This window comes from Macaca mulatta, chromosome 13 (assembly GCF_049350105.2).
Source record: "Macaca mulatta isolate MMU2019108-1 chromosome 13, T2T-MMU8v2.0, whole genome shotgun sequence".
Lineage (NCBI taxonomy): Eukaryota > Metazoa > Chordata > Mammalia > Primates > Cercopithecidae > Macaca > Macaca mulatta.
In genome coordinates, this window is record NC_133418.1 from 48,119,203 (window position 1) to 48,191,291 (window position 72,089).

A 72,089-nucleotide genomic window follows, 5' to 3' on the forward strand; every position below is an offset into this window, starting at 1 on the left:
GAAACACTTAGTGAAAAGACAAACTACAATCATTCCAATCTTTGAGATATTTCAGGACCCCATCTATCCTCATTATTTTATTATTTTATTTTTATGTATTTATTTTTTTGAGACGGAGTCTCACTCTGTCACCCAGACTGGAGTCTTGGCTCACTACAGCCTCTGCCTCTTGGATTCCAGCAATACTCCTGCCTCAGCCTCCCGAGTAGCTGACATTACAGGCACATGCCACCACGCCTGGCTAATTTTTGTATATTTAGTAAAAACGGGGTGTAGCCATGGTGGCCAGGCTGGTCTCGAACTCCTGACCTCAGGTGTCCACCCACCTCAGCCTCCCAAAGTGCAGGGATTACAGGCATGAGCCACCACACTTGGTCTCTACCCTCATTACTGATGGTAGCAGTGGGCTGTCTGGAGTGGTCAACACACCAGCTGCAGCGCGGAAGTGGGGAAGTGTAGCCAGTGGTGGCAGGAGCGGCTGCAGGAGGAGCAGTGGCAGCCACGGGACCCCTGTGCCCTGCATCCTCTGTGCCCCATGTCCCCGAGGCAGCCAACTCTGCCACCCTCATCCTGGCATGGAGGGGCTGTAGGTCCTGTGGACTGAAGTGGAAGCTGCTGGTGCTTTTTCTGGGCCAGCCCATTGCTGCCAATGGACCAATCTGCACACACTTCCTTCCCTCTGAAGCCCATGAAAGCACCGTACTCAGCAAGACTCGAGGAAACCACTGGATGACCAGCTGCAGAGAGGAGCTACCTTCGCTGCTGAGAGCTGAACACTTGTGGGGGCACCCTGACTACTGAGAGGAACTGCCTCCCTGCGGGTCTCCTCTCAGCTGTTCTATCACTCAATGATGTTCCTCTTCGTCTTACTCACCCTCCACTCGTCTGCAAACCTCATTCTCCTAGATCCAGTACATGAACTCAGGACCGTGGAATGGCGGGGCCAAAAGTGCTGTAACACAAACAGGGCTGAAACACAGGTCTTGGTTGCCACGTTTTGGGCAAAAAGAAGGACTGAAGAGAGGAAGAAAGAAAAGAAAGAAAAAGAAAGAGAGAAAGGAAGAGAGAGGAAGGAAGGAAGGAAGGAAGGAAGGAAGGAAGGAAGGAAGGAAGGAAGGAAGGAAGGAAGGAAGGAGGGAGGGAGGGAGGGAGGGAGGGAGGGAAAGAAAGAAAGAAAGGGAGAGCTGTGCCTCTTCAGGGAGCCCAGACCTAGGAGCTTACTGAACCAGGGCTGTGACACTCTCTTTAGGGCTCAGCAGTTCCTGGCATCTCCAAGATTCTGGGCACCACCGGGTTCCCTGGTGTCAGCTGTGGAAGCTCCTTATGGTATGCTTGGCCCAGAAGCAGCCTCACAAGGAGCCCACACTGCAGCCAGCATGCCTGAGAGCATACAAGAGCTTTAAATTCTTGGAGCAGGATGTTTTTTGTTGCTTAGAGAACCCGTCTCTGCTTCTTCAACTTGATGTCGTTCTGAGCATTTTCGAACTACTAGAAAGTTTCAGTATGCTGTGGTAGAAAGTGGATTTCAGAGGCCTTAATGAAAATCACAAGAGATGATCCCTGAAAATATAGTTTAAGTATCAAAGCACTGTAGAATAATATTTAAGAACTATTGATAGCTGAATGAGAAAACCTACACCAAGCTAGGAAAGAAGGGTAGGAAAAACTATATGACTAAACAAACGTTAGAAAAATGCTTTGTCCTAATAATATAAAAAATGAAAAACTTACATCAAGATACAATGAGAACAAAGAAACAAGACATGAGAGAAACTTTCTAGCAGTATGCTTGAATATTTAATGTATATTCAACGATACATCTCCAAACACTTTTAACTTACATTATTTTACTTAATTTAATACTTTTTAAGGTGCTTCCAAATTGGAAGAAGTTCAGCAAAAAGTACTGACTGACTGATAGGATGAAGCCTGCAGAGTAGATTAACAAGGAATTATCTAGAAATGACTTGGACACTGGATCTTGCCTGTGTGATTCTGAAAGAGAGCAAGAATAATGGCAGAACCTTTTGATACCTCCCTGTTCATCTTCATAATTTTGCCCACACATCCCTACTCACTACTTTTTCTGAGATACAGTAGCTCTTCTTTATTCGGCTCTTTTGTGGTTTTTTTGAATGTTTAAATATTATTTACTATTATCTTAGATAATTTTTTTCTTCTTCTCATAAGTGCTTGGCCTATGATCTTTTGGCATCCAGAGGCCTGACATATATAAGTGGAATATAAGTGATATCCAGAAAGTGGCTGCATGGAAAGCCACTGTTGACCAAGTGGCTACAATCTGATCATTTCATGGCCAATAGGGACAGGGAATTACTAGGAAGGCCATAAGTGCCACGGGCCTACCCTAAGGAGCAATATTCTTTAATTTATTCAGGTTTTTTTAGTGAGAAAGATTTAAAATGATTGCAAGAATTTTATACTTGTTCTACTTCTTAGAAAAGTAGCTGTCCTTATTTCTGTCTGTAAGAGAAGAAACGAGGAGTGTGGGCTGTCAGAGGGAACTTTTTCAAGGTAATAAAAATTTTAAGTGTGAAAGTCTTGCTTTCTATCAATGTTTTCAGACCTACCCTCATTTGATGACGTAATGCTATTTCATTATATCTTAACCTATCCTTTAACTACTTGGTTTATTTTGACTAATAATATTATAAGCTCATTTCAAGTAAAGATAACGTCTTAGACATCTTGTTTCTATTACACTGCCTATAGGGCAAAGAAAATGAGGTGGATTCTCAAAGAAAATCCGTAACTGGTTGTTTTAATGAATTGGCAAAACTGAAGGATCTACACACAACCAAAGCACTCCAAAAGCAAACTTGTAATCAGTTATTTTTGTCTTCTGTTTTATTTTAAAACCTCCCTTATAGTAACAATAAAAAAGAAAGACAAAATAAAAGGAACTCTACATTTGAGCCAGACTGGAGGAAGTAAAGTTAAAAATTAGAGTTAAAAATTAGAACTGAATTTTATATGTTCAAATCTGTTTATCCTAATAACCAGTAGCCTCTGATAAAGAGGACATTAATTAGATGAGTATATATGTTATTTTTGATATATTAAGCTTAGAGATTCAAGAAATTTAATATGAAGAATTATTGATAAAGTTGATCAGCACAATTATTTATATTTAAATCATTTCCCCAACTCACCATAAGGTTCAGAAAGTAATGACACATTTTAGCTAAATTTCAATGCAAGATAAAAAAAGAAGATAGAATTTATCATCAAAAATCAATTGGCAACAGCTAGATGAACACCAGCAATCCCGTTTTGGGGAGTAATAAACAAGGCTGTATAAAAAAATGAATCATGTCAGATTAATCTAATTTCTTTATATGTCATAGTGACTTAGGAGAGAAAGGCGAAGCAATAGATTAAATATATCTTGATGTTAACAAGATTTTCAATGCTGTTCCATTTAACACCATCAATCACTAACAAATAAGGAAAAATGTGGCCAAGTCTGTATTTATTAGATGGGTAAGCAGATATTTGAAAAGCCTTTGACGTAATGTCAATGGTAGCAATGGTGGGACATGGGGTCACACCAGTCCCTACCCCATTCTGTGATGGTCTAACATGAAGCAGCAATTACTTATATAAATCAGTTGATTTGTCAATGGATCATATTTTCCTTATGTTTACAGAAGATACCAGACATTTTTGCTTCAATATGGCTTTACGAATTTTAGAAATATAGATTTTTTCCTTAATTTCCTCAACTATAAAATGGAGGATATTACTAGAACCTACTCAAATAATTGTAATAATTAAATGACAATCTAGAATGCTTGTCACAATGTTTGGCATATAGTAAAACTGTAATCAATGATACAATTTACAATTAATATTACTATCATTTCCATGAATTTATTACTCGGATGTTTTGAAACATGCAAGTTATTTTCTAGATATTGTGTAGCATATTCTCGCACTTCATTCACTGGCCACCTGATGTGAGATGGTTTGATTTTATATAGTCTGGCAAATTTAGAGAGTGGAAAAACCTCAGCATAAATATATTACAAATACTAGGTCAGATTAAATTTATGAATTTAAAATAAATTATCCCTGCTTATTTATCAAAATTAAAATGTAGCAAAGAATCACTGAGAATTACAATTTTATGAACAATTACTAAGAAAATTATGTATAGCTACTCGTTCCCATTTCTGAGAAGGTTGAACATATCTATCTCTTCCTCCACTTATCAAAATTGTTCCACAAATTTTTGTTTCTAGATATTCATGCATCCTATCAATATTTAATTTCCTTTAGGTAACCTGATAATCTACTAGTCCACACTCAAGGAATATTTTTCCAGCTTAAGCTCAATTTCAATTCTAATACTCCTTTGCAGATTCCCATAATACAATGAAATTATTCACAGGAGTAAAAATATTTAATATAGATTTATTTTTGTGGACATAATGTCCATTTTATTTGTTTTTCTATATAGATTCAAGACAAAATTGATATAAATTTAAATCTGTTTATAGATTGAGGAAAATAAAATATACAAAATTACCTTCTAAATTCTCTCCAATGAATTTGTGTCTTAATTTGGGCTGCCATAACAAAGTACTGTAGACTTGGTGGCTTATAAATAATAGAAATTTATTTCTCACAGTTGTGAAGGCTGGATGTTCAAGATCAAGATGCCAGCAGATTTCATGTTCATTGAGGTCCTCTTTCTCATATATAACCATCTTCTCACTCTAACCTCACATGGCAGAAGGACTGAGGAGTCTTTCTTGGATCACTTTTATAAGGGCACTAATCCGGGTTGGGAGGGCTACACTCCCATGAGCTTATTATCTCCCAAAGGCTCCATATCCTAATACCATCACCTCAGGGGTTAGGATTTCAAAAAATGAAATTTTGGCAGGACACAAACGTTTAGACCTTAGCATTTTCTAAGCCAGTTCTTTCTACTGAAGTTCTTTAAGTAATGCATCCCTGTTTCTGCAAAGAAATCCCTAATCAAGGATAAGAAACCAAGGATTTTTCTATATATATGGGTATGGGTTCAACTGCCTTAAAATTTGAGACCCTACATAAGTCTACTCCAACTCCTAAAATGAAATCCTCTTCCTGGCTATACCAAATTCTATCTTCTAATTTCTTCCACTCTTTATAAGATTCTGTCAGCAAGAAATGCAGTTAGTTGCAATAAGAGTTTGAATTCTCAGAAACTTTCTCAACCTCAAAGCAAATATCTTACCTTCATGAAAGCAAGGCCCATATAGGGGTATGAAGGATATTTAGAGGTATAAAAGATAAGAAACTGCTATGTCAGCAGATGTAAATGTTATTGCCACTTGTTCAGGTAGGGCTTAATTCCCAGTCCATTGTATATATTCTTGATCTGCTGAGCCATGACGGACTATGTTTGGCTTTGGAGAGAATATTAATGCCAGTGAAGCTGAAAATATAATTAATAATAATATTATGACTTATTTTGCTCTAATATTATTAGTATTCCATTATGAAATCAGAGCAGTTTGAAAAGTTGTTGGAGAATTATAAACAAGGATTTTTTATACTTGGTAAAAATCTTTTACCAACAAAAATCAGTCATCACATTGATTGAAAAAAGCAAGTCACCTAGTCATCCTCAAAGTAAAAAGGCATATGATTTCACCATGAGGACGTGGAAGGATGTAGATGCAAAATTTCCAAACAACAGAGTGAAGAATTGACACCAATAATTCAATTTCCTACGTAAGATTTGTTGACACCAAAGCTAACCAAAAGGTAAAAAAAAGGCATTGAAAGATTCCACTTGGCATCATCTGTAGGGTTCTAGAATCACTTCCTCACCAGCATTCTTGCTGGTTATCCGTATCTGTTCGCCCTTAATGAGACTCCAGCTGTAAACCTCCTGCCCACCACACTGACAGATGTTTTACAGTTGGATGGGTAACCTGCATAAATTAATTCTTACTCAAGTGTTAAGCACCTACTGAAACTTCTAATAGCTTGCTTAAAGATAGTTGCATTTTACCCTACATACTGAATTGTTTACACTAAGTAAAGTGAGCTGAAAACAATTTTGGACTATTTACTTATAGTCTTGAAAAGTAATTAGTACCAGAATACGTCTCCAGTTATCTTCTATTCAGGATAAATTTAATGAATTTCATTAACATCTACAGTGGGCCATGTATTTACTTACAATTCCTGGTCAACCACCTGTGTCTTCATCTTATATTTTCCCATTGATATGAATTTGTTACAATAAACAAGTTACAGTCAATATCAAGGATTTTGCCAGCCCAAATATAATGATGTTGCCAAAAACGGCAGTCACTAAAATATAAGCTTGAATCATCGATAGGTTTATTTCTTTTTTTCGGAAGATAATCCAGAGAAAAAGATGTAATTTTTGAACATACTGTTATATGACTATGAATAGTATAAAATTACTGAATTTTAATGCTAGAAATGACTTTAGAAATCAGTAGTTCCAAATCCCTTATTATTCAGATGAATAAAAAGAGTAAAGTTACTTGCCCAAACCTTTTCACAAATGACAGAGGTAGGCTTGATTCCAAATCATGTCCTCTTTCCATTAAGCCATGCTTATTACTCATGGATATGTCGGATAATCAGTAAAAGGTAACTCATTTATGGATAATTGCTATCTTTAAATCCTTACAATTATTGCAAAAAGAGAGCTCTCTGAAATAACCCTGGCATTGTAGCAATTTAAAGGAACAAAGTGGTAAACAAGCATTAAGTGTTTTCTCAAATGAAGAGCATGGTAAATGAATTGACTGTGAATCTAGTAACTTTATGTCGTAATCTCAGCCCAACTCCTGCCATGGATGATCAGCCTGGGTAATTTTCAGGCAGATAGTCTCCATCCTGACTCCTCAGTGCAGCACCTAGTGGATAATAATCCACTTCACAATTCTCACAGAGCTGTTGTCAGGAACAGCTAATGATTGTAAAGCATTTTAGAAAAATATGCCATATAAATGCTTCATAACCAATCTTGTATTCCCAGGGGATCTTTAATGTTTTGACCTAATAAGTACAATTCGTTAGCAAGTCATTCCACGGTTACACTAAGGATGAAGCATTTGTGCTGGACGTAATCAGTTTTTCCATTCCATAATTTAAGAAAAGTACTTACTGCATATTTGTATTATGTTTGTTTGTTCCTTGTCAAAATTCTAAGGGAATGTCGTCTTTAGGTTGAATAGTTGCTATTTAACTTGAAAAATAAATACTCACTATTGCATTTTGAAAACAAGCAGAATGAGCATTCACAAAAATGGATATTTATTCAACTGTCCAGGGAACTATTCATAGAAATGGAAAGCATAATGCAAGGTTTGATGCTCTAGGTATAGTTCAGCCAGCAAAGTTTTATTACAATAAAATCTTTTTCAAAAATCAGAATATGCTAGGAGAAATGAGCTATAAATGATTGGTATCATCCCCAAAGCACTATCCATAGTGGCCCTACTCTGTTATTTTGTAAGGCCAAAAGAAGCAGCTTAGAATTATATATATTTTTGTTCACCTTTAACCCCTTTTAGTAGGAGCTGTGCCAGGTCTGCTGGCTGAAACATTAGCCAAGTGAACCTGCTGGCAGTTTGTCTATTTCTTCTCATTACACTAATATGGAAAATTAACTAGGAAGCATGCCTTCTCTCCCATTAGACTAGTGGCACATTTATAAGGACATCATCGGGACTGTTCCTTTTATTCTATTCCCGGATTCTCTTCTAGGTAGTTGCAGCTCTCTAACCACCTGTAATTTCTCTTCATTATCCTGCAATATGAGGCTATGGAGAGTCTTTTGTTGCAAGTGGCTATAGACATGGCTGTCATTTTGTCCATTATTAGGTCAGTGGTGTGAGTTTTGAGAACAAAGGCAATGAACATAATAGTCGTTGGAATTAGAGATTAAAGTCACTAAATTATCACAAAGAATCCAGAGAGAGGAGAGATCACTGCCCTTGTTTTCACAGATACATGAACAGATACTGAATGACTTTTGCAAGGTCAAGAAAATCAGCAGTATGTAGAGAGATTAAACAACTTAAGTCCTTACAGCAGCAAATTTTGTAAGGATAAAAGTTGCAAGTCCTGTTCTTTTTCCTTTTTCCTTTGCAAATCCCCCCAGGAAGAATGTGAACTGATTTATCTCCCCCTTTAACTTAAAGTTACATTTTCAATATTGACTGCCTTCTTTCCTCTTTATAGGCTGATACTTTAAAAAAAAAAAAAAAAAGAGAAAATATGCTTTTCCTTGAGCAACTTTCCTGGAAAGGGAGGATTTTACCTCCCACCGTTGTTTTAAAAATCTGCTAGGAAAAAAGTGACCTAGACTTAGACAATACTTTTCTTTTCTATTTCCTTTATTTTGGAGTAAATGCATTTAATCTTTAGCAGCAAGTATTTCATATGTTCCCCTTGAGCTTCGACCACATATGTGGATGATAGGAAAGATGAGAGAGACTTCAAGCCTCTGCACCTCATCCTTGCTCATGATTTTCATGATGTTTTTATGGGTACACTATGCAGTGATGATAGTAATGAACCTTCAGATCACCACTTGACTTTGCCAGCCTGGATACCAAACCCACTTCATAGGACCTTGCTTCAGCTGCCTGGCACACTCTCCACATACCAACTGGCTTGGCTCACTCACTCATCGCCTTCAAGTCTTTTCTCCTTTTTCACCTGCTGGATGAGGGTTGTCCTGACTGCCTTATTTAACACTGCAATGTCACCCTGCCTTCCCTCTACCAGGCCTCTTTAACCCCCTACACCATCATCATGCTCTAGAATTTATGACTTTCTAACATGGTGTATTATTTGCTTTTTTGTGTATCCTGCTTATATTTTATCCTCATTTCCTGTCGCTGGAATTTAGTTCTATGAGGGTCAAGTTTCTTGTTTTGTTTGTTGATACATCCGAAAAACCTTGCCAGTTTCTGGAACATAGCTGGTTCTCAATGAATATTTGCTAAAGGAAGAAGGAATTTGGATCTGACTCTGTCACTATTCTGTGATTTTCAGTGTGCTTTTTAACCTTTCTGGTTTGAAATCTCTTCAGATGTGAAATGTAATTATCTACCTAAGACTGCTATTGCATAAGACAATCTGCAAAATAGTGCTTAAATTTTATATATTTATTTTTGTCATTTGTGATCGAATATATAAAATTTAAATAGTTCAGGAACAAAAAGGTGTGCAGTGGAAATTTTTCCTTCCACTTGTGTGAGAGACATACAAACATATTTTTATATATTACTTCTAGAGCTAATTTACTTTAATAGGTGAGGAAATATACCTATGTAATATTTTTGTACATGTAAAACTGAGCATTTTATACACCCAGGCTTGCACTTCTTGATGTTTTTTATTTTTAAATTTTGCACTTAACAATATATCTTAGAGATGACTTCTTAAAGCTTTTTAAAGAGCATCTTTATTATGAAATAATACATATAAAGAAAAAATATAAATAAAATATTAAGATTAATAAAACATATACCTAAGACTTACCACACAGAGTAAGAAATGGAATATTATTGATATAATTAAAATCCTCTGAGTATCTTTCTTTGAATGCAAATCTCACAAGGCATTCCTCCCTCCTCCAGGAGGGGAAATCAAAGACTCTCCTAAATTTTATGTTTCTATTTCCCTGCTTCTTTGCATAGTTCTATTATGTTTGTATAATCTTTAAAACTCTGTTGATGTTTTTGAACTTTATGTGAAATTATATAGGATATATACTCATCTTTGATTTGCTTTTTTAATGCATCATTTTATTTCTGAGGTTCATTAAAGTTTATGAATGTCATGTTATTTTATTCATTGGACTGCTGCATGATATTCCATTGTGAAACACAATTTGTTTATCTGTTCTCCTGGTTGATGGATGCTTGCATTGTTTCCAGAATTGTGCTGCTTAAGCATAGCTGCAGTTTTCCCTCATGCGAATCCTTCTCAGTGCAGAGATTACAGACTTTTCTCTGGACTACATATCTAAGAAGAGAAGTGCTGGAATTTGGGGATATGCATGGCTTTGGTTTTGCTAGGCAATGCCTGTTTTTCAAAGGTGTTATAAAAATTTACATATTCTGGAGCAGTAGACAGGAATTCTAGATTAGTGCGTGCTCTCCCAAAACACGGTGATCTTTCATTTTTGCCAGCCCGGTTTTCATTAAATGGAATGTTGGTGTCGTTTTAGTATGGATTTCCTGAATCCTAATAATGTTTTATGCATTTTCGCCTTTATTGGTTAGTTCTATGACCTCTTTTGTGAAATACCTACTCATGTATTTTGCTCATTCTCTGCTGAGCTGTGTCTTTCTTTAAAAAAATAGAGGAGATTTTGCTTTTATTTTTTAAAATACTTTATAAGAATTCACTCTTTTTTCAATTGTTTGGAGCTTATATTTCCTATTCCAGCTTGTGACTTATATTTTTCATTTTTTGAGGTATCTCTGGCATTTAGGATAACTTTGTTCATTGGAAATTAGTCCTTTTTGTTTTACAGTGTGTATGCTTTGTTTAAAAATTCTGTAAGGACCCAAACTTATAATTGTATCATATTTTTGGTGTAACCTCATGCTCCTCCTTGGAATTATTATAGTTTATGTCAGAAGTATTCTAATTTGTTCTCAGTGTCATGTATCACTGAATCTATTACATATCACACTTTCAAATATACATAGGTATGTATATGTTATACGATGCATATTTATATAAAATATTATATTTAGCTTCTGGGCTCTCAAATGTATTCCTCTTCTCTAAAAAGGACTATATTTCCTCTGTACAAATTCATATATGTTTTGCTATCAATATAAATTTAGAAGTAGCAAAAAAATGGAGTTTTGATAAAAATTACATTGACTAAATATACCAATTTGGAGGAAACCAATACATGTTTTTCATAGATGACATCTTTACCATGATATAACTTTATTTTTAAAAGTCTTATCACGTAAAGTGGTGAGTTAATAACTATTAAATCTCCAGTAGAATGCTTAGTAGAAACAAAGATAATTGCATTCTTGTCTTCCCCCTGATTTTAAAGATAATGCTTCTAACATTTTCATTAAATATTGTTTCGCCATAGATCTTGATAAATACTATTTTTCAGACAACGGTAGTGCGGTTCTCTTCTTAGTTGCTGCCATATTTTTATCAAGAATTAGTATTAAGTTTTGTCAAAAAATATTTTTTACATCATTAAGATTATCAATTTGGCTTTTTTGGTTATGAGAATTTCTAAAATAACGCTGCTTTGCATTCACTAGACATGGTCATATATATTGTATTTCTAATTCATTGATATATTTGATTTTATCAATATTGTCACTTAAATAATCAGAGATTCTTAGGACAGGGCGTGATGGCTCACACCTGTAATCCCAGCACTTTGGGAGGCTGAGGCTGATGGATCATTTGAGGTGAGAAGTTCAAAACCAGTCTGACTAACATGGTAAAACCCCCTGTGTACTAAAATACAAAAATGAGCTGGGCGTGGTAGCATAGGCCTGTAATCCCAGCTACTCTGGAGACTGAGACAGGAGAATTGCTTGAACCTGCGAGACAGAGATTGCAGTGAGAGGAAATTGTGCCACTGCACTCCAGCCTGGGCGACAGAGGGAGACTCCGTCTCAAAACAATAATAATAATAATTATAGGAGATTCTTATAAACTTTATTTATTTATTTATTTATTTATTTATTTATTTACTTATTTAATTTTTAAGACAGAGTCTGGCTCTGTAGCCTAGACTGGAGTACAGTAGCTCTATCTCGGCTCACTTCAATCTCCGCCTCCAGGGTTCACGCGATTCTCCTGCCTTAGCCTCCCGAGTAGCTGAGATTACAGGTGTCTGCCATCACGCCTGGCTAATTTTTGTATTTTTAGTAAAGACGGGGTTTCACCATGTTGGTCAGGCTGGTCTTGAACTCCTGACCTCAGGTAATCCACCCACTTCAGCCTCCCAAAGTGCTGGGATTACAGGCGTGAGCCACTGCACCAGGCCTCTTGTAAACTTTAATCTATTTAAAGCAACATATCTTTTCCAGATCAATATTGGAATGCTAATATGATTTTGAAAAATTAAATATATTTTCTTAATTATTGTTAATTTGAATATAGCATGTATACTTCCACATAAATGTGAATGATGTGAATAGGCCTGTATAATACTATGACTAGATACCAGAAATATCTTTATCAGTATTGAGTTCTATTAATTTAGTCAATAATTGTTGATGATTATGTTTCAGGAGGCAGCATGGGTTTTAAAAGCAATACCAAAGTTTTTGTTCAGAATTAGATATCCATGAGTTTAAATACATTTGTGATAAATATTTTTCAGGAAGTTACTCAACCTGTTGATATAAAATATCTTTTGTTAAATGGAGTTGGTGATTCCTTTATGAAATGAGTATTTTGAGGGTTAAATGATATATTTGAATTTAATAAATAGTGTTATCTTTTGGAGTATCCTTAATTTCATCTGTGAGAGCAATAACTGGCATAAATAACTTTAAAATCTTGGCAGCAATTATGAATTGCATATGCAAATACTCAATTAATATAGACCAGCCCCATGGAGACATGTTTCAATTTAAAGTAGTTTGAGTTAAATTAGAGTAAAATTAGAGAGCTTCTAAATTATAAATTTTAAAAAGCAAACCCTTCACCCATCTCTTATATCAGAATTAATTCTTTTGAAAGTTCACTCAGGTCAAGTTTAATCAGATGCCATCTGGGATGCTTATGTTACAACAGAAAGCAACCTTGTGATTTTAATATTCATGTAATTGCACCAATAGGGTATCCCAGTTTCAGGGTTGATATAGCCAGTTGTGACTTTTTTCCTCTGTGTTACTGTGGTACATTGTATACAACCCTAAACATGGCACTTTGGTTTTGTTGTAATTATTTGCTTATATCCCTCATTCCCTCTCTCATCCATAAACTTCTTTGGCTGGGACGGTGTCTTATGTCTTTGTTTCCTTGGTCTTTTGTGAAGTTCTCAAAGCTTATTGAATTATTTGATAAGAGTAGTAATAATAATAATACTTAATGCTTATATAGCATTTTGTTTGTGCCAAGTACTTTCAGAATGTCACATTATTGATTCATTGAAAACTCACAACAACCCTATGATGTAGATGTTATAAATACCCTACTTTAGAGATGAATAACAAATGATTGAATGATTAATGTTATTTTTATTCATTGGACCTTCCATTAGCACTAATATGTAACTGTACAGCATCTTAAAAGATACATAAGGCATCTATGTGGTTCTTTTGCCTGGGTGTTTAATAACTATTCCTTGAAAATAACAGTAGCAACACCTATGATTTACTAACATGTGATGTGCTCCCAACCATGGCTGTTTATGTTGTTTTAGCTCCTTTAAACATCCTCTTCATTCATATGCAAAGGCCATCTATGTGTTCATAAAGAGTTAATGGAGGCGCTTGTCAGTTTCTCAAAAATTTATTCCCATCTACAGTTTACTGGCTTGTTGTAGCCCTTTGATACCCTAACCCTCCAAAGTCCACTACCATCCCAGGCAAATTACCCCACTCCATTCTTACTTGCTTAACATCCTTCTTAAAGACTAATCAAATTGCCTTCGACTTTGTCAGCCCCTAACTGTGAACTCTTTGACTTTATGGAAACTCTGTTTTCTATTATCATCCTTTAGGTCCTGCACAGAACAGACCCATATCCAGGATTCATCTCATGTGAAAGGAAGGCAAAATACACACTTGAGAACAACCAGCGCCTGGGGTTCAACCTGTCCCTTCCCCATGATGGGAAATGTGGTGGCATCAGCTGACACAGAAGCTCCATCTATGTCCTGACTTGTATACTTTATATTTTTGTACATGCACTGAGAGCTAGAACAGATCTTGGAATGATTAACTTTGTGATTTTGAATAACTAACTGTTGCCATTTTCTTTGTTGTACTTCCACTATAGTTATTTTTATCCCTGAATAATTTTCTACACAGGCTTGAAAATTGCACTATGTTCTTTTTAAATTTGTCTGTGAGATACTGAATATACAAACAAACAATGGTCAGATGATATACGATAATAGAACTCTACCCACAACCTCTGCAGCAATAAGCCCCAAACAGCCAAAACTTGGTCAATGAGTGCTAGATTCCTCTTTTTTTTTTTTTTTTTTTTTTTTGCTCTGTTTCCAACTAGGGACAAGCCAGAGAAAGACAATTATATTCCCTGAACCCATCATATAAAATGTAACTTCTAGATAGCCTGTCTCCACCTTCCCTATGCAACGATTTCCAATCAGAGCATAACTGATGTCTTCCTTCTCCTAACTATAAAGCTTTCCCACTCCTTTGCCTGCCTTTGAGTCTCCACCTGATGTAAGTAATGGTGGCTGATGCCCTTGCAACAGCAAACTCTGAATAAATAGACTCCGTGTGTTCCCTTTTAGGTGGCCTTTATTTATTTCCACATCTTCATAAACAACCATTAAGCTGCATGTTTGTAGGTAAATTGGTGAGTTTTATTACTTGTTTTCAACTGAGAGAAAGTTATGGAAAACTGGATGTCTCGTTACTTGAAGACTACACAGTCTTCCTTATGGCTCTGAGACATATAATTGCTAACCCTACCTGCCCTCAAGTACCATTAGCATTACTCACAGACTTCTGAATTGGCCACAGTTGAAATTCCATTATTTCACTTATCTTTGCACCTTCATTCAGAGGCAAGGATTAAATGAACTGCCTCCATTTTCTGATAATGAATCCCTTAAAAAGATGAAGAAGATAAATTTATTTCTTCCTACAGATAAAGATCTTTTAATGTTCTAAACCTATCCTTGCTAGTCTAACAAATTCTTCTGTCACTGGGATATTCCAGCTCTAGTGTCTCCTGTCTCCAACTGTGGACATTTACAAAGTATTCATAGTGAGCTGAGAGGTAGTATTAGTGAGGTGAAATACAGTAGTTAAAAGCCGAGACTGTGCAGCCATGCCACCTATGTATAAAACCCATCCTTTGGCCAGGGGAAATGGTTCACACCTGTAATTCCAGCACTTTAGGAGGCCAGGGCAGGACGATTCACTTGAGCCTAGGAGTTCGAGACCAGTCTTAGCAATATAGCGAGACCCTATCTCTACAAAAAATTTAAAAATTAGCCAGGTGTGGTTGTGTGCACCTGTGTTCTCAGCTACTTGGGATGCTGATGTTGAGGTGGGAGAAGCCTGAGAGGGTTGAGGCTGCAATAAGCCATGATAGCATTACTGTACTCCAGCTTGGGTGACAGAGTGAGATCCTGCCTCAAAATAAATAAATAAATAAATAAACAAACAAACAGACGAATAAATAAATTAAACCCATCCTTGCTAGTTACTAGTTATTTCGTATTTGGGAAATACTTGAGTAAATCACTTATATTGTCTCTGCAGCCTCATCTTCAAAAATTATTATAATAATCGTACCTAAAGAACAGGGTTATTGTGAGAATTAAAAGAGGAAATTTATATGAAGATTCCAGAAGACAGGCTGCCAAAATAAGCTCTATATAAATGCTTATTACAATGGTAGTGATTTTTTTTTTCTTGGCTGGCGTCAATTATACTAAATGGAACAAATGTCATCAAACATCACAGTAGTTATGCAGGTACTATTTTGAAGTATCTGCCATTCCAGCTAGCATTGTCTGACAGCCGTGCTCTACAAAATGTGAGGCAAAAGAAGCATATTATCTTTGTGTGTTTGACCTCAATATTTATTATATGTGACCCCAAATGTTTGTGTCATGTAAGTGTTATTGGGCTGCAAAATATGTTTTTAAAATGCCAACACCCTGCTACATGCATGGAAATAGCTGCCTGTGGCCCACACGACATCAGCATTTGCTAAGGGTATTGTCCTGCTGTGTAGAATTGTTTAAGAAGGATCAATTTCCAGTGGTGAATACCACACTTCTATTTCGATGTAATTGATTTTGACACTGGCAAAGGAATCCAACTGCCTCTATATTCCATATAAGTTCAAAGACCAATAAGATCATGTGATCAGTTTGCCTTAATAGATAGATCTGCATTTAATTAGGTTAATCATTTTTAAACAATGTGTAATAATGGATAGATAAAGAGAGGACAATCATATGTATCACCACGCAGAATAGCAATTGCACCTGCCATACCAACATTCTTTATTTCCTTTTGGGTCATGTTTTGATGTAGGTCATAGTTACAAATTTTGTACAGAATTAACATTAATGTGTACTGGAATTGCATTTTTGTAAATTCTACAATATATTGATTTTAAAATCTGTAATATTTTGAGGGACTGTTAATAGGTTAATCTCACAGTTTCACCATGATTCCTCGTCTTTGCCTCATTTTATTTTCTTAGGATGGTTCATTTGAACCAGAACTGCAAAATCAGTCCTTTTTTAAGGCTTTAACACCAAACCTTTTTTTTGTTTATTTGTTTTGCCACACAGTCATTCTGCTCACATTTTTGTTTGCTTCACCTATTATTCTCCTTATCAAATTCATTCACTTTTATAGTTTAAAAACTCACGTATGTAAAATATCTTTAAAAATACAATATGTATCTTCAATCCTGATCTTCAAACTTGAATATACAACTACCTGTTGGACATGTCTAATTAAGTGACCAGGTCTAGTCATTTAAATAGATACCAAATCCAACATGTTCAAAATTGAGTGCATTCTCTTTGTCCTACCTGTAACTGCTTCTGTCTTCACAATGCCTTTATGTGCCCCCATCCAGGCAGCACTCGTGCCAGAAATTCAAGACCCACCCCAGATACCTTTCCAGTAGACACTACGTAAAATCCGGAACTGTTTTTGAAAATCTTTCGAAAGCCTGCCCCAATCCTATCTCTTCCACTTTTCCTTCCATTTCAGACACTCACAATCTTTGATCTGAACAGTTCCTAACTGCTTTCACTGCTTTAAGTCTAACCCTTGTTTTTATCATTCTCTACTTTCCAGTCAGAGCAACCTTCTTTTTTTTCCTTGAACAAATGATCTGTTCAGGTATTTTCTGACTATCAAAAGGCCCATGTGACTCCTAAACTTCAAATCCTTTGTCCGTTCCCTTTGTCGTTTCCCTAGAGGATAACATCCACTGCTCTACTGTGTTGAAAAAGTACTCTATTATTTGGGCCTACCTAACTGCTTCTGATACTCCACTGAGAGCAGGCACTGGAAATGCCCCATTACCTGAATCCCACATTAATGTACATGCCACAAATGCCACACTGAACGTGATTCTCACCACTCTAGTACATGACTTGATGCTCTCCCATCTATGACTTCTCTTTCTGTATCTACTTGTGAAACCCGCTAGACAGAGTTGAAGCAATTTTTTCTCAAAGATTTTCCTCTTTCCCAAAATGGACATAGTGTTCCTCAGTAGAACACCCGCAATACTTTGGAGAAAAAAATACTAGTAATTTATAATTATTGTTATAAGATTATTATTATAAAATTACTATTTAAATTACTAATATAATTATAATATTAATAATTTTTTAAAACTGAACACCCAATTATGACAGCTACCATAATGACTCTAGCTACCACCATTTATGGACCAAATACCACATTTTAGATGCTTTGCAATCATTTGCTTATTTAATATTTAATATAGCTTAGCAAGGGAAGGATTATACACACTAAAAAGGTGAAGAAACTGAGGTACAGTGAAAAGAAGTAACTTGTCTTAGACCAGGGATTTGTAAACTACAGCCTTTAGGCCAGATACATCATATGACCTGTTTTTATACAGGCTGTGATTTTTACATTTTGAAAGAGTTGCAAATATACACACAAGAAATATGGAACAGAGACCATATGCAGTTCCTCTAGCCAAAAAATGTTTACTATCTGACCTTTACAGTAAAACTTTGTGGATCCTATCTGAGAACGCAAAGCTTGTAAGAGATTGTCCTGGACTTTGAATGCAGGTCATTTTGACTACAAAAAGATGTCCTTGATGTAATGTTTATCTTTGCTATTATTGCACTGGCATCAGGTACATATTCCGCCTTTCTCTTTGCTTATAAAGTTCCTAGAATCCAGCAACCAAAAAATTTATTAAATTAAACTCTGGTTGAAAAATTAGGTGATTTAGCATCACATTGTCTTTCCTGCTAGTCGTATGACTTTAGGTTATCATTATTTCCTGTGACAAGTGTATCTTATTTTGGCACATATCCATATATTATCATCTGTAAAGCATGCACAATTTACATTCCTTTAAAATTTAGCATAATCAGAGATTTTGAAGAACGGTCTTACTTCAGAATAACTCTCTGTCTCATCTAGTTGGTCTATATGTAATGCTGTCCTTGTGTTTCTTATCCCTGTTGGGATTTGCTTTACCTGATTGTTTAATGTAAATGTAATTTGGGTTCCTTGAATTTGTCCCACTGCACATTGATATCTATTTCTCTCACGGCCTTGATTGCCTATTAGCTTGGGGCATAAATACCTTCCAGGTGAAATAGGCTGCCATTTGTAATGAGATACAGATCACTTAAATGGGTTACTTAAGGTTACTTACACGAGAAACTATCATTTACATTCTAAAACATTAATGTCCATTTGTATTGAGACCAGTCCTTTCACCTTTTTAAATAAGTATTTAAAGTAATTAAACTCTGTAAGGTTATTATTTGAAGTTAATGGGTAACATATAGTATCACTTATGCACTTGCCAAGGAGCAATAGTCTGCAGGATCTGGTAACATCAATCTTTAGAAAAGAATGTCTGCTCTACCTGTATAAACCAGGACACTCACATCTATGTGTTACTGATAGCTTGCTCCTATCACTGAAGAGTATGCCTTCCTACTAAGCTTGCTGCAAGATTTATTACCACAGAATCCTCTTATCTGCTTGAATTCTCCATTGAAAAAGAATTGTGATACAACAAGAACAAAGCAAACAAAACCAAACAACGAAAGCAGTACTTTCTGGGAAATAACTATTATCACAAATGTTGTGGAGGTAAAACACAAAACATTTTTTAAAAATCATGATAGTTTTGGAAATGTGTGACAGAACTTCTTTTCTCTCTTTTTCTTTCTCTTATTCTGTCTCTCCCACTTCCTCCCCTATTTGAATATAACCATTTCATGATTCTAGTCTAATCATGAAGCTAATTGCAGTGGCTATGGGTTGTTTAAGTTTATTTTGTCCTATATTCGTTATTACTCACTGTGTAATTTTCAAATATTGGGCCAGCAGTTGGCTAGGATTACATGAAATTTTAGTAGGCCTGAATACTGTATTCATAAATCCTCAAGCAGCCACCTATTGCCATAACAGATTCAAAGCAAGATATATTAAAAAATCAATTCACTCTGTTTACTACTACAGAGCAATGTTTCTCAATCTGTTTTTCTATCACACTATGACACTTCCATTAAATTTCTTACCACAGTGATGCGATTGTATATCTGTTTATGTAGCATATGTATAACTGTGTTTTATATATAAAATAAGTAGAATTTTTTTCTACCCCCAAAGAATTTTTGTTCCTTGAGGGTGCTATGATGCCCCACTGGGAATCCATGTTATAGTCACAAAATCGTTTTCTGGTGATTTAGACTGGACCATACAGATCTAGACTAAAACCAGAATGAGTAGCTGGGCCAACACGTTTTCCAATGGTTATCCTGTAACTATGTCCCTCTAGGTTAATTTTTTTATTGTTTGTATTTAAGGGGTATGGCATGATGTTTGAATATACATAAACAGTAAATGATTGCTTCAGTGAAGCACATTAACCTATCCATCACCTTCCATAGTTACCTTGTGTGATTGTGTGTTTGTCTGTGTGAAGAGCACCTAAGATCTCTTGGGCATATTTGTATGGATCTGTTTCTGGGTTCTCTATTCTATTCTGTTGTTCTGCATGTCTGTCTGTCCACCAGACCACATAGTCTTGATTAATGTAGCTGTATAATGTATTGAATTTGGGTAGACTGATGCTTCCTACCTTATTCTTTTTTCCATATTTGTTTAGCTATTGTAGTTAATTTGCCTTAACATATAAATTTTAGCATAATCTTGTATATATCTGCAAATAAAATTGCTTGTCATGTAATAGGAATTACAGAAAACCTGAGTATTAATCTTGAAAGAACTGACCTCTTTACTATGTTGGGTCTTCCAATACATGAATATTGTATGTCTCTCCATTTATATAGATTTTCTTGAAATCCTTTCATCAGTGTTTTGTAGTCCTCAGTATGTATATTATTATCTGTAGATATTTTGACAGACTTACACCTAAGTATTTCTTTTTTATTGAATGATTGCATTTTAATTTTACTACTCATAGTAGTAAAATTTTAATTTTACTAGTACATAGAAATGCCTTTTTTGTATATTTATATTCTATCTAGTGATATTGCTGAACTTATCAGTTCTGAGAGTTTTTGTATAGATTACTTGAGATTTTCTATTTTGGCAATTATGTCATCTACAAATAGTGGCAATTTTCTCTTTCTTTACAATCTGTGTCTTTTTTAAAAAAAACTGTTTTTGTTGTCTTATTGCACTGGCTAGAGTTTCAAACACTATGTTGAATGAGAGTGGTTGAGAGTGGATATCCTTATATTATTTCCAATCTTGGGGGTGAAACATTTGGTCTTTCACCATTAAGTATAATATTACCTGTGGAGTTCTTAGAGCCTTTAATAAATTGAAGAAGTTCCTTTCTAGTATTATTTTTCCAACAATTTTTATTATGAATGGATGGTGAATTTTGTCCAATTATTTCTCTGTAGTACTATGATCATATTTCTCTTCTGTAGCCTCTTAATGTGGTTGGATAACATGATTGACTTTTAGATATTGTAGCAAGTTTGCATCCCTGGAATTAATTCCACTTAGTCAGCATGTGTGTGTGTGTGTGAAATTATTTATTGAATCTTTTAAAAATAATTTCAACTTGTATTTTATATAAAGAGGACATACGTGCAGGTTTGTTACATGGGCATATTGTGTGATGCTGAGGTTTGGGGTATGGATCCTGTCACCCAGGTAGTGAACATAGTACCAAATAGGTGGTTTTTCAACTCACACCTCCCCTTTCTCTCCCTTTTCTAGTAAGCCACAGTGTCTATTGTTCCCATCTTTATATTCATGTGTATGCAATATTTAACTCCCACTTATAAATGAGAATATATGGTATTTGGTTTTCTGTTTCTGTTTTAATTTACTAGAGTTATGACCTTCAGCTGTATATGTGTCACAGCAAAAGACATACTTTTATTCATTTTTATGCCCGCATGGTATCACACAGTGTATTTGTACCATATTTTCTTTATGCAGTCCACCTTTGATGAGAAGCTAGGTTGATTCCATGTCTTTGCTATTGTGGATACCGTTGTGATGAACATATGAGTGCATGTGTCTTCCTGGTAGAACAATTTGTTTTCTTTGTGGATATACTCAGTAATGAGATTGGTGGGATAAATGCTAGCTCTCTTTCAAGCACTTTGAGAAATCTCCAAACTTCTTTCCACAGTTGCTGAACTAATTTACCTTCCCATCAAAAGTGTGTAAGTATCCTCTTTTCTCTACAGCCTTGTCAGAATCTTTTATTTTATTGAATTTTTAGTAATAGCCATTCTGACTAGAATGAGATGGTATCTTATTGTGGCTTTGATGTGCACTTCTCTGATATTTAGTGATGATGAGTACTTTTTCATGTTTGTTGACAAACTATGTCTTCTTTTGAGAAGTGCATGTTCATGTCCTTTGCCCATTTTTCAGTTGTGTTTTTTGTTCATTGTTTGTTGATTTATTTAACTTCCTTATGGATTCTCGACATTACACTTTCGTTCAATGCATAGTTTGCAAATATTTTCTTCCATTATGTAGGTTCCATGTTTATTCTGCTGATAGTTTCTTTTGCTCTGCAGAAGCTCTTTGTTTTAATTAGGTCCCACTTGTCTATTTTTGTTTTTGTTGTCAATGCTTTTGGGGACTTAACCAAAACTTCTTTGCCAATGCCTATGTTGAGAAAGGTATTTCCTAGGTTTTCTTTTAGTATTTGTATAGTTTGAGGTCTTATATTTAAATCTTTACTCCACTTTGAGTTAATTTTTATTTGTGAAAGGTAGGAGTCTAGTTTCATTCTTCTACATATGGCTAACCAGCTATCCCAGCACCATTTATTGAATAGGGAATTCTTCCACCATTGCTCATTTTTTTGGCATTGTCAAATATCAGATAGGTTATTTTTTTCTTTAGATGTTTTATAGAATTGTCCAGCGAATACATCTGAGCCTCATAATTTCTGTTTGGGAATTTTTAAAATTACATATTATCTTCAAATTATGTATTTTATATTAGATGAGTTGTGGTAGTTTACGGTTTTCAAGGAATTGTCCGTTCCACCTACATTGTCAAATTTCTGTGCCTATAGTTGTTTATCCTATTCCCTTATAAGCTTTTCTGATAACTTCGGAGTCTGTAGTGATTATCTCTGTTTTATTCCTAATGTTAGTAATTTACGACCTCTCTTATTTTTCTGCAGTCTTACTAGAGTTTTGTGTATTTTATTGTTCTTTTCAAAGAGCAAGCTCTTTATTTATGGGATTTTTCTCTATCACTTTATCATTGTTTTCAAATTCATTGGTTGCTGATCTTTATTTCCTTTCTTCTGCTTGCTTTGGGTATATTTTTCTCTTTTTAATATTCTTGATGTATGAACTCAGATTATTTGAGATTTTTTCTTTTATAATACATATATTTTGTGCTATAAATTACCCTTTTAGTACTGCTTTAACTGTATCCTAAAAATTAAGATACGTTGTGTTTTTATTTTTATTCAGTTTAATGTATATATTTTTTATTTCCCTTGACATTTCAACTTTGACTCATGGATCATTTAGAGGTGTGCCTTGTTTAATTTCCAAGTGTTTGTAATTTTCCTGTTATTTCTGTTATTAAATTCAATTATTTTACATTTGTTGACATACCTTTTTAAGTTTCAGGATGTAGTCTCTCTTAGTATATGTTCAAAGGACTCTTGAAAATAATGAGCATTCTCTGTTTTTGGGTAGAGCATTTTATAAATGTTGATAAAACTCTGTTGGTTGATTATATTATTGACTTATTCTATACTCTCGCCAATTTTCTATCTGGTCATTTTATCAATTGTTGAGAGAGGAATATTGAAGTCTACAAGTATAATTATGTATCTGTCTGTTTCTCCTTTTAGTTCAATCAGTTTTTGCCTCACAAGTTTTGTAGCTTGTTTTTTGTGTAGGTCCATATATGATGGCTATGTGTTCTTGGTAGACTGACCCTGTTATCATTAAATAATGTTCATCTCTGTCTCTGGTAATTTTCTTTGCTCTGACAGCTACTTTGTTAATATTAACATAGCCATTTCTGTGTACTATAGATTACTGTGTGTTATTGATTATCGATTACTGTTTATATTTGTTGTTTAGTAGTTTTACTTTCAAACTGACTCTATAGTTATATTTAAAATAACTTTCTTGTAGAGAGCATATTGCTGTGTCAAGTTTTTTAATGCACTCTGTCAATATTTTTTTTTAAATGATTGGGCACAGTGGCTCACGCCTGTAATCCCAGCACTTTGGGAGGCCGAGGTGGGCAGATCACCTAAGGTCAGGAGTCAAAGACCAGCCTGACCAACATGATGAAACCCCGTCTCTACTAAAAATACAAAATTAGCTTGGTGTGTTGATTCCAGCTACTTGGGAAGCTGAGGCAGGAGAATCGCTTGAACCCAGGAGGCAGAGGTTACAGTGAGCCGGGATTGTGCCATTGAATTCTAGTCTGGGCAACAAGAGTGAAACCCCATCTCAAAACATAATAATGCTAATATATTTTTTAATTTGCATACTTAGAGCATTTATATTACTGTAATTATACGTATATTAGGGCTTAAATATTTATTTCATATTTTGCTTTGTATTTGTTCTCTGTATTTTTATTTTTTTCTCTTTGTCTTCTCAGACATCATTAGAATTTTTAAAATTTCATTTTGATTTATTTATAGTGTTTTTGAGTGTATCTTTTTTAACATCTATTTGTAGTGTTTGCTATAGTTATGACATTATATACAAATGACTTATCACAGTCTGCTGGTGTTGCTATTTACAAATTTAATTGAAGTATAGAAAACTTGCCTCCCTTTACATATTTTTACCTTTCTTGTTCAAATATAATTGTTTTAAATGTTTTCCTCTACAGTTACTTAGAACCACATCAGACCATGTCCTACACTTTTTCCTCAAGCATCAAATATAATTTAGAAAACACATAGAAGAATGTTTGTTATATTCATTCATATTTTTGCATATTATTTTATATCTTCCTAACATTTCAGTATGTTTTCTTTTAATTTATCTGTTCTGTTTAGAGAAATTCCTTTAGTTACTCTTTCAGTCTAGGTCTGCTGGTTATAAATTATTTTAGGTTTTCATTATTAAGAATGTTTTTCATTATCCTTCATTTCTGAATGATATTTTTGCCATGCATAGGATTCTGGGTTGACAGTTCTTTTCTTTCAACATATAAAATATGTTGTGATTTCCTTCTGGCCTCTACAGTTCTGATGATAAGTCCACTGTAACTTAACTTGTTTTAGCCATATAGGTAATGTGTCTTTTATTTATCTCTGCTTTCAAAACTTATTCTTTGCCTTTTAGAGATTTCATTGTAATGTGTCTTGGTATCTTAGTACACTCAAGTTGCTATAACAAATTACCTCAGACTGACCAGCTTATAAACAACAAAATTTTTTTTTCACAATTTTTGAGACAGAAATGAGTCTAAGATCAGGGCACTTGCATGCTCAGTATCTGGTGAGGGCCCATTTTCTGTTACATAGATGATGCCTTCTTGCTGTGTTCTTACATGGGAGAAGAAACAAGGCAGCTCTCAGGCCTCTTTCATAAGGGCACCAATCCCTTTTATGAGGGCTTTGCCTTCATGATCTAATCACCTTTCAGAAGTCCAACCTCTGAATACCATCCCATTGGTGATTGATTTCAAAATATGAATTATGGGGAGACACAAACATTCAGAAGATAGCCCTTGACATTAATTTCTTCAGATTTACCGTGTTTTGGGTTTACTCACATATTTGAATTTTTATGTTTATGTCTCTTACAAAATTAGGGAATTTTTCAGTCATTATTTCTTTGATTATTTTCCTAAATTGTGCTTTCATCTCTCCTTCTGGAGCATCAATGACACAACATATTGTTATAATCCCACATTTCTGCAAGATACTATTTTTTGTTCCTTTTTAAAATATTTTCTCTGTATGGTTCAGATTAATTTCTGTTTCTGTCTTCTAGTTTACCGATTTTTTTACCTTGTTTTCTTCCTTTCATTCTACTTTTAAGTTCATCTATTGATCTTTTAACTTCAGTTTTCAGTTCTAAAATTTCCATTTGATTCTTCTTTATATTTTCACCTTCTTTGCTGAAACTTTCTATTTCATTGTTAAGACCCTTTATTTTTTATTTGTTTCAATTATGTTTGTAATTTCTCCTTGAGGCATTTTTATCATGGGTTCTTTAAAATCATCAGAAACGTCTAACATCTCCTACTCTTAACATATATTCATTGTTCTTTTTTCATTCAGTTTGAGATTTTGCTATTTCTTGGTATGATAATTGATAATTTCTATTGAAATCTGAATATTTTTGTATTATAAGACTCTGAATCTTACCTAAGCCTTCTATTTTTGTTGGCTTTTATAGCATTCTGGCAAGGGGGTAGCTTACTATTTCAAGGTGGAGGTGGAAGTCTAGCTTCCCTACTTGGCATCCTTTGACACCTAAGATGGAGCAATTTCTCATTACTGCTGGACAGGGGTGCATTTCAGTTGGGTGAGGATGAGAGTTCCAGCTCCCATGTGGTCTCCACTGACACCATTACAAATGTGTCCTTATTACCCCTAGGCAATGGTACTCTTGACGCTCCACTGGGTCTCCTCTGAAACCACATCAACAGAGACAGAGGTACCTTATTACCATTGTATGGGGTGGAAGTCTGATCCCCAAATGGTCTTCATTGATACCATAGAGGTGAGAAGCCTCCTTAATAGCTGACAGGATAGAAAGTCCTGGCTCCCTACTTGGCCTTCTCTGACACTGCTCCAGCAAATGTATTGAGGTGGCTTCTTACAGCCCTTGTGAGGGTAGAAGTTTAGGTTCCCCACGAAGCCTTTTCTGGTTTGGATGGGTGTGGTGCACAGTTTTTTCTGTGGTGTTTGGTTAGAGTAGAGTCATCATCATCTAAGTGTTTTTGTCTTACTGGGATAGCTCTTTCTGGAATTTTTGTAGAGATAACAGGTTTTTGGTGGGGGAGCATTTATTTTTTTGTCCAAATTCATAGGCATTTTTGGGTTGCCAGCTTCTTCAACCACAAGTCTGAGATATATGGAAGAAAAAGATAATCAATTTACCCCTGTGCCATTTCTTAGGTCCCGAGGTCCCTTTTCTTCCCATCCTTCAAAGGTTTCTTATGTTTGTTTGATAAATATTTTCTAAGAATTTTTGTTTTCCTTAGCAGGAGGAATAGGGAAACATATGTCCACATGTGTGTCCTGTATTTTCATCTGTTAAATCTAGCAACTCTATTGTGCAAAGTCAATCAAAACTGTTCATCCTAGGCCACACCTCTTACATCAGAAACAACTATGGACATATTTCACTACACTACCTGCCTAGAAGAATAGAGAAAAATAAACAAAAGGGAATGAATACGACATTTTGTCCAAATACATATCCTCATTATCAATTCAGGTTTCTTTTTGTGAGTTATGGACAAGGTAGAGAAACATTGAACTTTCTTCGGAACAAAAGTAATGGAAGTACAGGTGATATTAGTCAGTGGTGTGGCTCTTCCCATTAAGGGAAACACTTAGCAAAATATATTTTTAAAGTACTGTTCAATCTTTCAACTGCTCTGGGAGCTTAGGAAAATGGATATGAACCCTCAGATCTTCAAGGATTTTTATGAATATATTTTTTGCCCTGAAATCATTTAAAATCTATCAAAATAGATTATTAAATTTCCCCAAAGCATATACTCTTGTTGAATCTCTCCTGTTCGAATTATAACAATTTCTGCTGCCAAATAGAGTCCTCCAGACAGGGTTATCCAAGTGCATCAATTGAGAGCATGAGTCTCGAAAATAAAGCTCTGGAAATATATAATGTCTTGAATTTATCTGCACCCTATAAAATTCTAATATGTCACCTCTCCCATCAATGAGCCCACTCAGTTCCCACTTATAAATTAAATCTAAAATAAAATTAATTGTGTCCTTCTTTCTCCCTACAGATAAATTTAGAAACAAAATATTGACAAGGCATCCCATCTCCCTCATCTTCTAATTCGATTTCGCCCCAATTAGAGGAATCTCCCTGGGATCCCAGAGGGCATGTGAATTGTTCTCCAGGGTTGCACTCTTCAGCAACTAATTTTCCATCTATAAAAACTGCTTCAATCTTCTAAAGTTCCTGAGTAATAACAGGTGACATTCCAAGCTTCCAAGTTTTAAACATCATTTCCCTAACCAAATTCATGCTCCCAAGATCCAATCCTATAAGACGTACAAGTACAGTAATATTATCAGAGTAGAGAAGAAATTAGTATTCTTTGAGACAAAAGTGGTAGATAGAGAAAAAATGAGAAAAGAAAAATAGTGTTTGTTTGTTTTCAGCTTGACTAATGAACAATAAACTAATCCATACTGCTTTAGCAAAGATCAATCAATACCTCTAAATGTAACACTTAATAGGAGAAATTTACCAAAAGATGAATTTGACACTGTGCTTTCAAAATCCTAAGATTAAAAACAAAATACACTACTTAGACTGTCTCTTCTCTCTAAGAAAGTAGGTCAAATACACTTGTTATTTTGTGTGTGTATAATATATAGAAATTGACATGGCTTTATTGTCCATCCCCTAAATCTGTATGAAGATCACTTCCTCCTTTCAATGTCTGTAGGCAAAATTTAAAACCTCCATTTCCTATATAAACTTTCAATTGACCTCCTGTGTTTCTTGTACCTTGATGATGAGTAATAAGCCTTGGCTAGAGAGACAACATCCCATCTCTATGCATATGGAGATTTTCATGCCAATTACAGGCAATTCTCCAAGCAAATGTCATGATATTAAATGTCCCACAATCCTTGTTTTCTGTCCTTGTTGTTTTTTCATACCTAGAAATATCCTAAGGCTTTCTCAACTCTGTGCTGTCATGTTTCTCCCTTGGAGGCTACTATGTCTGCCTCCTACTGTGGAATTGCTTCGGTCTGGGGATTCTGTCTTTAGGCTGATTGTCTCCAAGTTGTTCCTGTTAGAAAATCCTTCTCAAAAGATAGCCAGCTGGGATCTGCTGGTACTACTGGAGATTGTATCCTTGAGGAGCTAGTAAGAAACACCGCATCATGTGGCATGTGGTTCTTTCCTGAACTCTATGTTTTGCCAGCTTTTGAAATCTTAAGGCCAGGAAAGTCCTTCTTTTTCAACTCTTCATTTATTTAGAGCCAATTTCCATTTCTCTTTAATGCTCCCCAGTTTCTTTCAAACTAATTGCCAGCGGGTCTCCTTCCTCTTTTACCATATGAAGGTACTTATTTTGATCAATTTAAATGTGTTCCTCTTTTGCTTCTTATTTCTCATAAATTTTAAATTTTAGCATCAGAGCCAATTTTGCTCTAATCCTATTTATCTCTGAGTTTTGGATGTCCAAAGCCCAAGCAACTATTGTGATAGCATACATAATTGTGAAGCCTTTCTTACTTCTCATTATATTTTTTTCTATGCTTCTTACAAAGTGTTCTCAAATGTCTAAAACCTGGATGTTTCCAGACTTCTAAAAGTCACCATTATTTTTCATTTAGCCTTGGATTTCCTCATGTCCACTGAGATATTTTTTCCCAAGCAATCTAAGAAGAGAAAATATCATCCACCTGCTGCCACCACCCTCTCTTGATACCCCATAGGGAAATAAGTGGTCTTATTTCTTTTTATCTTTCTTCTCACAAAGCCACTGGAATTGAGAGAACATTCTAAATTACCAAAATTGACAGCTGTTATAAATGTGCAGTTCCTTACCAGTCTTTCAGTCTTATATACAATTCAGGGTAAATAAAAGAAATTCATGCCCAGAGCCCAAATACTCAAAAGATCGGCACCCTATTTGCACTAATGGACACCCACTCAAGCTCTAGGAGTGAATGCTTGTACCCTTGCACAAGGCACTGAACTGGGGCTGGGGGAGGGGGTTTCACCCTAACACTTGGATGCTGGTCTGTGAAAATACGTTGACTAATCCGCAGTTTGTGATTGCCTATGAAGTATTCCCTGGGCCACATATATAAATGAGGCTAAATTCAGGAGGCACTGTAGACCTACAGGCATGGCCAACAAGACATCAATTAAAAGTTCAGAGAAAGGAATTGGGTATTTTGGAAAATGGATACTAAGAGTAAAACAGGCCTTAGGCTGAAATACAAAAAAAAAATTCCAGATTGATAGTAGATTGCTTGCAGGGAATAAGATGGATAATTCTTTTTCATAATTGTATACTAAGTGTAGCTTGATGAACAGAGCTAAAAGCGAGTTTTACAGTTAGTCTATAAAGTCAGGGCCACAGTAGCTTAGCTTGGGTTACCCAAAATGAGAAACTAAAACAAAGACATGTATTCACTTTCTTTAATTGAAAGTAGTTCAAGGAAATAGGTATGTAGGACATATGAGAGTAAAAGGAGAAAAACGTAATATAAAGTACGTTTTAAAGGTTTAAGGGAAAACTGAGGTGTGATCCCTACTGGGACATTTTGAGAAATATACAGTGACCCCCTCAAAATTGTCTTCCCAAGAATAGTTTAGGAAAAGTATTCTCTACCTTCAATCCATCCTTTGTTGTTTGAGAACTGATCCCCTTACCATGGCCTTCCACTGCAAAAGTCCCACCTTCAATGTTTCCATGTTTGTTTGACAGTAATTCATTTCTATAGTCTGGAGAAGCCCAGGGACAAAAAATAAATAAATAAATAAATAAATAAAACAAAAAAGTGAGCCCAGAAACATCAGCATTGTTGAGCAGAGAGTTAAAGCCCACATGGAAGTGTCTACTTGGCTCTGGCTGAAATCAGAGCCAAGCTGAAAGAACGTGAGCCTGGCACCAGAAGGGTCCTATACCTATGTGATTCTAAAAAATGGCTTAAAATGAAATGCAAAATTCTACAGCCTTGGCATAAAGTTCCTTAAATCTCTGCTGACAAATATCACTTCTACATATAGCAGCGGGGATTAGTAGTATGGAGATAAGAGTTACTTCTCAAAATCAATAAAAAGGAGTCACCCTTTATTAATAAACGATCATGTTTTAGAGTTTATTGAGATATCTGAAGCTCCACAGCTGCCCTCATTTTATACTTGGAGAATTCATTTTGTACTTCTTTCTTCCATTTCTCTATCTGGTCCCATCATTGATCTAGATGATGTCAGAGAATAAATGGCGCTGAGAACCACTGGTCTGACACATAAAATACACAGAGAATTTGTTTTAGAGCTGAATGAAATAGTTATATTCATATAGTCTATTCCACTCATGCAGTAGGCTAGCAGATGCAAACAGAGAGAAGTAAACAGGTTAGTTCAACGTCTTTTAGTAATTTGGTACCAGGCTGTGTTTAGGGAACCATACTGTCCCTTTCTTCTGAATTAAGAAATCTTAGAATACACATATTTTTAATATATTTAGTATATGTGTTTTAATCCCATGACTAAATGGAAAAAAAGTATTTGCTGGAAAACCTCGTAGCATTTTGCATTTGTTTCATGGAAACAACACAGGCTCGGCATCAACATACCTAAATTTAAATCTCTTCCCTAGCATTCCTGAGTTATATAACCCTCTAATATTTTGTATTTATTTTATGTATTTATTTATTGAAACAGAGTGTCACTCTGTCAACCAGGCTGGAGTACAGTGGTGTGATCACTGCTCACTGCAGACTTGACCACCCAGGGTCAAGCCATCCCCCGACCTCAGCCTCTCATGTAGCTGAGACACACGCCTACACACCTGGCTAATTTTTGTAATTTTCTGTAGAGATAGGATCTCCCTATGTTGCCCAGGTTGATTTCAAACTCCTGGAATCAAACAATCGTCCTACTTTGGCCTCCCAAAGTGCTGAGATTATAGGCATAAGCTGCTGCACCTAGCCAGATTTAATGTTTATACACTTAGATTCTTATTTTATTGTAAATAGAGGTAATTAGGCTATTATTCGTACCCTCTTTCCCAGGCTGTTGCAAAGTCAAATCCTATCATGCATGTAGAAGGGCTTTGTAAACTATGACATAAAAATAACCATATTGAAGGGCATTTTGTTGTGTTATCTCATGTGGTAACATAGGCAGTGAAGTGTGTATTGTATGGTTCTGCCTCAATTTAACTTTCATTTAATAATATATAGTTACTGTCACATATAATTTGACAAGCAGAACACTACGAAAGGGAGAGCCAGCAAAACAGTTGCCTGGACAGGCTTTCTATACGACATTTTGAAATGTGTTCAAGGAATCAAAATGTCACCAGAAATGTGATCAGCAGCAAAATACAAACTCCAACACCGACACCTTGGTGGATGAACACAGCACAAGTTTGAAAGGCGCTCTTCATGGGTGTTTCAGAGGATGATGCCCAGCCATCTAATGTCACTTTGTATACTTCATTTTAATGCCTCTTTTTGGAGCATCATTATAGCTTTTCAGAAGTTTAAATTGTTCACTCCCGTTTTCAATAATATGTTGCTAAAATTGTCAGAGTAAGGCCATGGGGCTGCTCCAGCACAGATCCTTTGTTCTTTCCTCACTGACACCAAACATCTTGTGATTATTATTCTTTCTGGAACTACCATAATATTCCAAGAACACTCTGACATTCCTGGTGCAGGGACATAGAGTGATCCACTCTCCATGGAGAATAGTGTGTCAGAGACCAGTATCCAGGGCCTGGGGAACCCACCAGAGCTCTCGTTGAGCCAGCTTCTCCTAGCCCACTTTGGTGACAGATCTAGAAAATATATTTCTTTTTGGAAGTTGTATTGGTCAGGCTTCTCTAGAGGGACGGGACTAATAGGATAGATGTATATATGAAGAAGAGTTTATTAAGGAGTATTGACTCACATGATCATGAAGTGAGAGCTAGGAAGCCAGTCAGAGTCTCAAAACCTCAAAAGTAGGGAAGCCAGCAGTGCAGCCTTCAGTCTGTGCCTGAAGGCCTGACAGCCTTTGGCAAACCACTGGTGTAGGTCCAGGAGTCCAAAAGCTGAAGAACTTGGAGTCCGATGTTCAAGGGCAGGAAGCATCCTCACAGACACGCCCAGAACAAAACTTTACATACTTCAATTCAATCAAGTTGACACTCAATATTAACCATCATAGAAGTATAATTTTACTTTTTAATATTTCTATAATTTCTTTCTTTCTAATTCAAATAACCAAGTTATCGTACCCTACTTTTCTTAGAATAAGAGGTTCTGGTATCCACAAAAATGCTCTACTATTCTGCCAAATAAGAAGTAGATATTACTTTTTGCCCACGAAGTTCATAAAACCCATCTTTAGTAATGGATTATTCTGTGATCTTCACAACTAAAAATTGAGTTATCCAACTATGATGTGACTAAGATTTCTATTTAATTATAATAACAATTATTTTACTGTACTAACATAATTTTGTGAGTGATCTATAAGGGAGTAGGAAAGAATGCAGTATTTACCTTAGAAAGGTAATTTGAAGATATATGCAAATTAAAACCAGCCAAGATAGAAAATGAGATATAAATGAGTGAACTAATTGCCAACATCCTAATTAAAAACCAACTTTGTTTGCAGTTTTAACATACTTCTTTGATTTCAGAGATGAAATAAGTCCTAAAAAGGAAGAGTAGCTGAAGGAAGATGCACCCACGTATATTTAAGAGAATTCCTTGTTTAGAACAATTAAGAACAAATGCAAAAAAGATTTCAGAGTTAATGAGAATTGTTTAAATGCTATTTAATTTGAAGTCTGCTCCTTACAGAAAGTTTTTTTAAATTTTTCTTTGCTCATCTTTTATTACTAGGAAGATTTGCATGGAAATAGAGTCTTTGATGCTTGAGGTTTTTGTTTTATTATAATAACTTGACAAAAATAAAAGTTATAATAGGTACAACATTATCTGATTCACCACAGAAAGCAATGCTGTTTTAAAATAGTACAATAGGAGACAAAATTATCTTTCTTCTTGAAGCAAGTCACCTTGTTTCACCTTGCCCGGAAGCCTAATCTGATAAATCCCTATTGTGTGCAATATACCATTTTGTTTGTTGCGGATAACACTGCATCTGGTTCCCCAGCAGTGGGATACCTACAGTGCATTATTTCAATTGCATCATTTACATTCTGATTTGGCTGTGAGAAGAAAATAATTAATGATAAATAAAAGTATGATTTACTTTAGCTTAGAGACATAAACCCATATACAAATAAGACTACTTTTATTTGTCTTATGTTTCATTGTCTTCTGATAAAGCTCAGCTTTGAAGTACATGTTTCATGTGCACTTTTATCTCAACATGTTGCTAATAATTTCATTATTTTATTTTTTTTCTGATTTTGTTTGGGACCAACTCTTGGTGCAGGAGTGGATCTAGGTAGTGTGACATGTTTACTCCATTTTTGTGCGTGTGTGTGAAGGGAGCGCCTCCTTTAAAAATACAAATATGTGAATACAAAATGAGGTGCCTAAATGCTTACTGATTTCAAATGAGGAAAAAGCAGCATAAACTTATAAAAATCTGAAAAAACCATCACATTCACACACAAAAATGATTATTTTTACCTTTAAAGTAGAATTTCTATATTTTAGGCTGCTCACTCTGTGATCAGCTATTCATGTGACAATAATTTTATATTTTCATAAAGAAAATAGACAAATTGATCTTTCTCTAATTTGATTGGTCAAAAATTTTATGGTATAAAAATGCTTATTTTAGCTTCACATTCTTTATGGTAATGTTCTGTAAACTTTAGGATTGCTATCACATTTATGAAAACCTCTATCAAGTGTTTCTGGGAAGTGACTAAACTTAGATACTTTTTTAAATTGACTATACTTATTATCAGTTTTTCACTGCTATCCTCAAGTCAAAGGTCGGAGAAGAGTTAGTCCTTGGGGCAGTAGGAGTATTCCTGGAAGCCATTTATGTACTAAGACAGTAACTGACAATTAAATTGAATAAAGAAGTATCAAAAATCATATAAACAGGTCCCAATAAACCCAGAGTAAACTTCCTTACTAGCCTTGTATCCCCAAGTCAATTTCCCATTAGCCACATTCCAAAATTGCCCACAGCCACTCCAAAACTATACGACAGGGAAGGTGTGTTACGTAGGAGAAATCCAGGTGGAAAGACACAGTGGTCTTAGTAATTTACAATTAAAATATCCTATTTTGGAGTGACCATCTGAACAGATTTTAGTTTCCTCAGTAAGGACCCCGGTGGGGGCCCAGGTAAATGAAGAGCCTCCAAGCTTAAGCTTCATTAGCTTCAGCGTAAATCATTTTCTTTCATTTTTTCTTTTCTTTTTTCTTTTTCTTTTTTTTTTTTTTTTGCCTCTGGTTTGAGGTTTGAGGAGTATATATATTATAAAGGCAAGGGGATACTTTGGTTCAAACTTGAGCTTGGTAAATTACCTTAAATGCAGTCTTAACCATAAATACAGACATACAAAAAAAGATTAAAAACGAGGATTATCAGACATCTATAATTACATGACCTGTGACAACTGGATCACCACACAATATTCTTTGTTTGAACTTCCATTATAACTCTATAAACTGAGGAGAAAAGTATTCCCATCTGAAGTCCCCTATTCTCTGTGTGATGGGTGGATGCATGCATACACAGGCACACACATGCATGTAAGCTCTTGACTGAGCCCATGCTGATTCTATCAAGATGGTATATGGTAGGAGTAAAATGTAGTAGGTTTCCCAGATAGAGAAAAAAATCCTAGTAGCAGCACATGCTGAAAAGTGTATTTTATGTCCTACATTGGTTCATGGCTCCAGACAACAGCTAGATAATGAGGAAATGAGTCAATTACACCTTTCAGTTTTGAAAACATACTAGGAACCGAAAATGAGAGTGGAAGCTATATGCATTAGCAGCCCTTCAGCTATGGATTGGAACAGGAGGTCCTTCTACTCAACAAAGAGAAAAAAAGTGAACTTGAAGATAATCTAGTCACACTGTTTTTATCAAATTTCAGTATCAATATATATCATCTTGCTTTAAAATTAGTTAAAAGAATGAAAGCAAGCCAGGCGCAGTGAGTCCTGCTAGTAATCCCAGCACTTTGGGAGGCCGAGGCAGGGGGATCACTTGAGCCCAGGAGTTCTAGACCAGCCTGGGTTCGAGATGGCTAAACCCCATCTTGTACAAAAATAAATAAAGAGAAAAGAAAAAGCCAGCGTGGTGGCATGTGTCTTTAGTCCCAGCTACTCAGGTGGTCAAGGTGGGAGAATCACCTGAGGCAGGGAAGTGCACGCTGCAATTAGCCCTGATTGCACCTCTGCACTCCATCCTGGATGATGGACTGAGATCTTGCCTCAAACAAAAAATAAAAGAAAAAGAAAGAGAGAGAGACAGAGAGAAAGGAAGGAGGAAGGAAGGAAGGAAGGAAGGAAGGAAGGAAGGAAGGAAGGAAGGAAGGAAGGAAGGAAGGAAGGAAGGAAGGAGAGAGAGAGAGAGAAAGAAAGAAAGAAAGAAAGAAAGAAAGAAAGAAAGAAAGAAAGAAAGAAAGAAAGAAAGAAAGAAAGAAAGAAAGAAAGAAAAGGAGGAGGAGGGAAGGAAGGAAGGAAGGAAGGAAAATGAAAGCAATGCAAGGTCTGTATAAAAAGAGAGAAGAATCAAATAGATGCAATAAAAAATGATAAAGGGCATATCACTGCTAATCCCACAGAAATACAAACTACCATCAGAGAACACTATAAACACCTCTACGTAAATAAATATATAAAAAATCCTTCAAAGTAAATGAAAGGGAAAACACATTGTAAAGAATAAGAAGAAAGTGTACCACTGAAAATAATGCAGAATCTAGAAGAAAATGTCAGGAAGTTGCATGAAATCCCACATACCATGTGAAAAGACATGGCTTCAATGGGGCTGGGGGGAAAGAAAAAAGCAGAACTCCAAATAGAATAACAGATTGAGATGAAAAAGAAACAAACTAAAAATTTTTAAGTGCCTGATATAAAAATAAAAATGATGGTTATATGAAAGTTGGAAATTTTAAAATGCAATGATAATCTAGATGAGACTCAAAAACATAACATGTGATATGAATAATTGAATATAGATGGTTCTATATAAGAAAATCTCTTAAGCTTCAAATATAGGCACAAAAAGACTTGAATAATGAAGAAAATGACAGTATACAGCACAAAAATCAGAGTCAAAATAAAAATTATTAGTGTTCGTTGAAGAAGAACAAAACACAAAAGCAAAAATGGAACATAAAAGAGAGGAAAACTTTTGCTAACTCTATATAGCCAGATAAAAAAGAAATCACTGCACTTCAGAAAAAATATATAAACAATAAAATAGATACCAAGGTATGTTTGCTTTAAAAAAAACTATTAACAACAAGCAGAAGAAAAAACAAAACTAGCCTACAAATAGCTAAGTCAAAAAATAAATTGATTACAATAAATAAACATTAAATTGGCCCTTAACTTTTCTTCTAAACCTCAAATATCAAACAAAATTAAAGTAATGCACTGTAACATTTAAAAAGAACATACTAATCCAGTTTCGCTGTATTCAGTCAAGGTGTCTTTCATTTACAGAGATAAGCTTGTATATGCAAGAGTTCATGAAAAACAGCACCTATGCAGTATTTCTGAAAAATAATCTCTTAAACATTAAAATTGGTTAAATTAGAGATAATTATAAATACTAGCATCAAGTGATACTAAATAAGCAATAAAGTACTAATATAATTAAATGGTGTATTTTCTTTTAAACACAGTCATAAATATTGTTTTAATATAATAAACACAACAATTCAACTATTGAGAAATCAGCATTCAATTGTTTATCATTTAAACACAAGTTTCATTAGGTATGTGAAATTGATTTTTTGACAAATGCGAAGATTCATAAAAAGTCAGTTTGATATCACACTTAATAAAATTTCTGAAAGAAATTTAAAATAATGAAATGAACAGAAAGTAATGATTCATTTAATAATTATATGCTGCTTTTCAACATAAACATTTATAAACATACATAGATATCATGAATACAGCACAGGAGACTTTCAAGCTTTTTAGTTGGAGTTAGCACATGAAAACGCAAGCCAGTCAAATTTTTTTAAAAAAGGAAAAATTTTAATTAAAAAAATGTAAGAAATTCTTAAAGGAAAAAAAAATGTGCTCAAATAATTGATATAGATCCATTAGACACAACTTGGTGATAAGGTTTCCAGAAAATCTCTAGGCGGCCCTCCCCCTGTTCTGGATGAGGAAGGCTGGGCATGTAGAAAGCTTCAACAGGTCTCTCTGGGTCACTCGCTTGCTGGGAAGGTCAGTTAAGGTGTCCAGTTTATTCCATGTGTGTTTTTTTTTTGTTTGTTTTTGTTTTTTTTTTTTTTTGGCTCAGACTCCCTATAAAGGCTAGGCTATTTAAAATTGAGTCAAATTGGCTAGAGAGTGAGAGAGACGATTCCCTCGGCCAATGGAGCTACCATCTCCTCTGAGCACCGTTTGTGCCTCTTCAGAGGCTTACTGAAGTTTTGCTCCTAAATTCAGGAAACAGGACCAAGGACAGTTATGGTCTAAGGTGAAGAAAGGGTCCCTGTTTAACACTCAGAGTCCAGTCACCCCAGCAATGTCTTTTACACTCAGACCCTTAAGGAAGCTGAACCCGGCCGGGTGCAGTGGCTCACGCCTGTAATCCCAACACTTTGAGAGGCCGAGGAGAGTGGATCACCTGAGATCAGGACTTCAAGACCAGCCTGGCCAATGTAGTGAAACCCTGTCTCTATTAAAATTACAAAAATTAGCTGGACGTGGTGGTGGGCTCCAGTAATCCCAAGTACTCGGGAGGCTAAGGTAGGAGAATCGTTTGAACCCGGCAGGTGGAGCTTGCAGTGAGTTGAGATGTGCCACTGCACTCCAGCCTGGGCGACAGAGCGAGACTCCGTCTCAAAAAAAAAAAAAAAAAAAAAAAAAAAATGCTGAACCCAGCCTCGTGGAATAAACCTTCCTTGACTTGGCTGTTCTTCATTCAGTCAAGAATAGGATGCACATGTACCCTAGAACTTAAAGTATAATAATAATAATTTTTAAAAATAATAATAGGAGATGGGGAGGGGCTAGCTATTGAGTGACCATTCCCATACAGCTGATTTGAGCTTTAAGGGCTCCTCTACCCTTAGAAAGAAAAGGGGTGCTTTTTTCCATGAACTTCTTAGTCCAACAGTTAAGTGGTTTGCAGAGTCTGTCTTTTCCAGCTTCATTCTTTTTTTTTTTTTTTTTTTTTTTTTTTTTGAGACAGAGTCTGGCTCTGTCCCCCAGGCTGGAGTGCAGTGGCGCGATCTCCGCTCACTGCAAGCTCCACCGCCTCCCGGGTTAACGCCATTCTCCTGCCTTAGCCTCCCTAGAAGCTGGGAGTAGAGGTGCCCGCCACCATGCCCTGCTAATTTTTTTATTTTTTGTATTTTCAGTAGAGACGGGGTTTCACCATGTTTGCCAGGATGGTCTTGATCTCCTAACCTCGTGATCCACCCCCCTCGGCCTCCCAAAGTGCTGGGATTACAGGCGTGAGCCACCGCGCTCGGCCTCCAGCTTCAGTCTTGACATAGAGAAAAATCTTTATGGGATAGCACTGACAACAGTGTTGAGTTCCAAACTCAAACACCTCAGAGTCTATATTTCCTCATCTGCTTAAGTGGAGGTTACAGTATATTTTAATGACAACAATTAAATGAGTTTGCAATTAGTTTTCTATTGTTTTAATACCCAGGGGAAGTTCCTTTTCTTTAAGACACACACACACACACACACACACACACGCACGCACTATTTTTAAGCCAGAAGCACAGAGACCCATACTGCTATTTCAATCACATCATGCCACCAGTGGAATACGATGAAAAGGATGCATGGCTATGGTGATGGATTTTGCTCATCAGGGGAAAATGAGGCTTCCAGTATTCGATGGGTATTTGGAAGAGCATATATAGGCACAGGCACCAGCATGCCTGAGCAACTTTGTGGAAAACCACCATAACACTGTATAGGCAGGAAACCTTCATGTTAAATACAGATTGAGAGGTTTGATTACTGAATCAATTACAAAGCCTTCTATTGTAAATAATAGGAAATCAATCAATTAGGAAAACTATTGGAGAGATAACAGGAGCTAACAGATTTGAGGGAAGGCTGAAGGGCAAGATTGGAAAATAGGCATGAATCAATGAAGCATCTGAAGGTCAAAAAAGAAGTTCATCTGTTCTATACCATTGCTCCCTTGATTGACAATAAGGAACTTCATCCTTAGTGAACTTCCGATTGGCCATATGACTAGAAGAGTGACAGCTTCACTCGTGCGAGGTGAAGCTCTGCTTCCCATCCAAACTATAAAAAGTTGGAAATTTTCCAGAATTAGAAATTATGCAATAAATTAGGGACTCTTCAAAATGACGAATGTCTACTAGAGTCATTTTATCAGGTAAGGAACAGCAGCTAGCCAAGGAGTTACCTCAAGAGGAACACTGGGAGTGGAGTGTGGCGATGGAGCATCATCAGTAGTTATATGAGGACTTCCATAGGTCGGTATTTTTGCATTGTCTCATTTTCTAGACTATTTTTAATTACTTTTTTCTCAAATATAGTAACTAAAGATGTATAAAAAATTCCTTTTTAAAAAATAGAAATTGTCTATTATTTTAATGAGTTTGATCATCTGATTATCCTTACTGAGTCTGACTTACTACTGAGGGCAGGATGTTTTTGGCTTATTTCTGATTTTCACCCAGGTTGGTGATCCAGTGTCAACCTGAGTGTCTTCTATGAGGTTTCCAGTCAACTAGCACCAAATCAGAGTCAACAATAAGACTGTGGTTTACTTGTCAGCCCATATTCTTCCTGCTACCAGGTTAGAGTTATACAGAAGTAATTAGCTTTTATTTTGTGTAGGTTAAGAGCTGGTAGGCTCTGGAATCCAATTGACTGAGTTAAAATCCCCTCTCTGAATTCAAAACCTCTTATTTGTTACATAACTTTGGACAATCATTTTCTGACTTTGGCCAGAAAATAGGTTACATTATCTGTGAAATAAAGATCATGATGACACCCACTTAAACAGCAGGTTTGACATTTGAGTTGGTCTTTATGTGAGGACCTTCAAACTGTGTTCAGCACAAAGTGCCCACTCAGTATTACTCATGTTTACTATAAAGACTTGTTTGCAGCTTTTGCTACCTCAGTTTACTATTTGATTTATTATGTTCTATTGTGATTTAATTACAATTAGTAGAGCCCATCAGAGGCTCCATTTTTCTGGAGGCATGCAATTGAGCTATGGGATTCAAATCTCTTTTTGGGACCCCGTATTAATTTCTCTCTGCAAAACGCTGATGATCTTTTCTTCTACTTTGTCACTACTGATTATTTCCTCTTGCTTTTGGTACAGATTTTCTATTTTCTATATCTATTTGGCTTACTCAAAATTCTCTTTACTTTCCTCTGTACTTACACCCAGAAGAAATATGTGTACATACAGTTGATAGACACAATGTATAATGAAGAGGGACTATTTAACACTTTTAAATAATGATGGGAAAATGCATATTCAAACTTCTTGGATTATAATTAATACAGGAAAGACAAGATTATATATGCCCAAGCATTTTGGTGGTGTTCCTGGTTACTGACATCAATAAAATGCACTTGATTTGTGCTGTGATTTGTTGAGGCTTACAGTCACTAGACTGTGGCGGTATGACCAGACTTTGTGTAAGAATCTTGGAAATGAAAGAGCTCAGGCACAAAGGTGTGCCACTTTATAGATATGATCGTTACCAACAGGTATCAAGTCAAAGGCAAACCAGTATAAACAAATTTGCTCGCATTCTTTTGAAGTATATTGAGTCTTAAATTTCTTGATGAAGCACTTAGAACTAATGAAGAATTCAGAGAAGACAATATAACACATGCTATTTGTGTCATCAAAAAATTTTCTGTTCTATTTTACCATTATTTCTTCCGCTGAAAATATGCATTAATGACAGACAAAAGAAAATTTTTTTCAGTTGAAATGAATGTGTAAAATATAGTACTGGATTTTTCTTTAAGATTTGAATGCACTATTGGGATGCAATGGTTTGAGATTCAATGTCCTTATAGATGTGGAAAAACACTGACTATCTCTTGAATGCTTGGTAAACCTGATTCTTAAAAAATTCTTTAGTGTCTGCATGATTCAATGTCTGCCATAGATTTATTTTTGAGAGGCTCTCTCACTATTCAGTTCAGGCAGACATCCCCTCCCCACTTTGCTAAAATTAGATCCCTTCTCTGCAGTACTTTTCAAAACATAGACTTGTTTGTTAAGCATGGGAATAATAAAGAGAATCTAAATGCTGGTTCACACATACGCACACACATACATACTCCAAATCCATGTTCACTGCACTTCTCATTATCCACTTCACCAGGCTAGAACTATTTGGTAATTACACTCCTCCTACAACTCCTTTGATAGTGCTAACTGACAAATAGGAGTGGCTGCTACAACAGAACTCCTCTATGAAATGTTCAATAAAGAAAATGATACTGATATAATAAAAAGAAGGAAGAAAGCTTCTTTTGAAGCACATCTAACCACTCCCTCTTTGAAGTTGGTTTAAAAATACATTGACTGTAAGATGTGGCATGCTTTCTTCTTCATTTGTATCTCATAAGAGGATTGATGGAACAGTTTAATGAAAGTAAAACATTTCAAAGACAGTAGACCAAGTGTTTTGAAAATGATGAGAGTCAGGCCTGGTTCAAATATAGTATTTGATTAGCAACTCTTCATGAAATACTTAATTAAAACAGTCCACAAACTCAGATGTGCAGGAGGTTTTTTGTTTTGTTTTGCTTGTTTGTTCACCTAAAACTTTACCTAATTTCAAACATGCATTCTTAGGGAATGAAAAGACTTCATTTCACTTAGTTTGGTTCCTAGCTCCCATTTTCCCTCTGCAATGTCAGATTCCCAAGGGGCCTTACATAGTACCCACAAATTGAGAGGGTGGGATAAGAGCAAGATATTAGAAGAGGATATCCATTTGTTGATATCATTTTGCTTTTTGGCAACTGTTGATATAGCTACTGCCCCACCTGCTATTTCATTTGGATCTACCCAGGGGAGTGATGGATTTTTCCATATTCTGGCAAATAACAGCCCTTCAGGTTCAGTGACTATAAATTCTATGCCACTGTTAGGCACACAAAAAATCATTCTTCTATTCCTATACTGTGCAATATTAAAGGAAACGTGATGCTCTCCAAGCCCTGCTCTTCTATAAATACTTATCTAAATTCTTCTATAAATACTATTTATTTTCTGGGTACTTTCTTTTTAGGGGTCAACCTGAGATAAAAGCCCAGAGTCCCTGTGTTCCATTCTCATAAACTTATGCTTGTCATCTCCACAGGGAATGACCAAGGAGGGAGAGTTTAGAGTTCCCTTCAAAGGACCCAAAGTTCCCTTCAAAGGCTCCTCATCTCTTTGATGTCTCCTTTCTCCATAGCCTTGAGAGTCGTTTCTATTTTGATGGTAATTAAAGGTGGTTGATGATGCCATCTTGGAGTCTGCCATGAGTTCTTTCCATTCTACTCTGTGTTGTGGCCTCTAAAACTCAAAATGCAAGAAGTTACCCCTTTTTCTATTATTTTTTATACTTATATTGCTTTCCTGAGATATTAGGGCCAGTTTCTGTGTGATGGAATACTAGGCTCAGATACAGATAAAAGAAAAAATAGCTGGAGAGATAGATGGCTATAGTTATAATGTAGATATAGTAAAGGTGTACAGAAAGACACAGGTTTGAATATATATCTATATATATGTATGTGTGTGACTTCTCATTTAAATCTGTATTAATCTGTAAGTTTGTATTATCATCTTGATTTTTATCGATGAGGAAACTGTGGCTGACTGAAGTGGAACATCTGTAAAAATTACAGTATGACTGAAGTTAAATTGTTAGACTTCAAAACCCACATCTATATGATTCCAGATCCCATGTTTCTAACTTCTAAGTGTGTAATCCCAGAGACATTTTGACATTAGGTTTGCATGCGTGTGTGCATGTGTATGTATCTCAGAATAATTTATATTAACCTATGAATTAGAATATCTATATTAAGTGACTCTTTAGATTAGATTAATATTTTCATGTAATGAATTTATAATATCAAGCATTACATCTATTATTTATGTATACTTGATCTGGAATCTAATGAACTCTAATAACATTCCAAATAATTCTATACATTAACTGGGAGATAAATATCAACATTGTTTGGATAAGCCCAGTGCCTCTTCCTGGCTACCTTGAATGGAGTTGTGAAATGTAGGTACTCACTTGTCCACTTTAATAGGCCTCCAGGACTGCTCCTGATAATCATTTGTTAGTTTCAAAATATTGCCCTCACTCCATTTACTAAGCTTTCTTATTTCAACTGACACAAAGTTTTGCTTTATCTTTCAAATAACAAAACTACAAAGTATTATCAACTATTTATGATGCTTTTAGTTTATAAAGCTGGACACAGCCACAGAATCTGAATAGGAATGCTTTATCCATAGGCAACTTGAGACGGAAATAAACATTTTTTCGGCGTGTTGGTTAAAAAGCATTTATAATTTGTTTTCAATATAATCGAGCATTTTTAACAAAGCAGATTACTTAGATCTGCATTTTGTTTTCTTCTTATAAGACACAGAATTTTAAATTAGTACATTAATTCATAACAATAAATTAGTTAATATTTTTAAAAGAAACAATAGCCTAAAGATATATTTTGGTGAATTTCTCATGAAACTTTAATTTTATTAAAGCAACTTGAATCTTAGCCTGACATTAAATATTCCTGCTGAGAATTTCTCCTCATGGTTTTGCCTTTTTCATCCTCAAAGTAAGGTTACATTTTTGTGACCAGCAGGGCATGTCCCATAGTCATTGGTTCTATGAGTAAGTAATAAGATATTTTGATTTAACAAAATAACTTTATGAGAAAACATAAATGGAAATCTGATTAGTTTGTGTTTAAAATTAAGGCTCTCTGGACTCTGTTTATTTGCTAATGATTTTCTTCATACACAAAAAATGTGACCTGGAATGCACAATTTCTAGAGAAGGATATTATCCATATGCCAGAAAATTAGAGAAATAATCACGTGTGTCTTTGTCCTGCACATAGTGCTTAGCAAAGCAGAATGGCATAATCCAGCATAGAAAAGGAATCAGAGAGAGAAGGAGATTTCAAAATCAGATTGTTTTACGTCTTCCTAGATGCTTTTCTCATCAATTTGCTTTAGTTTTCTGGGTCACTGAGCCTGCATCAAACACACAGTTTAGATCCAACAGTTCTAATAACATCAGAGTAGAAAGTGTAGCATCACCTAAGAGATGCAATATCTAAAGTTTTGGAGACAAAGAGTGAAAAACATAATTAATGACTCAAAGATAGAAAATATGCACATACACATGATTTATGGCAAAGATAAATAAACATAACTCTCAGGAGGTAGAGTAAGAGCACAATTTTGAAAACAAATTATTGCAGGAGGCAGATATATTTTAGTTTCTATCTGTTTTAATTCCATATAGAAATTAAAACTAAGGCTAAAAATGATTTAAAATATTTTTACATATCAATCTGCATATTTATTATTTGAAATATTAAATACATAAGATGTTGAATCACATAGAAACAGAAAAATAAAATTTGAATATTATAAAAAATTAAACCAACAAAATCTGTAGGTTTGAAAATAAAAGATGTGGAAAAATTTAATTGAGTTCATTTCTTTATTTTAAATATAAACAGGTCAATGAATACTATTTCTTAAGCAATTAACAATTTCAGAAATATAAGGTCAATTCACTTTTTTATGTAGAATTTTCAACCATGATTTTATTAGAATAAAAATAATAATTAAAAAATCTGTATCTTCCAAAGTTGAATAAAAAGAAAATGTAAGAAACATAAAATGAGATAACAATAAAATAGCATATAAAAGTTCCATGTCTGATATTCAGCTAGTACTCATGATACAATAAATGTCTTCAGACCATCCTGAGGTGTTGCTATCTGTGTCACATAGGTTGTTAAATATTTTAAATAGTATCTCAGCTACTACAGTTAGTGAAATGAACTAAAAATTTCCAAAATAAATAAAAATGAAAACTAAACGAAAATGAAACAAAACAAAAACAGCAAACATTAAAACAGGTCTGGTGCGGTGGCTCACACCTGTAATCCCAGCACTTTGGGAGGCCTTGGTGGGTCGATCACAAGGTCAGGAAATCGAGACCATCCTGGCTAACATGGTGAAACCCCAAACTCTACTAAAAATACAAAAAATTAGCCGGGCATGGTGGCGGCGCCTGTAGTCCCAGCTACTCAGGAGGCTGAGGCAGGAGAATGGCGTGAACTCAGGAGGCGGAGCTTGCAGTGAGCCGAGATTGCCCCACTGCACTCCATCCAGGGCAACAGAGCAACACACCGTCTCAAAAAAAAAAAAAAAAAAAAAAAAAAAAAAAAAAATTTAAACAAAACAAGGACTCAGCATTTCCAATTAAATATTCCAAAGAAAAAACATACGTCAAAGTTCATTCCCAAATCAGTAACTTTTCCAGATATAAGTACAAAAGAAAATGAATAAATAAAGATAGAAGAAAGAAAACATGAGAAATTCAGACAATAATCCTGGCTGATTAGTGATTGATTAATAGTTGTTTCAAAGGCAGAGAACAAAGAAGACTTGGGAGAAAAATTACAAAAAACTTAACTGCCAGAAAATTTGTCACAATTGAATAGCATGAATCCTTCTAGATTGCAAGGCCATCCTGTGACCCATTAAATGAAAAAAAAAAAAAAGACTTTACACAACAAACACAGTAAACATACTATAAAATTTTCATAACAGCAGAAATAGAAACTAAAGATTTCTAAAGAAAGAAAAGTAATAATATCATGGGATGGATTTAGCAAGATGTCAATAGAAGAACCCCTTCAGATTTTGAGGAAAAACAATTTCCTACCCGGATGTCTGTACAAACTCAAATAATAATGACAAACATGTAGAACCAAGTGACTCTCCAACATACAAGATTTCAGTCTATACTGACCTTTTCTGTGGAACCTACTAAGGTCATAAATTAGAAAACAAAAACATGGCATCCACAACAGAGAAGATTCACACAGAAAAGAATTTAAAAAAATATTTAGGATACTAGTTAAGGAAAGATGCAGTACTATAGCTGGGCAACAGACTTAGAAATTTCCCTGAATTAGTCAAATATGAAGTTAACGGCACAGTCATTCAGACTGCCAAGTCGTCCCGACTTCTGCCACCAAGAGTTTGGCTAAAGTGCAAAGTCTGAGGGAACAGTCCCCACAAGACTGACTGACCTCACTTCAAATACCAGGTACAAATTCACTGGTTTTCAGACCTTGTCTCACTTCTGAACAACTGGATATAAACTTGAGGGTCCTTATGGGCCCCCTTAGGTTCAATAATTTGTTAGAAAGACATACAATTCAAGGAAGTGCTATCTTACTAATAGTGCTTTTTAACTACTAATTAATATCACTATTAACTACCAATTAATATTAATACTACTAATAAATATTACTTACTAATATTACTTACTAACATTACTTTTAATGGCAAAAACCACAATTGCTTTTGCACCAACCTAATAGTTTATTACAGCAAAAGGATATAAAGTAGAACAAGGCAAAGGAAGAGATATATAGGGCAGATTCTGAGAAGGTTCTAAACGTGAAACTTCCAACAACCTCAGGGATATGTTACCCTCTCAGCCTCAATATGTGGCAATGCTGAGTATTGCCAATCAGAGAAATTGTCCTGAGCCTGTTTTCCAGAGGTTTTATCGGGATCTCATTATTTAGGCAAGGCTGAGTCATTGTCCATTATGTTGGATTTAATTTCTAGTGCCTTTCCTTCCTTAGAGGTCAGATTGATATCATGTGGGTCATGCCTGAAACCTCTAATGACATATGTGGTCTTTCTAGCAAGGTTACCCTTTACCTAAGAACTATCAGTATGTCTGGCCTCATCCTATCTCATTAGGATAAACTAAAAGGGCCTACCATAATTAACAAAGACATTTCTATCACTTAGAAAATTCCAGGGGTTTAGAAGTTACCCTCTATCCCCAGGAGCTTGGACAAAAGCAGAGCTCTCTTTAGATAAAGCCAAATTTCTACCAGACAGATGTTAATTATTTTGAAGTGGAAGTAAGGAAGGGTCTAGGAAGGATGTCTTTGGGAGTATGGAGTGAGGGGTTAATAGGAAGGACTACCTGGTGTCTTTAGTCACTGTAAAAGATTTTTATTGTTTTTTGTTTTGTTTTACCTTTTTTGTTGTTATTTTGGAAAGTTGTAGACTGAACTAATGATAATTGCATAGAAACTAAGGCAAAAAGCAAACAAAAAGTTAAGACATTTATTAACTCTAGGGGCAGAAAAAAGAAACTGTACAAGAAAAGCAGTGCATGCATAGCACCCTTAGTGACTCAGTTATACTTATATAGTAATAATAATAGTTATATGTTCGTAATAATATAAGCATCAAACACTAACTTACCAAATTGCATTATGAATAAACACACTGAAGGAGCAGAAGAGTGTTTAGTGATGAGCACGGCAAGAGCTCAACGCAGGGTAGGTTGGTGTAAGAAAGGTAGTAGAATGGCAGTATAAAATCTATAATCTATAACATTGAAGAACAAGCAGAAATGGTTGTAAAGCTCAATAAAGAAAACTGGAAATATCAAAAAGAGTATCTATGAATGTTTAGAGAAGTTACCTCTAATGTGAAGATTTGAGTGGGGCTGGTTCAGGGTATTTTTTTTTCCTTATGTCTTTGTACTTTTTGATTTTTCGTACTACATGTTTATAACCTTAACCAAAATTTTTAAAATGAAAAAATATAAAGTACAATTAAGAAGAAGGATCACAAGTAAAGGCAAAGTTTTAAAAATATACATAGTTTACCCTGGGAAAAAAAAAGAGTTAGAATAATTTGTTCTTTATTCTCTTAGAGATATTACGAAACATGATTTCCTGACACAAACAAAATTTGTAAAACAACTCACAAACTAGAGCACAGTTCAAAGGAGAGATTTTGGTTAAAAAAAAGGAAATAAAAATAAAGGCAAGTTGGCAAAGTTCAATAAATGAAAGAGAAAAATCAACACTACAGAGAAGAACATAACTTCCAAAGCAACATTAACAACAACAACAACAAAAAAAATGCTTAGACTCAATAGCCAGGATTAAATAATTGAAATTAAAAAGATAAAGAAAGCAAAAAATTTTTAAAAATGATTGTAGTTAATGGCTGATGTAAGTCACAAGGAATACTAGCTTTAAATTAGTTTGCAAATAAACCTAGCATAGAAACACATTTAAAAATTAGAAAATAATTGAAAGAACATAGTAATGGGAGACTTTAGTGGACATTTAACTTATTTGTCATGGCAAAGTATGAATAGTAAATAAGGATGTATAGATTTTTAATAATGAAATTAATAGGCCAAGTGTGTCTGTGTTATACAAGTAGAGAAAATTGTTTTATTCTTGTCCAATAATGGTGACAACAACAAATTATGTGTGTATATACATATATATATATAAACCATATTTACAGCAATCCTAGGAAACATATATATATGTTATATATATGTTTATATGCATATATATGTTATATGTTTCCCAGGATTGCTGTAAAAAATGGTGGCCTTAAAACAACAGAAATATATTTTCTCACAGTTCTGAAGGCTAGAAGAAAACTGTATTTTCTCACAGTTCTGAAGGCTAGAAGTCTGAAATCAAGGTGTCGGCAAAGCTGTTTCTTTCCGGGTCTCTCCTAGCTTCTGGCAGTTATCAGCAATCTTTGACATCCCTTGGCTTTTGGCAGCATAATTCCAATATCTGCCTTAGTCTTTGTATGCCCTTCTCCTCTCTATACCCTTCAACCTGAACTGGCAGTGTTTTTGATGTATAGTTAATTGGATCAGTAAAGAACACACCGAATTTCTCCAGCAATAGGTCATCCAGCCACACACTTGCAATTCTCTTCAGAGCATGCTATCTGAATCAGTCAAGGATTTTTCAAATCATCGAGTGCTGGTTCCTTTTTGCTTGGCAGTTTCTTCCTAAATGTATTTCCTCCTCTTACATTTTACCATAGACAGCAAGGAGAAATCAGAAAGCATCTTCTGTACTTTCTTTGGAATCTCTTCAGATGAATATATAAGATCACTGGCTTACAGATCCTACTTTCCATCCTACACCAGAACAATTCAGCTAAATCCTCTAACACTTTATGACAAGGATGGTGTTTCCTCCAGCATCCTTTCTCCTTTCTCCCTGAGACCTCATCTTAACAAAGACCTTATTTTTAAATAAGGTTCCATTCACAGGCACCAGGATATTCTGTTCAACACCTATATATCCTGTTGTTGAATAACACCCTGGATAATACAAGATGGCCAGACACACAACAGTCTCCACTGGACAGGTAAGATTGGCAGCAGTTCATTAGTCACACTCATAATCTCAGCGAGAGAAACACTGCATACCATTCACGGCCACATGGAGTCTGCACTTGGGAGCAGAGCGAACCAGCAGGAGTTGTGGGAGGAAGGCTTTATAGTAACCGGGGAGTGGGGTGCCTATGTTTCCCATAAGACCATGTGATTAGTTTCTTTAAATAATTTTACAGGCTGGCAGGCAGCTGAAGACTGTTAGGTTAATCGCCAAGTGGAGTACATGTAGACCAGCTGATGGGCCCTAGCAGAGAAGGGAGCCCCTCTCACTAAGTAAGGGGTATATCTGGTGAGAGCAGGGGAGTTCTTGGTTAGACCTTTGGGGCCCCAGGAGGCTCAAAGATGTCAAGGCAGCATATGAATTGTTAGGTATACAAGAAGTTAGGACTTGAACATACCTTTTTCAATGACACAATTCAACCCATAATATAAGCCATAAAATGAATCTCAAGCAACTACTTGTAAAAATTATTGTCTGAGCTAAATTAGAGAGCAAAAAGATTAATTTGTAAGAAATTTATAAATTATCACACTTACAAAATAAACTATAATATACTCTCTTATATAACTGAATAATCAAAACAGTATGGTATTAATGAAAGAAAAGACAAATATATCAACATAAAATAGAATAGAGAAAACAGAAATGGATTAAAAAATACAAACAGATACAATGTCAACAGATCTTTACAAAGGAGAAAAGCAATTCAATGGAAAAAGGATTGTCTTTTCAACAAAGAGTGCTGGAATAACTGGATATTTATAAACACAAAAATGAATGTAGACTTTGACCTTACATATTTCACAGAAACTAACTTAAAATGGACCATTGACCCAAATGTTAAATGTAAAACGATAAAACTTCCAGAAAATAACATAGGAGAAAATATAGATGATCTTGGATTTAGCGGTGAGGTTTTAGATACAACACCAGAAGCATGATCCATGAAAGAATAAACGGATGAGTTACGCTCATTAAAATTTTAAAAAACAATAACGACAACAGAAAACTGCTCTGTGAAAGACAGAGAGAAAGTAAAGCCACAGACTGGGGACAAATATTTACAAAACACATGTTTGATAAAGACTTTGTATTTAAAACATAGAACTCTTGAACCTCAACAATAAGAAAGCAATTAAAAATGGGAAAAGATCTGAACAGACACTCTACCAAAGAAGATATACAGATGACAAACATAGGTAAAGGTGTTCAATATCAGATGGCATTAGAAAATTGCTAATTGAAACCACAATAAGAGAGCGTTATACACCTACTAGAACAGCTAAAATCAAAAGCATTAACGATATTAACTGCTGGCAAAAATAGGCAGCAATGGGAACTTTCATTCATTGCTGGTGGAAATGCAAAATGACACAACCACTTCATAAAACAGTTGAGCAATTTCTTACAAAGCTAAATATAGTCCCACTGTAAGATCTAGCAGCTATGCTTCTAGGTATTTACTCAAATGAATGGGAAACTTATGTCCCCACACAAATTTGCACCTGAATAATTACAGTAGCTTTATTCATCGTTGTTAAAAACTTGAAGCAACCAGGATATCCTTTAATAGGTAAATGGATAAGCAAACTGTAGTCCATCCATACAGTAGAATATTATTCCATGATAAAAACAAATGAGCTACCAAACCACAAAAAGACACAAAGATATTTTAAATGCCTATTACCAAGTGAAAGAAGCCCAGTCTGACAAGGCTACATAATGAATGATTTCAATTATATAACATTCTGGAAAAGGCAAAACTATAGAGATAGTAAAAAGATCAGTGGTTGCTAGGGGAGAGGGAACCAGGAGGAAGGATGAACAGATGGGATACAGGGGGTTTTTAGGACAGTGAAACTATTCTGTGTGATATTCTGTATGTATGTCAAGAGTAGATATATGACATTATGCATTTGTTAAAATGCATATAACTGCATAATATAATGAGCAAACCCTAAAATAAACTATGGGCTTTAGTTATTAAAATTGTATCAATATTGATTCCTCAATTGTGACAAATATATCATACTAATGCAATATGTTAGTAATCTTGGAGAAAAATGAACTCTGTACTATCGTCATTTTTCTGCAGACTTAAAATTGCTCTAGAAAATAAATATTAATTTTTATAAAGAAGACATTGTATCAGATTATTATAACTTTGGAGTAAAAAAAAAGCAAATCTTAATCTTTATTCTCTAATAGGCAAGTTCATAGACTTTGCTTTTATTAAAGAATAAATGAATAAGTATTCAACTTAAAAAGATCCGTGACAACAAAGCAAAAACAAAGTAGGGTAAATTATATTAATATATAATTAATATATATTTATATATTAATATATAATTAATATATATTTATATATTAATATATAATTAATATATATTTATATATTAATATATAATTAATATATATTTATATATTAATATATAATTAATATATATTTATATATTAATATATAATTAATATATATTTATATATTAATATATAATTAATATATATTAATATATAATTAATATATATTTATATATTAATATATAATTAATATATATTTATATATTAATATATAATTAATATATATTTATATATTAATATATAATTAATATATATTTATATATTAATATATAATTAATAACATATTATATTAATATAATTAAAATTATATTAATATAGACAAAAACAAACTGGTGAACTAAAAATGAAAAATAACTCATAATAAATTCAAGAAGTTTTTCTTTCAAAAATTAGATAAAAAGGGGAATTACTAGACTATATAATCAAGCATAAAGAATAAGACTTAATAAATACATAGTAGGAATGATAAATGTGATTAAATCACAGATATGGAGATGAGAAAATTATGAGATATGTTACTATGCACAATGAAACATTAAATTGATAATCAGTCCTTTTAGATGCTTGTCAAAATAAAAACCAAAATCTCTGAAGCTAAACTTAATCTGTTGGAGTTTTTAGAATAAAAAGATGAAGCAAAAATTTTAGGAAACCAAGAGACAAAAAACAATCCAAGGTATCTATCCTTTGCTATATTCTTTTTTTAAATTGACAAATAATAATTCTCTATATTTATGGTGAACAACATCATGTTTTTATAGATGTATATATTGTAGAATGATTAAGTCAAGCTAGTTACAATATCCATTACCTCACATAGTTCTCTTTCTTGATACAAGCATTCAAAATCTACTCTCTCAGCAATTTTCAAAATATGATACATTATTATTAACTGTAGTCACAATGTTTTTCAAGATCTTCAGAATTTATTCCTCCTATAGAACTGCAATTTTGTATTTGACAAATGTTTCCTCAGTCCCCACCTACTCTTGAGACTTCTTTAACCATCATTCTATTCTCTGCTCCAATGAGTTCACCTTTTTTCATTCCCACGTGTAAGTAAAACTGTGCAGTCTTTGCCTTTCAGTGCCTGAATTATTTAATTTAACTAACATCTCCAGGTTCATCCATGTTGTCGCAAATGATAGGATTTCCTTCTTTTTAAGACTGCACTTTGGGAGGCCGAGACGGGCGGATCACGAGGTCAGGAGATCGAGACCATCCTGGCTAACACGGTGAAACCCCGTCTCTACTAAAAAATACAAAAAACTAGCCGGGCGCGGTGCCGGGCGCCTGTAGTCCCAGCTACTCGGGAGGCTGAGGCAGGAGAATGGCGTGAAGCTGGGAGGCGGAGCTTGCAGTGAGCTGAGATCCGGCCACTGCACTCCAGCCTGGGCGGCAGAGCGAGACTCCGTCTCAAAAAAAAAAAAAAAAAAAAAAAAAAAAAAAAAGGCTGCATACTATTTTGTTGTGTATGTATACCACATGTTATTTATCAATTCATCTGTTGATAGACACTTAGGTTCTTTTGATATATTGATTATTATAAACAATGCCATAATGAGTACGGGAATCTAGATATCTCTTGAACAGACTGATTTCATTTCATTTGGATATATACCCAATAGTGAGATTGCTGGATCAAATCGTAGGCCTATTTTTAATTTTTAAAGAAAACTTCCATGCAGTTTTCCATTACTGTTGTAACAATTTACATTCCTACCAACAATGTAAAATTGTTTCCATTTCTCTATACCTTTACCAAACCTTGATATCTCTTATTTTTGTGATAACAGCCACCCTATTAGGTGTGAGGTGATTGCTTATTCTGGTTTTAACTTGCATTTCCTTGATGATTAGTGATGTTGAATATCTGTTGGCTATTTGAGTGTATTCTTTTCAGGTTTCTTGACCAATTTTTAAAGTTAGGCTATTTGTTGTCTTGCTATTGAGTTGTTTGAATTCCCTACATATTTTGAATAATAACACCCTCTCAGATGTAAGGTTTGCAACTATTTTCTCATATTTTGTAGGTTGTCTCTTCACTCTGTTATTTCCTTCGCTGTACAAAAGCTTTTTAGTTTGATGAAGTCCCATTTGTCTAATTTTGCTTTTGGTTCCTGTGCTTTTGGGTAATAACCAAAAAATCCTTGTCCAGGCCAATATCAAGAAGCTTTTCTCCTGTGTTTTCTTCTAGTAGTATTATAATTTCAGCCCTTATTTTTAAGTCTTTCATTCATTTGTCATTATATTCTTTATTTAAAAATCATTCTAGTTATTATTGCTAGATAACAAATTATCCCAAAACTTAGTCACTTGAAATAACCATTTTACTTTAATCATGACATTAGAGTCATAGCAAGAATTTAAAGAGTGCTTGGTAGGACAGTCTTGTAAATATTTACAAGTTTTTGTAAAGTTGCTGTCAGATGTCCACTAGGCTACAATCATTAGCAAGCTTTGTGGAATGGGCATCCAAGATAGCTACCTTACAAGACTGGCAGGTACTATTGGCTTCCCACCTGGAGCTCAGCTTGGGATTCTACCAGATCCCCTGTTTGAGACATGAAGGCCTCTTGATAGCTACACTTCTTACATAGCAATTGGAGACTCCAGAGGTAGCATGCCCAGGGAACCAGTCAGAAGCTTATTGATGTTTTCTGAACCAGCCTTAGAAGTAATGCATTATCGCATCTGCTGCATGCTATTCCCTGTGAACCAGTCACGAAGATTGCACAGAATCAAGGGGAGGAGACACAGACAGCAGCAAGAATATTACGAAACATTCAGAGACATCCTCAGAAGCTTGGACCTCACCTGTGAAATTAGTTCTGTTTTAATATTCTGAGCAAATAATACACACGCACACAATGCTTGGACCCAGAGGCTTTTGTCTGCAAATGGGCCTCTCTTTCAAAATAGAAAAGTTGCTCCGGATTATTTATATACTCTCCTGAGGAATAAAACAGGCCATGCTAACATCAGTCACAACACTATTACCTCTGTAAAGGCAGATTTGATGGGCAGGCATCAAATTTATTAGTAAATTTATTAGCAATAATAACAGCCAGCTGGCACCATTTTTGGATGAAAGAAGTGTATAGGAATTCTTGCATTATGAATGCAGTTTTTGGCAATAATATGGGACGTATCTTTCTGAGAAATATACACAGAGATTTATTTGGAAAAAAAAAGTGAACAGTTACAATTTGTTGTATCTATCTATCTTTCACTGAAGAAAAGAAAAAAAAAGTGGCAAGTGATCAAATATTTTAAAGGAGGTTTGGACTATATAAAGCCTGAAGAATTTGAACAAAGACCAGATAATGCCCTTAATTTTTTGTAGGGAAAATAAATTACTGCATTGACTAAAATGAAGTTAAAATATTGCACATAAATAAAAATAGGAGAAAAATCAAAGAAGGTATTGGAACGCTATTTCTGAAAAGATAATAATAAAGAGTATTTTGCGAGTTATTTCCTTTGACCCTTCAGAAGGAGATACTGTCATATTGCACTCCAGAGATTATAAAAGGTTGAAAGTCTTGAATTGAGCTACAACACAACTTTTATACCAACAGTTGAAAAACAGCTATCAAAAAATGACAAATATAATTCAAAATTCTGAAATAAAATCATATAAAGGTAAGATAAAATCTATACCCCCACTACTTATGTTTGATTCCTAGCTCCAACCAAGACTTATTCTCTGTGTGAACATAGACAAGTCATTTAACCACTCTGTGCCCCAATTCTCCCACCTGGAAAATGAGAGTCCTAACAAAACCTATCATATGTATTAACTGAATAATACATGTAAAGCACTTTTGATATTCTGCTACTTGTTCACATTAGAATGCATAGTAAATAGTTTTCCTTGTCAGTTTAGCTTTTAATTAAATAGACTATTCCATCTTTTTGAACAGATAATTCCATTTTTTGATGTATCCTCATTCATTTAACCAATTCCTTAATATTGGATATTTAAATTATCTTTGATCTTTTATTTTCTTAGGTCACTAATACAAAAAATTGCCTTCATCTTGCTCATTATGTATTCCTGTACATAAACCAATAAGTGAATCATTTAGAAAAAAGGGAATGTAAGCTTCTCAGTTATTGCTAGATATTTCTCAATTGTTGATTTGTAAGTTTTGATTTAATATATCTCTGATTCCTATCCAACAATTAATGTTTTCATTTTCCTTTCTGTTATAAATCTCTGGTGATTTGATAAGATATGCGGATACATCATTCTTGCATCAATTTTCACTTTTTAGAGTGAGGCTAAGTAATTTTTAAATGTTCATGAATATTTAATGTTTTGTCATTTATTTATGTGCTATTTCATTTTCTAATGAAATGTTTGACTTTTTCTTTTAGATATGAGATCTCATCAAATATAAAATAAAATCTTCAATTCATTGTCATGTGTATTGCAAATAATTTTTCCACTTATTTAACATTTTGAGTGTTTAAGATTTATTTTTAATAGATATCTTTTGACTTGTACTCCATTTATATCTATCAATTTTGACTTTAGCCTCATGTTTAGGAAAACTTCACAATTGAAAAATTATATAAAATATAATTTGTGTTTCCTATAAAATTTAATTTGTTTGTTTTATATCAGTATAGTTAATTTATATAACACATTTTGGTATATGATGTGAGGTAAAGTCTATTATTTTTTCCAAAACAATACTACCTATTTCTTACTGATTTGGGGTTTTACCTTTATTAAATGCATATTTATCTATTTAGGTATGTTTCTAGATTTATTAGTCTGGTACATTTACTCAATTGTTTGTTCATGCCTGGAACACAATGGCATTTATTATTTTGTACTACCTAATTGAATAAAATCTTCATTGTTGCCATTCTCATAAAATGTTCTTGTGTCATTTTCATTTTATAAAAATGTATCATTTCTATTTTTCCTAATGATCTGTAGCATCATTATCTTGGTTTTTACTTTTATAGAAATGTACTATAAAATGCTAGAATTTTAAATTTGTAAACCAACAATTAAAATTGTTGCAGTATTTTTTTTTTCTGTTTATGAACTACATCATCTCTCTTTATTTAGTCTAGTCCTTGTTTACGTCTCACAGAAAAGGCTTAACTTTTCTTTTTCTAGGTGCTCACCCATTTCTCATTTCATTTGTTCCTATGTGATTTATGGCTTTGTTCATTTTGTGAGTGGGGTCATTGTTTTGTTCCCCAGTTTTTTCTTTTGCCTATCAGTAAATAAAATACCTATTGCCCCTTAATGGTTTCTTTGAGACTAGTCACCTCCTAGAACTGTCTATATAAGTTCAAAAGAATTTTTCATTGATTCTCTTAAGTTTTCCTGTTAGACAGTATATCATTAGGTTCCAATCAGAGACGTGACAAAACATATACACATAGAGGGATTTAACCTTACACAGTTGGAGCTGGTTAAGCAATCTCTGTGAAGTTGCTGTCCTCAGGTTTTATGCTGGAGCTTGATATCCACAGGGCAGGCAGATGGGAAGGGAAAATGGATGTAAAGTGGGGAAGAGCAAAAAGAAGCTGAACCCCACAAATGAGCTGAGGCCTGCAACCAGAGACAGAAATCCTTGTCAGTTCTTGTTGCGTCTAACCTTGATGATATGGTATCCTGCAGAAGCCAAAACTCTTCTTGATTACTTCTGGCCCACGTATCATAGAAGCTAATATAGTGTTCAGGAGATGGTAGAGCAAGCAATTATAGATCCAACAAGATGAGTCAGCAGACAGTGATGTGTGTGGGTAACAAAATGTCTGATGTTTTACTTCTGCCCTCTAAATCTGTCACAGAAATTTCTCTGGTGGATCCCTCTAACTCGAAACCTACAGGCAAGGGATTCTGGGAAATGTAATTTGGCCTGGCCAAGGTGACATATTAAAATGTCACTATAGACAGACATATTAACCGTTAAAAACGTTAACATAGTATCTTTTTGTCGGATTTTTCTTACATTTCCCTTCTTTTTCTACTCTTATTTTTTTGTCTAGAAAGTATTCAAAAATAATACCAGATTATTTTATCCTGCTTAAGTTGAATGCCTACTTAGCAGAATTCCATCTGATAATAACACGTGTCGGTTTAACATAGATATGGTTAAATCATAGTATTATTAATACTATTCCTCTCTTATCAAAAAGGTTGCAGAAGTTTATGATTTTTTCAGCGTTTCTTGTGCTGATGTTTTCATTAATGCCTTTATTTGTTACTTTGATTAGTGATTACTTTCACTGATGAAGTTTCAGATTTTTAGTCACCCCCTTCTTTCTGTAATCGCCTTGCTTGTTAACTTTTTTTAAGATTGAGGTTAAATTCCTTTCACTGTTATTTTATTTTTCACACAGTGAGATCTGAATGGCTTCATATTTTTCTTTTTGTGCTCTATTTTTTCCAGATTTTGGTATCAAGGTTATTCTAGAGTTAACAAATGAATTGAGACAACTAATATGAAACAGGTTAAAGGGCATGGGGCTTACTTTTAAAGAACAATTAGCTAAATCTAAGTTTTAAAAATATACCAGCACATTTTCACTGGTAGTTTTGTTTAAACTTTATTCTTAGCCTTTTTAACAAAAGACCTCTTTTTATTTTAAACATAAAAAATAGTTTGAGCAAATATATTCTCCTGGCATTTCGAACTCTCAAGATTTTCCAATGAATTGAATAATAGAGTGTTACATAATTATATATTTAGAAGTAGGAGGGCCTAAAAATCATCACAAATGACACCATAATGCTTCTAGAGAAGACAAGAAAAATTGTTCCATATTTTGTACATGAGCTCATAAACAATCAAGGATGGAAGGTTTCACCCAAGGTCATAGAGAAACTTCAAGGAGGTAGAAAATGATAGCCCTGGCGCCTCGTTTCTCTGGGCAGTCCTCATTTTGCCAGACCATGGTTAAGCTCTGATCTACAGGGTTGACAGGCCGTTGATGGCTGTGGTCAGGGCATGGATTCCATCTGCCTCATTTAGAACACCAGTGAGATAACACTTCCCTCTGTACTCCACTGTCCTCATTTGTAAAATAATTTACACTTCTTTGGGAACTGTGAAAGTGAAATGAAATTTTTACATGTAATGCACTTAGAACAGCACCTGACACATCAGAAACCCTAAACACATCTTTATCATTATTTGATGGGTTGAAAGGAAAAAACCCTGAATGGACTCCTCATTTCTTTTCAATTTTCCCCTAAATAAGGTAATGGGGACTTTTTGAAACATGACTTTTCTAGTTCATTCCTTTTCCAGTTTATACTGGCATTTAGAGGTCACAAGATCATTGATTACCTCAATAAAAAATTAAGACCTTATTGCCAATCTAAAACTCACTAGATGTCAAATAACACCAGACATAAGAAAATGGGCAACAAAATAGCCTTTAAGCAGTTATACATAAATTAATCCTCCCTGGAAGATCTTGGAGAAATAATAAAAATGGCTATTAAACTAGATAATAATCTATGCAGTTTCCACATTACATAGAGAAGAATTGCAATGAATTTTAATTGTAGATATTATCCAAACGATTATAATAATTTGCACATATTGAAGAAAATATGATTTTTTCATTTTTATTCTACATATGATTTTATTAATATTTATATTCTTACTAGCATTACTTTTATCCAATTTTAAAATTAATAATTGCATATGACAGAAAAATTCCAAATTTAGGAAAAATATATAAAAAATAAAGTTACAATTTCACATTCAATGATTAAATCAACATTTTTAGGGTGTTTTGCAGTGAGTGTGTGGATGCATACATACACATATATATATGTTTCTCCATATACATTAATGAATACAGTCACATATATTTATGCATATATATAAATCACATATATATTACTGATATATTTGACAGAAATATTTGTGCCAGATTCTGCTCTAGGCACTAAGAATACAGAATTTAAAAAGCACACACAGGAGAACCCATTGTCACATAACTTTCATTCTAGTACATGTGAAAATATAGCCTTAGCCGGGTGTGGTGACTCATGCCTGTAATCCCAGCACTTTGGGAGGCTGAGGTGGGTGGACTACCTAAGGTCAGGAGTTCGAGATCAGCCTGGCCAACATGGCGAAACCCCATTTCTACTAAAAACACAAAAATCAGCTGGCCATGGTGGTGGACACCTATAATCCCTGCTACTCAGGAGACTGAGGCAGGAGAATTGCTTGAACCTGGGAGGCGGAGTTTGCAGTGAGCCAAGATTGCACCACTGCATTCCAGACTGGGCAACAGAGTGAGACTCCACTTAAAAAAAAAAAGAAAGAAAGAAAGAAAAAAGAAAAAGAAAATAGAACCATACAATTTTAACAAGTTTGCATCATACTTTTAAGATTTGCTTTTTCACATCCATATGTGAATCACTAACCCAGTTTATATACTGATACTTTTAACTACTGTCCAATTTTAGATTCAGCTTTTTACAAATGTAAAGCCATGTATATCTTTTCAGAGTAATCCATGCATATGAACACAATTAGCATTTTATAGCTGCATCTATTTAACTAAAAATGTGTTTCTATCCAATAGCTCTAAGAATGTGATAGCTTTACCAGAGTAGCAGAAGAAAAAAAATGGACAATATTCTATTGGAAGTATATTAGATCATGTAAAATTAAAGTATAATGGGATATTTTCAGTTAGCATTTATAGATGATTTAATTACTGAGATATTTGTAAATATGTTCAGAGCTATGTAATTTTCAATACCTCTAATGGGGTTTTGCAGAGCAGATTAAGTTATTTAAATTGACACAAAGTCCAGATGTATAATTGTAATATTTAATCCCAAATCAATATATTATGAGTCATTTTCCCCCATACAACTCTTTGTCTAAATACATATCAGATGAGAAAGAACATTTTAATGTATATTCTCTATCAGTATCTCTATAAAAGAACCAAATACAGTAACACATTTAGATGTTTGTTCCTAGGAATTATGTGCTGCACACTGAAAGCAAAGGAGTTGGTGTTATCAAAGTCTTCTTCTGGCTGCCCATCAAAATTTTAGAATACTCACCTTTACTCTGTTTAGTATATAAAAATTTTAAAGACAAAACTTCTCACTTTCTTCTTGCTTCTTCTTCCTCCTACTCCTTAAATCCAGGTGATTCTTCTGTAATATTGTTTTCTGAGACTACCCCCATTTTGTTTACTGCCACCACCAACTAACAATGTCAGCCCACTTTGAAAACTTCCCAAGTGATAAGCAGCTCTCTCCTTTTCATTCCACTTTTACTAAACCTTCTGGAACTTTCACTACATATTGAAACAAAACAACAATTCTCAATATTTGGCTTGTAGGTCATATAAAATTTTTTGCAGGAATCTAATGTTATTAATTTAAATGTAGAAGTCTCTTTAAATTAAAACATCTAAGAGTGACAGGTTTTAATGTATTTTCTTCTTTCACCAATGTGGAAAGAGTAATTACCATTGATTCTCAGTTGGCTTCGGAAAAAAAAATCCAGAGTGGGAGATGATATCTCAGGCTTCTGAATGGATGAATACCATTGCCAAGAACCACAAGTATTTCTTACCAGAGGGTACTCGTCTCACTGGAACTGCCTCAGTGTCTACAAAGCTGAGTACTTGGGTAAGAGAAACTTGCGATGTTTGGGGAGAGAATGGGAAAGGCCCAGAGCGGGAGAGTTTAAGTTGTTCCCAGTCCTGTCTCCAGAGGGTCCTGATCAAATGCCACAAAACTCTTGCCTGACAGGCTCAGGATGGACAGGTCGGAGGAGGTGGGGTTGCCTAGCCCCTCTCTCTGGCGGGTCGGCAACAAATGTCTTCAGAAAGTTTCCCCCTGCAAAACTAGGCTTCTCCCTGGCTGCACCAGAGGCTGTAGGTCCAAGAAAATGGAAAACAGAAACACCAACTTAAAGTTTATTGTGGGCACATCATAAGTATTTAATAATTTCAAACCTTTTGGAAAATTTCCCAAAGACCTGGTAACATTCTCTGAAATCTGAGTACCTAAAGACGCCTCTTTAAGATATAACAGTTGCAAGAAAGGTGTTATGACACAAAATATGATCTGCAGTTTTAAGGAGAAAAAATATTCTCCTGAGCTTATTACTTTTTTAATCAAGTAGTTTGTAGAACTTTCGGTTTTTAAGGCTAAGTACTAGAATTACAATTACAAGTAGGCTTGAAAAGGGCAAATTTATAATATGAAACTATCATAAAATTATTAACAAATGTAATATAAGAAAAGCTACATTTGATAAATAGAAAGTTTCCTTTATCTGACCCCAACCTGTATATTCAGTATGATTTTCATTATTCTTTAGAAGTTGACAAATACTAGGTGTCCAACAACAAAATAAATTGAATAAATGGATGAACCATTAATTGTAATCATATTAATCTGCTCACTGTTCTCTCCACACAAGCCATGAACTTTCCCACATTCATGCCTTTCCTTGGGTCATTTCACCCACAATTTTACAAGACCTATATTGCATTCTACCTATTTTATCAGTCTTTAATTACCGTTTTGTCTCTTGGGTTGTCTACCTGCTCTCTGAACTATTGTGTCTCATGTGACTCATTTATGCTCTTCTAATTCAATTGCCTGCTAACCTGATACTCCCTGGTCCTTTCTCCTGTTGTAAAACAAGGATGCTACTACCCAAATAATGATCCTGGAACTATTTGTTTAACCTTGCTCTGCATAATTTGTCTTACCCATAAAATAAGGCTAATAATAATATTGATTTTATAGATGATGGATAAAATATTACAAGTAAAGTGATTAAAATAGGGTCAGGTACATAGCAAACATGCAGTCAATTTTAGTTATTAAATCACATACACACACACACACACACACACACACACACAACAAAACATGAAGCATGCTCTCTCTTTTGTTTTCATCTCTTCTGGCTGCCACTGTGAAATAGCATGAAGAATCATTACTACTCAAATGTTCATTGTTGGAAGAATAGCATGTGTTGCAAGGATGCTGCCTGTAGATGCCTCCATGGGGTCCAAATAACAGGCTGTGAAAGTGAAGCTGGATTCTGTTTATTGGGTAGACTGTGACCAGAACTCGGAGTGGAAGGAGACATGGGAGTTTGTTTATTACACCTATCATTCCTCTCGTTCTCTTGACCCATTTCTTAACTTCCCCATAACATTATCTACTGTCCAAATTATGAAACCAACCCTCTTATGTATATTTGTGATTTCACTGTAAGCTAATGTTGCTGTGGATACATGTGCAGTATAAGTCTGTGTGTGGGATGCGTGGGGGTATTTTATTCATGAGCAGTTTTCAGCTTCAGGTCAGTCAATAAAAATACATGTTTATTTGATCTCTTAAGTTATACTGTCATATTTATACCTATATTTTACTCCAACTGTAACAAGGTAAACTGTCTTTCATATTGGAAAATCAAAAATGTATGTCCCAGAGTTCTTAGAACAAAAACTTTCACACTGAAAAGACTGATGGGAGACAATTTTCCATGGGTCTCTCACAAGTCTGCATGTCTTGTATCAGATTTTGTTCCAGAATATTTTTACAAGGATGTTTGTATAGCAAATAATCTTGAAAGATTAGAGATGGTGTTTTTCTCCAGGTAGAAAGCAGATTTGTTTCCTTATCAGGATACTAAAGAATTAAAGAGAATGTCTTTCTTCAGGGAAAAAGTTGGGACAGTTTTCCTGCAACCCATAAAAATATTAGGATTTCCTAAGAAACCTGATATTTTCCACTGTGATGCAAACCCACTGTATAAGTCTACCCAGACCATTCTGCATGACCACAGGAGTGAGGAAGCAAGAAAAATTGATGCAAACATGAAGATTCTGCTGCTTGCTGTGCCATAAGTAATAAAGTTCCTTGTTTCTGACCCAGGAATCTTGGGACTTTTGACATTATCCATAACTGCTGCCTGTATCCATGAAACAAGTTACCTTGCAAATATGGTAAAATCTTAGACCCTTGATAGTTCTTGACAAGGACTCAAAAATCCTAAATAGATTGACTTATTTTTCTAGCCCACAGTATACAAAGAACCAGTTTGAAAGTATTAAATTCTTAAATTTGCATTATTCATATATCATATTAGTTTTTCACATATAGACGTGCAAGTTTCCTTGTTTTGTATCCCAATCACTTAGCAATAGTTTAGAGTAACCTGAAAGTTTAGGACAGATGTGTTCTGCTACAGCATCTGACTTCACTCCAGAAAGCTAAAGAACATTATGTACTTATGCTCTGTTAACAATTCAAGAAAATGAGGCTATATGTAATTACCTCTATAGCTCATCCTTCCCTCTCCCACTGATGAATAAATACAATGTATATTCAACAATCATTGCAAGTTTAATTACATGATGAAGGACAAGGGAGCTTATTCATTAGAAATTATTGTTCTAGTAGAAGATGAATCATGTGATATGATTGCTTTAATAAATAAAAACTGGTGGCCTATGGATTATACCCAGAGAAATAAAAATCTTCCAGGAATATATTCAAAAGCATCAAATTTACCCTATATGTTGCCCAAGTAATGTCTATGATTTGATATATGAGTGAAGAGAAGACAAGAAATATGTACATGGAATGAATAATTATTATTAAAACCTTAACACAAGAAATTAAGGCTTTAATTAACTGAACCCTTCACTGCAACAGAAACGTGAGCAGTCTTAAAACAAGAATCATTCTTGTTATGACAGGCCTCCAAACAAATATTGAGCTTTTCTTTCCTTCAAAGGAGATTTTGAAATGTAGGTTGCAAATTACTCAAAAAATTTCTAATACAAGGGATATAATCTGTATGTAGAGGTGGCTGATGTTTTGTGGTTTTTTCTCTTGAATTAGCCTAATGCTGTTTTCATTATTAGAAATGACTTTATCGGTGAATATTACATGGATAATATAGATCTTTGTCCACATGGATTGACTATAAATACAAATAATGATATGGTGAAATGTTAACATTGTCAATAATGCATAGTCTCTTAGAATTATGCTGTGTATACTTTCTTCCACAGAAAAAATATAAATCTACTGAGCAATTGTTACTGGTCCACGCATTCTGAGCATAGCCTAATAGGGGCTGCATAGATTTTTACTCATTCATCTCTATACCTTGCTTTCTATGCCTGTGACCATTAGTCTTTATGATTCAGCTACTTTGAGATATCTTGATATCATTAGCATGGTGGTCTACTAGGTTGAATTTAAAGTATGTGCTATTTACAAAAAGAGCAAGACTAGGCCTCATTATCTGTTTCTTTTTTCTTTGACCTTTTTTTTTTTTTATTTTTTGCTTTAGAGAAAAAGAAAATAATAATCTTAGCACACAGGTGTTTTTGAGATGTTGTTTGGTTAGTTCTGCATATGTGGCTTGTGTTTACAACCTCTGAAATCAGCCTGCCCTTCGGATAGACACCTGCCACCCTACCTGGAGCGAAGATGCATATGTGATCTCTCTCCATCATCTCAGCCAAATGCATGCTGAGTCACTAGCTGAGTGTCAGACTAGATCCTTGCTCAGAGGTACCTGCTACAAAATTGCTAATTAATAATTTTCAGTTCTTTGTGCCTAAAAACAAAGAGTTAGGTTTTAGTTTAAAGGGAAATTGAAAGCAATATCTCATCAGGAAAGCATTGGAATTGAAATCCAATGACGAGAATATAATATGATGTTGAAGGTAGATTTGTCAATTTTTTAAAAAATCTTGATATGGAGAAGGGAAACAGTGACTCAATTGTCTGCTTTCTAAATTTGGACCCCAGAAGTCACAGTGGCCTTTGAAATGCTTCTGTGTGCAGACAACCTGGCTGCTGTCCAGCTCTTCCACCCATGATGCAGACAGGGATCTGGGGTACTCAGAATTTAAGGCAGTGCAGAGAAGACTGGAATAAAAATTTCTTTTCTCAAATTCCATAGCTACTGTTGAAATTTTATCCTCATTGCTCAAATGCCTGAATTCATTCTTTTTCTTGCTGCCCAGATCTGTTTCCTCATCCTTCAGACCACAGTCCCAAAGACCAAGCCTGAATTCCAAAGTCAGTACTTGCCTACCACCCATTCCAGAACACTGGACTCTGGACCCAGTCAGTTGGTCTGAATCTATGGAACCTTCTTTAGCTTAATTTTCAGCATTGCTCCGTGCCTGGGTAGACACACAGAATTCGCCCATGGCTTCCTAATTTTGTCTGTCTGATACGTGACAACTGCCTAGTACCTCATGACTAGTCTCTAAGAAAACACCTTGTTAAATAAATGTGGTTTGGCAACACAGTCTTAATAATTCAACAAATCAAAACTAACTGCCCACCATAATTAGAAGTGTTGTGATTAAAACTCAGTTAGGACTTACTTCTAGTCAGGCATGCTTCTTGTTTTCCTAGGGAATTCCTTGTTTGATTACAATAGCAATAACTTTAGAAATTGTGATATTAGAAAAAGATGATGTGATAAGTATTTGATTAGATATTTAAGTCCTAGATTATTAAACCTTTATTTTTCAAACTGAATGAATTTTTTATTTTATACACATATCTGATGGTTGTATTTTAGTAGGTAAAGAGGGTCACCATTACTATGTGTTAGAAATAGACAATTCATTTATCAGCAATGGTCAAAGCAAAACCGGTGTGCCTGGCGCTATGCTGGATGCTAGGAAAATAGTTGTGGGCATAATTTGCTACCTCTCAAGAGCTCATAACCTAATCAAGAAGGGCTGTATTGAGCGAAAATAATTGCTTTCTTCTAGAGAGTAGTAAATATGCCATGTATATTTATATCCTCCTCGTTTACTACCTGCAGCAGCATGCTTACATGTGCCAGGCTCATTACACAATTTTACTTAGCCTACAATCAAGAAACAGACTGATTTTTAAAAATCATGAAAGTAAGAAAAATGACCTACTTTTTATATTCTAATAATGAGACTACCTTCTCAATAAAACCTGTAAACAATGTAATGATTCACTGAGCAAATACTACACATATTTCCAGTAGTGAACAAAAGTAAGATATGTAAATCATTCTCAATAAGTATGTAACATCATTGGACAAAAGCCAACAGTCATAGTCATTAAAGCTATAGAAATGCTAGAAAAGTTCACATAGTAAAAGATAGCATCAAGTTGGCCAATGACAATCAGAAAATGCAAAATGAGGTAGCTGTCAGTTGAGATTTTTAAGTGCAATTGGCATTATATGCAGATATTTCAGATAGTGGAAAGAGAATAAATAAATCACAATGATGGGGAAATAATCTAATATTTGCAAACCAATCAATTTTGGTTTGGAAGACTGTAGGGTTCAGTGAATGATATGGTTGAGTAAAGTATTTTATGAAGAACTTTAAAGCTACTGGGAAGAGATTTCTTTTAAAATGATAAACAATGGGAAGCCATTGGTATATTTAAAAGTAAATAATAAGTTTGAAGAGAAACACACAGTGGGGGTTTTGATAGGATGGAGGCAGGAGGGTGGAGAGAGAAAATTAAAGGAGATTTGGAAAAGGTGAGTTTGTAGGCCTACTTATTATGATAAAGGATCTAATTATTGTAGCCTAAAAGAAGATGATAATGAAAAAGAAGGATCGAATCAAGAAATGGAAGGGAAATAAAATCCACAGGATGAGGTAATTGGCTGTATTTACATCCATGGAGATGGTTTCTTCTTTCCCTTCTCTTAGAATGATCCCTCCCAAAAACCGAATTTGAAGTAGTCTTTCTTGAAAATTAATATCAATAATAATTACATGATAGAGGAAAGACTAGCCTCTTTCACTTGGTATATTCTTCTTCTTTGACAGCTCCATCATTTCTAGAGGTAACAAGAAACATTGGAAGACATCCTTATCCCTTTGGTACTAGAACAAGGATGAAATTATCTCAATATACTGCATTTGAGATTATGGTAGAAAAAGTAAAATAGGCCAGGCGCGGTGGCTCATGCCTGTAATCCCAGCACTTTGAGGGGCTGAGGCGGGTGGATCACCTGAGGTCGGGAGTTCGAGACCAACCTGACCAACATGGAGAAACCTCATCTCTACGAAAAATACAAAATTAGCTGGGCATGGTGGCACACGCCTATGATCCCACCTACTCGGGAGACTGAGGCAAGAGAATTGCTTGAATCCGGGAGGTGGAAGTTGCAGAGAGCAGAGATCGTGCTACTACATTCTAGCCTGGGTGACTGAGTGAGACTCTGTCTAAAAAAAAGAAAGAAAAAGAAAAATATATGCACAGATGGGACTGAGTAAATGAGTTAAGTAAAGTGTGAGGTTCAACATGTCATAACCTTAAAATACCAAATATTTGCCCACAAGCAGAGTATTATGCTTTATATTTTGAGTGTCAAACCATTTGTCTTGCATTTTAAGATAAGTATTCAGGCATATTTTTAAAAGATCGATCCATTGGATAATGGCAATTTAGAGTAGGTGCTTTATCTCATTTAAGTAATTTTTTTCTCAGAATTCTGTGGTTTAAATATCATTTCCTGTATTTTAGGTTGAGCAATCGATAAAGCAGCCGCAGTAAATTGCCACTCTGAGTGGAGACCTGGCTTCATTCGAATTGTCCATTCTCCTTTGTGACAACTTCCATATGGAAGCTCAATAATAGCCAGAGCTCTACTTCCCCAGCTGGCAAACAGCAAGCCCTCTGATGAATAGTGCTTATCTACTGAGATCCTTTGGAGATTCTCACTGAATATTTAACAAAGGGGATCATATTACCTGTGCCTCCCACACTCCAACAAAAGGCTTTTTTTTTTTTCTTTTTTATGTCACAGAATATCTGCTCAGAAATGTTCACAGGGAACAAAGTACTATATTGTCCATGTTAAGAAAAGACCTACATGGAAATTAGGAGTGAAATAATAATTATATGATCCTTCTAATTTATAATTCAAATATCCCATTAAACAAGCACCAGAAGACTATCCAAATGAATATTTGCTGAGTCAAAATAGTGTTTGACTTAAATGTCACTAAGTTCATTATACGTGGCATATTGTATGTGTCAGTTTTAATGTAATCTGATTTCTGCGGTTTTATTATGTAAATCAAAGCTTTTATAATAGTGGCCTATAAGGGAAGGTGGAAAGGAAACTCTTTTTGGAGAGAATTAGTGAGCCCCTCACATGCTTTATCTAGGCACATACTACGTAATGTATGAAAAACATTTTCTCTCTCTTTCTAGCTCCTCAGTCAATGTCAGAACTCAGAAAGATTCTATAAAATGACCCATTACATGAAAGATGAAGGAAATGACTCTTGGGATGGAAGTCAGGTATCTAGTATGCACACTTTTGATATTTTTTCATGTATAAACACTTTATTCATTTTATTTTTTTAATTCCTTCATGTTACACATACTATACAATGGAATCTTCTTTGTGACATCTTTGGCAGATTTTTAAAATATTGTAGAAGACCAATAGCAGCCAAAAGTGATTGCATGTTACCTTCTCTTTTTAGGGCTTGATATTTATAAATATATTTCTATTCATCCAAAACTCTGTATATTACTAATTGGTCCCTAAGTGGACTGTAAAACCTTTACAAACAGAGATTGTGGTCTACCCACACCTGTAGCCCTATTGCATTAGAACAATGCCTGACAAATAAATAATAGGTGCTCAATACATGCAGAAGGAATAGATAAATTGGCATTAAATTCCTATTAAAAGCAACAGGGGCCAAAGTGTTTACACTAGCTACAATACTACACTGGCTGATGAAGCTATCTAAAAATAGCATATTGGGTTTTCCCACCAACCCGACAGATATAGCAATTAGCAACTGATAAAAATGAACCTAATCTTAGCAGTTATTTGATGATGACCTTGTTTGTTGTGATGTTGACTCTTGGCTCATAATTTAATGCTACAGCTTACAGCTGCAGCTTTGTGACATGTAGGGCATAATTTGGAGTTCAAAATTGTTTATCAACTTTACAAAGAAATGTGTGGCAATGAATATGAGGCATGGAAGTGTGTGAGAACATTCTCATTTAAAATAATTGGAACAATGAAATAGTACTCAAAGGTTCAACAAATGGCAGGGAGTTTTGTTTGATATGACAAATAAGCCATTTTCAGGATACATAGGTCACTGAAAATAATAAAGACCTCTAGGGATTTTAATCTTGTTTGTCAAGAACGGTATCACAGATGTTTTACTAAATCTGGAGAAGATAATCAGTGGCTGTAGTATATAGAAAATGGATTAAATATTAGAGCGTTGTCTGAGATACAGTAACCTAGCACGCCAGAACACCTTGGCTTTTGAGGTGGCAGAACATGCAACGACATGATGAGATGTAATCTAAATGATGTTTCACATGAGATGTTTTTGCCTCTGGTGCTTGCTAACCACTCGGGCACAGGGACCTTGTGAAGAACCTAATCCTAACTTTATTAGTCTATGTGGTATTTCTATGGACAACCTAGAGGTCTGGTACAAGTTCTTCCCATTGTTTTTACTGTATGAAATAGTTAAGCTCCTTTTGACTTTTAAAAATGCGGCCAACTGTGCTGTTTCTTATGATGCTTCTTGAATTGCTGTTTTCTTTTGATGGAAGATTATATATTTTCCAAGACTGATAGAAAAGTCTCAGAGATATCTAATAGGATGTCTAAAAGGATGGAAGATAATTACCGAAATCTTCCCAGGATGGAGTCCTTGTGTATATATGTTATTAAGAGGCTATTTACGATGAAGAAACTCTCAAAATACTTATTTTGACTTTCAATTTCCTTCAAAAAACCTTCCCAGAAATTTTAAAAAACAGGGAAGAAATGGTATTTTTTCTCAAATGCTCTGCAATTATGTCTATCATTCTGTCTTTCATTTACATTGTGGCAACGCTGAGGTATATAGTGTGTGTGTTTGGGTGTTTTCCTCTAAAACCATTACACTTCTGCAATGAATTCTTTCAGAATATAACACGTTTTATATCATAACATGTGAAACAGCAAGTGAAATATTTTCTACACCCTGCTGTGGAGACACAAGAAATATCAGTTAAAAAGGATCCTAAAGTAGCAGGGAAACATCTCCCAGACCTGGAGATGTTTCAGATTTCCAAAGTTGCCAGAAATGTGTTTGTCTGAAAGAGCGCAGAGAGAACATTCTGTAACAACCGGTATAGTATGCAATAGAATATAACCATATTCTTGGACATCCTTAAATTTGTATTCATGTGTTTCTTAGCTATTGGAAACAAAAAATAATGATAAACGTAAGCATGCTGCTGATAAATACTTGACATTCCAAAACACGGACTTTCAGTAATTAAAACAGAGTAAGTGAAATTATTTTTAATTATACACCAACCTTAATTTAAGGAAGTAAGAAGTCTGATTTTAGTTAATAACATAGAAACCTCTATGAGATAAAGGAATGGCTGCATTGCTACCACTTAGGGATGCATTGAACAAACAAAACACGAAGAATGAACAAGAAGCAAGGACAGATAGATTTATCCTACCCTTTCCTTTCTCCGTGATAAGTTTGTGTGGAGAAATTGATAGTTAACATCTGGACTACGCAATAATTACACCCATATGTTATCGGTAAATTGTTGCAAACTTTTCCTAGGGTTAATTGTTTTTATAAATTGTATATGTTGATTATGTGGTGTTACTTCCTTTTCAATTCATCATTTTCTGACC